We start from the raw sequence: 72,089 nt of genomic DNA on the forward strand, positions 1-72,089 counted from the left end.
GTGCTGTTTAGGGAGTTTGCCATCTGTTTCTCTCAAAAAGGCAATATAACACATTATCTGGCATCTGGCACCAACAAGGGAGAAGAAACAACAGTGAGTTTTCAAGATTCCTGTGGTTTATCCACGGATTCTCAATGGCACCTGACCCTGAGCTTTACCTATTGAATATCTAAGATAAGTCAATTTCTTATACTAGACTGAAAAGGTAGGAATATACAAGTTGAGTGTACAAAAGATGGATCCACTCTGGTTTCTCCTGCTAGTGTAAGCTGTTCAAAAGCATCTTTCCCTTCCCCCAGGCAAGGTCCCTCCTGACAGGATTCTCAGCAAAATTTAAGTAAATCCTGATCTAAGGGTTGGAGTCAGAGTTTTTACTATAAAAGCCTTGAGGCATTTAATCAATGAGCAGGTATTTTAAATGGGTATCTCTCTTAGATGGGGAATTAAGTGTTTTCTTAGATGGAGGTTAGGGAAAAATTCAAGGAATTAGCAAACCTCCGGGCACTAAAGAGGAATTTTAAAAATCTTATCCACGGAACACCATGTTTCTGAGAATTAGTTTTGTTCAAAAGGCAATAGAGTCTGTTTTCTGTGGATAAGACATCTTCAGAGACTGCACACGTACATAGGACCAGGATTCAGGGGACTGTTGGCTTTGGGAAAAGAACAACATAGTCAAAGAAAAGTAGGATTAGATATAAAAATATATTTTTATTTTGCAGAGAGGACAGAAAGGTAGAAAATGCAACACAGTGGAGAAGAAGACAGTAAGATAGAATTTAAGGTGTGTGTGTGTGTGTGTGTGTGTATGTGTGTGTGTGTGTAGAGAGAGATAGAATGCAGGAGAGAGAACAGATGAGCTTACTCTGAGCTAGACACAATGTTAGATACAGGGAGATGAGAGAGTTCTGAGTCCAGGATGACACCCAGGTTTCTGACATGGCAAAGGGCTGAATTAAGGTGTCATCATTGAGGTGGGCAGTCCTGGGAAGCATTTCCAGAGATGGCTCTAGTTAAAAAAAATGTGGGGGTGATTTTTCAAATGTCAAGAGTAAAGAATACAAATATTTTAAAGGAGGGTATCCTTTAGGATTTGACAGCCTCTAACCTAAGCTACCAGACTGTTCGGGAGTCAGGGATAAGACTTGGCATCGTCTGGGCCCTGACAGTTTCTTGCCCTGAGACTGAACAACACAGTTTTTCTAAACCATCTAACCCCCAGAAGCTTTTAACCTCAAAATGGCAGATTGTACTGTTTGATGACAGTGACCAGCAGGGTTGACTGCAGAGGGTAGGTTAAACATTACTCCAGTTTCATAGATGAGACAACTAAGGCACGAGAAAGCAAATGATCATGGGAGTTGATTGCAGATCATGGTAAAAGTTTGTTTCTAGAATGTTTGCTTCTCAGGGAGTGAGTGGAATGGACTGGGAATCTGGGGTTAATAGATGCAAACTATTGCACTTGGAATGGATAAGCAATAAGATCCTGCTGTATAGCAGTGGGAACTTTATCTAGTCACTTGTGATGAAGGATGATGGAGGATAATGTGAGAAAAAGAATATATGTGTGTATGACTGGGTCCACTGCCGTACAGCAGAAAATTGACAAAACACTGTAAACCAACTATAATGGAAAAAATAAAAATCATTTTTTAAAAAAGAAAGTTTGCTTCTTGTCTCAGAGGCATCCTTTTACTGGAAATTGTCAAATTTTGGCATGATGAAAAATAAGGCAGTCTATCCTGGTCATGTAAACTTGCACGACTAAGAGCTTCTAGATAGTAGTAAATATGGGAGAGCCCCAAATTCACCAACAGACTAACACTTTAAAAACTGGATACAATTCTTGACTAGGTTTCTTTGGGTTAATAGCTATTCCTTCCTTCTGGCCTTTTCTTTCCTTCCCTCTTCCACAACTTCTCACTCTTCTCCATCATTACATCTGTTCCTATCTCATGCCCTCTGCATGTTGCAGATTAAAACCATTTACTTCCATAGTGAATAAGCAGACACATTAAAATATTCCCAGGGTAGTGATGTACTCCATTTGATAAGATGTAAAAAGTCTGGAATCCAGACTAGTCTTGTAGCTATGGAAAAGAATTTCCAGGAAACCCTGACTCGGAGTTTAAAAGCTAATGCATTTGAACATGCCTCGGGATTATGAAAATGGAAGTCGTCCTATTCTCCAGGGAGCTAAGAGGAGCCAGAACATCCTCACCAGATGATCAGGCTTTCTACAAGATACAGTTGTGCATGTGATCCCATCATGAATGGGATCTTGATGGATTTTCTTTTTTCTTCTTCTTCTTCTTTTTTTTTTCCGTCTTTTTGCTATTTCTTTGGGCCGCTCCTGCGGCATATGGAGGTTCGCAGGCTAGGGGTCGAATCGGAGCTGTAGCCACTGGCCTATGCCAGAACCACAGCAGCGCGGGATCTGAGCCGCGTCTGCAACTTACACCACAGCTCACGGCAACGCCAAATTGTTAACCCACTGAGCAAGGGCAGGGACCAAACCCGCAACCTCATGGTTCCTAGTTGGATTCGTTAACCACTGCACCACGACGGGAACTCCTTGATGGATTTTCTGAATGGAGGCTGAAGCTTCTTGCTTATGTTCCTATGAATGAGCAGCTGCAAAGACAAAGTAAGTGTCCTGCTTCCTAGCACTAAAACTTTATTTTGAGACAAAAGACTGAAAAGTAGAGGGTTGCACTCTCAGCCTGGGTCGCTTTCAGGAGAGGGTACCATTTGGAGTTGTGTAGACTAGGTTCCAGCAGGAATGAGATGTTCTAGTACTGACACGTCAAGCATAGTGGGGACCTGTGGACAAAGCTGCTAAAAGTTGGAGTGATCAGATAAAAGACCATGTTTAGAAGGCAAACTGGAACTTGTTGGAGACCCAGTCAGTTTGAGACAGAGGCTCAGGGAGAATAAGCCACCCTAATCAGAAGATAGGCTGATGGAGTTCTGGTTGTGGCTCAGCAGAAACAAACCACCCAACTAGTATTCATGAGGATGCAGATTCAATCCCTAGCCCTGCTCAGTGGGTTAAGTATCCAGAGCTGTGGTGTAGATTGCAAACATGGCTCAGATCTGGTGTTGCTGTGGCTGTAGCGTAAGCTGGCAGCTGCAGCTCCAATCTGATCCCTACCCTGGGAACTTCCATTTAAAAAAAAAAAAAAAAAAAGAAGAGATGGGCTGAGACTGAAAAGACCAGGTTTAGGGACAAATTAACTTTTTTGATCTCAAGACCATCCATTGTTTGGGCTCCTCCATGAATTTTTTTGTTTGTTTTTATTTTCTAATTTGATAGCTTTGGGCTCACTCTTAGCAGAGCCAACTATTCTTAAAGATCCAGGTCTGTTGAAGTGTGCAAAAAATACTTGCTGAGTGAACTTGACACTTTCTATTTGGGTCTAAGGAAGAAAAAGGAGAAAGGAGTTCAACCTTTGTAAGTTGCTCACTATATTTCAGGAGTCCTCTCAAACATTTCCTCATGAATCCTTATCGTAAGAAAATGAGAAGTAAGTATTCTTATCCCCACTTCAACACATGATGAAGGTGAGGATTAGAGAGTTTAAATAACTGAGCAAAAATCAACAGCTACTAAGTGGAAATTCCAAAATCAAAAAACAGCAATGTGTTACAAAGGTCATGCTCTTTCTCTCCTGCAATTTTCTACATCTTCTGGAACAGCAGTTTCAAACAGCACGGTCTCAGGACCCATTTACATTCTTAAAAATTATTGAGGAGTTCCCATTGTGGTGCAGTGGAAATGAATCTTGCTAGGAACCATAAGGTTGTGGGTTTGATCCCAGGCCTCACTCAGTGGATTAAGGATCTGGCATTGCCGTGAGCTGTGGTGTAGGTCGAAGACATGACTCAGATCTGGTGTTGCTGTGGCTGTGGTGTAGGCTGGTGGCTACAGCTCCGATTGGACCCCTAGCCTGGGAACCTCCATATGCCGTGGGTGCAGCCCTAAAAAAAGCAAAAAAAAAAAAAATTATTGAGGACCCAGAAAAGCTTTTGTTTATGTGAGTTTTATATATATATATATATATATATATATATGTATATATATACACACACACACACACACACATATATTAATATTTATTATATTATAAATTAGAATGAGGCTTTTAAAAATAGTTATTTATTTCATTAAAATAATGAAGCCGTTACATGTTAACAAACATTTTTCATGAAAAATGATTTTTCTCAATGAATGTTGCACTGTGGACTCTGAAACTATATCAATGAAGATTCCACATTAAAATTTTTTTTAATACCTTTTTAAAATATTCTTAAAGTTTCTCTTGCACTTTGAATGACTCTCTTACCCATGAGTGATTTTGTAGTGCTTTGGTCATTTGAAATTACTGTTTTACTAACTTTCTAATGGCAGCATACACCATTCTCCATGACCTAAAAGTCACAATGATTAATATCAACTCTGATCTCACAAAAGCTGTTAAAAGTGTTGTGAGATTCTGATCTCCACATAAAAGTTGTCAAGAAAGTTGTGAGATGCTGTAATGCTCAAGGTGCCAACTTCAAGTTTTCCAAAACTAAATTTTCACTTGAAAGGTCACATTTTTTCACTGACAATACACACTGTGAGTTTTTCGTGAAGTGACAGTTTCACGTCTTTCATTTCTTGAGAATGTCTCAGATATCCCAGTCTGAATAACCAATCATTTGCCAGTCATTTTTTTCAAGTAAAAAATAATGTTCCACAAAAAAGCATCTAACTCAGCTAACAACTCAATCACACAGATGCTTCTCCTCAAAACCATCACCCTCAGTTAACTCCGCAGCAGAAGATGTGCTCCTTTACATGCACTGTCTACTGAGTTATACAGCATATTAAAAATACATGGGCCGCAGTCAAGTCTTTAAAATTAATGATTTTTATGGCTTTACCAAGGACATTTTTTTTTCTTTTTTCTTTTGGGCCACAGCCACAGCATATGGAGGTTCCTAGGACAGGGGTTGAATGGGAACTGCAGCTTACACCACAGCCACTCCAGATCTGAGCCGCATCTGAGACCAACACCACAACTCTTGGCAACACCAGATCCTTAATCTGCTGAGCAAGGCCAGGGATGGAACCTGAATACTCATGGATGCTAGTCAGATTCGTTTCCACTGAGCCAAACTCCTACCCAGGACATTCTTAAGTGAAATTGGAATTTTACTTCCATACAGTTTTACGGTAATGAAAGTAACCACTAGTACAGTTTTGTTGAACCATCTTGATTCATGTTAAGACACTAGCAGTTTTATCCACTGTTGCTTTTGCCCTGTCAGTGCAAATGTTAATACAGTAAAAAAGCAAATAAAACCTAGTATTCTTATTACAATAGATTAGACATAATAAACCCACTGAAATGGCCTTGGGGATCTTGAGGGGGTGTCTAGGGACTCTACTTGAGAACCTCTATTCTGGAAGAACTGGATGAGGTCCTGAATGTGTTAAGGCTATTTCTTCCCCTCAGGGACTCCAAACCAGTGGGCAAGTTAGAGGCCCCAGACTCAGAATCCCAGCAGAATTCCCATCAGACTTGATTCCAATAGACTTTCTCTTCTCTAATTACATCCTTTCCTGTCCTTATGGAATTTAGATCTTAGCGGGGAGAGATTTAGATCATTAGTGAACAAAATGTATAAGTCAATTATACAGTATGTTAGAAGGTGATAAGTTCAATGAAGAAAAATAAAATCAGGAAAGGGACTAGAGTGGAGGAGAGTTTTGATATTTTAAATGTGGTGATTGCAGAAGCCTGTCTCAGAGTCCAATTTGACTTCAACCACAATGAGGCAGATACTACCCTCATTTTAGAGATGAGGAAATATTACCCCAAACCAGGCTTGCCCCTTGGTGGATGTGGAGCAAATAGACACAAACAAGCAAAGACTGGGAGAAGTAGGGATTTATTATCACTTGCAGCAAGTAAGAAGGACATGGGGGATCTTCCCCAAAGCAATGTCTCCCCAAATAGCAAAATTGGGGAAGGTTGTTTTTTTTGTTTGTTTGTTTTTTGTGTGGTTTTTTTTGTCTTTTTATCCTCTTAGGGCTGCACCCATGGCATGTGGAGGTTCCCAGGCTAGGGGTCTAATCGGATCTGTAGCTGCCAGCTTATGCCAGGGCCACAGCAATGCCAGATCTGAGCTGAGTCTGCAATCTATACCACAGCTCGTGACAATGCCGGATACTTAACCCACTGAGTGATGCCACGGATTGAACCTGCAACCTCATGGTTCCTAGTCAGATTTGTTTCCGCTGTGCCATGATGGGAACTCCAAAACTGGGGAAGTTTTAAGCTAAGGGTTCATGCATATTCATGAATGGGGGTGATTAGAACTGAATTTAACATAGAATTGGGGCCAAGGTCGATAGAGTCCAAGTCATAACTGATTGAATCTACCATGGCCCATCTCTCTCCTTTGCATATGGACACCTACCTAATGGCTTTAGGACTGAATTCTTCCAGAATGGAAAGGAGGGGAAAGGGGGAGAGAAAGATTTCTGATTGTACTTTATAATTAAACTTTTTCTTATTCCCTTTGACCCCAATGAAAATGTACTGCCCAAATCAAGATAGGAAGAAAGCCCTTCTTAATTGATAGGTATCATAAAAGTTCATAAATCTATCCTTTGAGACTCTCTACTTCTCATTTATTCCTGTTACTCCTGATACACAATGTAACTTGTTAAATGAGGGACAGGGAGAAAGTTTAAATCCCCACATGCCAGTAACAGTAAAGGAGAGGAAATGTTCAACCCAAATGGCATTAAAAAAAGGATAATGATAATACTCCAGTCTTGGGAACATAAGATCTGGTGTATTCATTTGATTGTTGAGACATCACAAAAGAAGACTCCTTGCAATTTGGCTAGATTAAGAAAAAAATAGAAGCCTCTTTGCAGGCTTCCAAGGGTTCCCAGAGCTATCCTGAAAAGCCTTTTCTACCTCAGATTCTTCAGGCTACAGATGTTGGCACTGCCTTCTCTGCTCTGAGGCTGCGCCAGCTGGAGTGTGCTTCTTGGGCTTTCTTTGACTTTAGTAGATAATTCTGTTATCTCACAAGCACAGTCAAGGGAAGGCATTTTTGCATGTGTCAGAGTAGTTAGAAATCACTCTAAGCACTACCAATGCAGATGTGTCACCCTCTTCAAGGCCTTTAGTAAGGCAGCCCCTTCGCCTACCTCCCCATCCCCAGGCATTCCTTCTCAATGCTGACCTCAGAGGAGCTGCCTCAGCCACACTATTCCCCACTCCGGTCAGGTCAAAGTTTACAATGCAGGGGCTTTTAAAATAGAGTTTGGTAAAGCTCAGGCATCAGTGGATACCAGTATGGGAATCTAAAAATAAATCAAGCCAAGGAAACTTCAAGGACATCCTGAAAGGTAGAAACAACCAGAGGTTATAGAGGGCAGTGGAATGACATCTAATGGCCTCATGGAAGCCATCAAGAATTCTCAAATTGCCAGCAATGTCATCAAATACTGTACCACACTGTTTTGAATGGGGACAGAACCAAGCATAGTGAGTATAATAACTCTTCAGTGTTCAGAACAGAACTGTGTGTGTGTGCGCGCATGTGTATGTGTGTGCGTGCGTGCACATGGAGGAGGGTGCCTGTGTGGTATCTGTGCTCCTCTAAGGGTTTGAGGTAGGCACACTACAGGCCCCAATGTCCTCAGAGGCCAATCAAAAGAAATGACATCAGTACTTCATATCTAGCAAATATCTGATGCCAGATTTAATATGCAATACCACTTGCCTATAAAGACTTTTCCTTTTATCCCATTACTTGAAATTCAATATGTTTAAACCACACTTACAGATTTTCCTTACTAAAACTACATGAATTTTGGGTTTTTCTTTTGCCAATGACATTCCAGCAGGCCTAAAAATCTTTGGATGCAGAGTTCCCTGGTGGCCTATTGGTTAAGGATAAGGGGTTGTTGCTGCTGTGGCTCAGGTCACTGCTGTGCCACAGGTTGGATCTCTGGCCCTGGAACATGTGCATGCTGTGGGCAAATGCTGAGACTCACATTATGTCCTTCCTTCTCCCTTATTTCTCCTTCCTTGCCAAGACCGCTCAGTCACCAAGTCTAGGAGATTCCTTCACAACATCTCTACCATCAATCTCTTAATTTTCTACTGCTTGGTTCCTAATTGAGACACTAACTATCTCACACTGACTGCTCTAACTTAGCCTCACCTTTAGGAAAATATTTTTTATCTGATGCATAAACATTTATATCTTTTTATTAGGAAAAACTATAAATTGGCAATGTAACTGTGCATCATTACAGGTTAAGTCTTTAAAAAATTAGAACCAATAAGTAACATAAACTACTCTCTCCATGATATCATGAAGTAACATGTGCAGTCACATTCTATTGCTGGAACAAAAATTTCTACAAATGAGAAGAAAATTATATGACATGTATGAATGCCAAGTTTTCCAACTCAACAGTTTTCTTCATCATCTTAGCCAGTCTGCTGGGGTGAACTGAGCCATAAGAGGAGGTGGAAAATGGGAGATATTTCCAGTGATCACTGTTTTGTTTTTTTTTAATCACATAATCTTGACTCATATCTTCATACATGTATTTATAATTGAAGGCTGGTAGGGTTTTTTGTTTGTTTGTTTTGGTTTTGTTTTTTGTTTTGTTTTGTTTTTTTTGTTTTTTTTTGGTTTTTTAGGGCCACATCTGCAGAACATGAAAGTTCCCAGGCTAGGGGTCAAATCAGAGCTGCAGCTGCTGGCCTAGGCCACAGCCACAGCCATGCCAGATCCAAGTCATGTCTGTGACCTACACCACAGCTCATGGCAACGCTGGATCCTCAACCCACTGAACAAGGCCAGGGATCAAACCCATGTCCTTATGGATCATAGTTGGGTTCATTACTGCTGAGCCATGACAGGAACTCCAGGCTGGTGTTTGTCATAATCAAATGACCATAGTCATGCTTGGAGTCTGGAAATATTTATCATATATGATATTAAGATCATAAATTCTAATTGTAAAGTAGCATCTTCCCTTTAAAATACGTTTTAGTTTTATAAGCTAAGTAGCATATTTGGAAGAAAATGGAAAGAATGGACTCTTAGAGCTAAATGAGGCTGCGTCTTTCTCCTCTTCACATAGTGTTGAACATTTATACTGTCAAGAAATATTTAAGAGGCAGAATAAGATTTGGTGATGGAATGAATGACACAAACAGAAATGAAAGTTTTGTTTCATTTTTGTTTTTATTTGCATTATTTTTATTATGAAAAATGTACTGAATCATCATAACGATAGAAATAAAATTGTTTGGAAATGAGTCAACCCATCAGGAACTTATGCTGTGTAATGAAAAATCTTATTCCTTCTAGCTCTGCCATTCCAAGTACCTCGGAAGAAGTAACTAATATACCTTCCTATTTGAAGATTGGACATGATGATATTTGCCACCAAATATTGTTGCAAAATTCTTTATGACCTCTTGTGAAAATTTCTAGTTCAGATATAAGAAATAAAACATCCTAGAGTATCCAAATAAGATGCTTAAACTATTTAAAAAAGAAAGGAATCACTTGATACATTTTGAAAGTGGTCATCAATACATTTATAAACATAGACTATATAGAACTTCCCGTTATGTTGCAGTGGGTTAAGGACCCACTGTTGTGTTGTGAGGATGCAGGTTCAATCCCTGGCCTCATTCAGTGGAAGACCTGGAGTTCCCGCAAGCTGTGGTATAGGTTGCACATGGGGCTCAGATCTGGTGTTGCCATCGCTGTGGTATAGGCCGGCAGCTGCAGCTCCAATTGGACTCCTGGCCTGGAAACTTCCATATGCAGGTGCAGCTCTTTCAAAAAAAAAATTAAAGACTATAAAATATAATGGAAATTTTGCATAACTACTTTTATGCTTTTTTTAAAAGCTGTTTTTATGGGTTAGCTAAATGTTTTTGAAGCTTAACTGGTTGTTATTTTAAGTCTCCAAAATAAAAATTGCTTTGACCTTAACGATATTGTTTTAAATTTTGTTATCATAGTGAGATTTAAGGGTATAATTTCGTTTTCTATTATCAAATACCTCTTTCTTTCAGCCTTATAATATAAATATCACAATCCTTAGCTCTAATACCAAATAAAATAAATATGACTACAATTTCACACAAAGAGTGAGTGGCAAGGTCAGATTTTAAAAGCCATGTGAAGATTTAATTGGCATAAATGAGTGTGTGTGTGTGTGTTTGCGTGTGTGTGTGTGTGTGTGTGTGTGTGAGAGAGAGAGAGAGAGAGAGAGAGAGAGAGAGTATTCAAGTGAATTGAGTCAAACTCTGTATGTAGTGTATGCAGGGCAATCAGTATTTCAGGGAAGCTATGCTTAGGTAGGAATTAGCTGTGGATGACTGAGTTTGCAAAGTACAGCAAGGTTATCAAATAAACAATGTAGTAAGACATTGCATTTAACTTAGATCATAAGTTTAATAGGTTGCAGGCTATTTGTGAATGAGATGTGGAGGCCACAAACTGTATCTTCAAAAGTGAACCGATGAGGAAGAAGATAGGTAAACATTACTAATAAGTTTGCATTTTATAATTATGCTACAGAGAGAGAGAGAAACTAATAGTGACCTTCATTGCTCAAGGCACCTAAATTACAAGGGTTGTCTAAAAGCTTCCTCACTAGTTACAGTTGTAAAAGAGAAAAGTTACCTTCCAGGGCTCTCCTTCCAGCAGGCTTTAAGATTTATGCAGAGAAAGAATCACTGCAGAGCAGAAACACCACAGCACCCCTCATTAACACATCCTACCTGGGACCATGCTTTGGCAGACAAGTTCTACACTTCCGTGCAGTTTTTATACAGAATTTACACCAAGAAGGGGATAGTTAAAGGCAATAGGACCCTCTTTTCAAGAGGGAATCTGATTATACCAAGTGGCCAAAGCATCCTGGAGTCCTTTGGTTATATGCTCACTTGGGAGGAGTTGAGATGCGCACTGATGAATTCAGATTCTTTTGTTTGTAGGAAATAATATGGAAAGTCTAGTTAAAGTGAGCCCTCAGTGGACTTTCTTGCAGCCTGGAGGCCTCAAAGATGGGGTAGGGTTGGAGCGGGCAGCGGGATAAGGAAAATTCACAATCAACTTTCTGATTGGTGTGCATCTCTTTTTAATGAGGGAGTAAGTCTGTCTTATCAACGTTGTTAAATAACAAATGTGGTGCAAACTTAGTTGTTAGAGGAAAGCAGGATCTGTCAAGACCTCATCAGAGAGATTTCTTAACATGAAGCCCCAGGAGCAGAAAGATCTATTCATAGCCATTTGTTCATGAAAGACTTCATGATTGACTTCCATTCTGATTGGACAGGAGCCTCGTAAAAGTCTGTTCTGATTGGTTGAGGCTTGTGTATTAACTTTATTTTGAACATCACTGACACTGGAATTCTTGCCAGGCCATGGCTCTGAGGAGCTTGGGAAGTTCACAAAACTCTTAGCTGCAATTATTCCGACTTGAAGAGAGAGATAGAAACAAAAAAGGCAGAGACAGAGAACAAGTTGACCATATATTTGTTTTTTTGTTTGTTTTGTCTTTTGTCTTTTTAGAGACACACACACACGGCATATGGAGGTTCCCAGACTAGGGGTCTAATCGGAGCTGTAGCTGCCAGCTTATGCCAGGGCCACAGCAATGCCAGATCTGAGCCGAGTCTGCAATCTATACCACAGCTTGTGACAACGCCTGATCCTTAACCCACTGAGTGAGGCCAGGGATTGAAACTGCAACCTCACGGTTCCTAGTCAGATTCATTTCCACTGTGCCACGATGGGAACTCCGACCATGTATTTGGATCCAAATGTGCAATTTCGCTTTTTTTTTTTTTTTTTTTTTTTGCCTGGGTTCGCATCATGTAGAAGTTCTTGGGAAGCCATCTGTTTTTTTTGTTGTTGTTGTTGTTGTTGTTGTTGTTTTCCTATGTGGACAATTAGGCACTTTCCTCAAGGTATACACTTGGTGTGTGTTCACATGGTCCTGCTGTGGTCAACCATGCTGCCTACTGTGGGGAGGGCAGCTTAGCTCCTAATCCATAGGCTCCATCAGGACGACTCTTGCTTACAGGCAAAGAAGTGTGTGGGTGACTATCCTCTGCTTAAACATCTCCAGGGAAAGAATGAGGGCTGAGGGACCACTTGCCATTACGACAACTAAAGTTACCAAGGTTGCACAAGATATTAAAATCAAAAGTGCTGTTTGTAGGCCATTTAAAGCTGTTATCCAATCTGTATTGTGTCCAAGCAGTATTACAAATTTAAAATGCTTGGACCTAATGTCTCCTCTTAGTTTGAGTTCATCTAAAGTTTGTAAAAGGCAGCCAAGAGGCGTGTTCCCAGAGGAGTGGAGGAAGTGTTCCCCATGATGAAAAGAAAAGAGAGGACTAAGAGGGGACAGATGGTAAGTAAGGGACCACCTTTGGGAGTGCCACTGCTCAGGCTGGGCTTCCCCAAGGTCTGAGTAATGAACCCAAGAAAAGAGAGAGGTTGCGCTCTGACGTGGGCATCCCCAGATCAGAGTAACTGGGGACCAGTGGCCCTGATGACAGAAGACCTGGAAAGGTGGCAGTTACTCACCCGAGAATGAGGAGGCTCGTGTTGGATGCGGAGTCGGTAATGGAAAGGTGAAGTTCCTGGTTCGACATTCCTCCCTGGCTGGGCTCCAGAGGGTTGGTGGAGAGATGCCTAGATCAGGGGCCCAAACCTGAGTGGGATCCAGAGATTAGCCCAGGATGAGCTTCCCCTGCTACTGTTCTCCAGGTTGCAGACCCAGGAGTTTGGGGCACCGCTCACTGGCTACCTGTTCCGTCGCCATTTCCCCTCAGGTTTCAGCACCAAATGTTAGGTTTGCCAAGGAAAGAAGGCCGAGCTGGTAAAGCAAGAGAGATTTATCAAGGCATCAGAGGGGAACTGGCTGAGCTCAGCTGAGCCAGCTCTGACTGTGAGTAGTTGCTGGGTTCATAAAGGATCTGCGGTGGGAATCTGAGGCTAGAGTTCATGGCGGGAACTTGTGGCAGGAGCAATGAAGAAGGAGAAGAAGGTCAAGGGAGGGGCAGGGGTTGAGTCACATGACAGAAGGCAGTTAATGCTTGAAGGTGGTTAGTCTGTGCAGGCAGTTGTTTTTCATAGGCCATTGTTTCTTGCTGCCCAGCTTGAGCAGCCACACATTCTAGGAAAGGGTGTCCACAGCAGGTCTCCAAGGTCAACAGCTGCATTTAGGGGATGGGGTGGGGATGGGGATGGGGGTAGGGCTGTCTCCATCTTCCTTGGAACCTATCAATTCTGAGAGACTTTTTTCAAAATTGTGAATTGCTGTTGAATTTTATCGAATGGTTTTCCTGTATATTTGATATAATCATGGATTTTTCTTCTATAGCCTGTCAATAAGGGGAAATACATTGGTTGTGCTCAGGATATACTGAAAATGGGAGTTCCATGGTGGCTCAGCAAATTAAGGATCTGGCATTGTCACTGCTGTGGCACGGGTCTGATCCCTGGCCAGGAACTTACACATGCCATGGGCACAACCAAAAACAAAGAGAATACTGAACATGTACTGCATACCAAGAGCATATCTCATTTGGTCACAGTATATGATTTTAAAAAATATATTGCTGAATTCTAAAAAAAAAGGGGGGGGGATAAGGACTGACAACCTTCAGTGAGCCATTGCAATTTCTAATTTATCATTTGGACAGGAACTTCTTTTCAAAAGAAGTTCTTTTTAAAACAATCAAAATCATTCTGCCACCGATTAAGTCAAATGTTCCTGGTTTTCTTCTTTCTAGCGCCAGATCAGAATTTTAGGCACTACATTGCATTGCGTAACCAGTTATGGGTAAAAATACATGGGATATCTAGATGGTTTATTTCATAACATTTTATTAAAAATAGTATGCTACTAGGAATCCCATTTGATGTTTACAGGACCTAGAGAGGGAAAGAGAGCTCATATCTTAATGTGAACATGTGTTGAACTTACAAAGTGGGGTAAGAAAGGTGACATAGGACACTTTCCTTTGACATGGGCTCGGTGATCTGTTTTACGTTGTTTAGGCAGGTTGTGTGGGAGTTGGGATAGATTTGTTCAGCTGGCTTGGATGTTTGAGGTGGGAATGTGAGGATTAGGTGGGGCTTCTCTGTGATAAAGGACGAAGACTCTCCAACTCTCTTTTTCTTACCTGCCTATATTAGATAAAGCACCCAATCAAACTCTGTCACCAAGGCAATGACTCCTGACACAGACAGGAACCATATGAAATATTTATACGTGATTGTCTGTTGTGTGGAATCTGTGGAAACCAGACCACCCTTCCTATGGGTCAGCTGCCAAAGTCCTGAAATAACTCAGAGGGCCAGGACCTTTTGTTCATGGTATTTTGTCTCTCTGCATAGAACTGGGGAGAACGGGTTGGGGGGGAGGTGGCATTACTCCCATCATGCTTTATTGTAGCCTCTCCCATCCCAATTTATTACCACCCTTTTACTTCATCTCAGAACCTTTTACCTGTTTAAACTTGGGAGAAAAGCAAGGAAAGAGGAAAGAGAAAGGGGGACAGGGACAGGCCTTCAGCTGAGAAGGCAGCTGCTTGCATTGTGTGCTATTGGCAGCTCCAAGCCTTCTTGGAACATCTCCAAATTCCTCTTCCAAAAGCTGACTGATAGAAAATTCCATTTTGTTCCCTTCCAAATTCAGACCTCCACCATGGATTTTGTCATTTTTCTTTATCTTATTTATTTATTTTTTTGCAATGAATTGTATGCTCCTCCTCCCACCCCCATGAAAAAAATCCCCCTAAAAGAGCTACCTGTAACTTAGAGTTATGATAGAAACACAACACATCAGTGACTACTTGAGGTTTTGACTACCAAATGAGAATTTAGAGATAATCTAATCCAGTCCTCTCACTTTTCCACTGAGAGGCTCAGAGGCGTAAAATGACCTACCTCAAATCAGGCAAATAATACATGGGAGAACCCAAACTAGAAATTAGTTCAAACACTTTGTGAACACTGTCTGTATGGCCCTGCAGCAGATCAATGACCAATAAAAATAGCTGTGATGTGACGGGGAAACAAGATCCTTAAAACTTGTAGTAATTAAGGATGAGGACAAAGACGAGGAAGGGAAGAGTTGCCCCAGGCTCAGGCCACTCTGAAATGTTAAATCTGTTTAAACCAAAAGAAATATTAATGAAGGAAGCTTTATTCTGGGAAGAAAGCACCTGGATGGCTGTAGTAACAGTCAAGACAAACTTCTGACCTTTCCATCTGTCAAGTTTTATTGCCATGATTTAAACATTACAGAACTTGCCTGAGCCATTTTCTATGTCTCTCTTTGTTATAAACGACACTGAGAATGTTCTATAGCATTACAAGGAGAAAAAAGAAACACAATCAGTAGGACATACATAGTCCTGTTGGTACCAAAGGGTTATTTAGCAATGGATAAAAATTCATCCCCCCAAACCACACATGTGTGTCCCTGCCAGGATACCTTATTAACTTCTGCCACCATGGGCTCAGGGGATTATCCCCCAGGGACAGTGATTAGTCAAGTTCAAATATGACAGTTTGCAAACCAGGGCACAGACTATTAGAGTTTTTAGAAAATTACATGCGATTTTGCAGAGATGCAGGAAGTTGGAGAAGACTCCTGTCAGTAGTGCTTTTTTATGTGGAATCCTGATGATGATGTGTATTGCTGACAATTTTTAAAATTAAAGTTTTCTACTAAAAATGTTTTAAAAAGCCTAAACAACAATGGAATTGAATGGATTCCTCTGATACTATACTGTATTGAGAGATGGTAAGACAAATTAAGTTGGGTCTCCTCCGTTTTTTTTAATGGTTCAGAAATCCTTGAACTTTAAATCGGTAGACAAAAATGTTCCATTATCTTAATTATTGGCAGTCATGCTTTTTCATGGAATGCCTTTCATTTCAGACATGGCTCCTGCTTATTCAGCACCAGCAAATGTTAAGGGACACATTTGAGCTAAAAGACTACCATCTAGTCGTCATACATAATTGAAATACACATTTTTTCCACCTCTCTTTTATCCTTGAGTAAATCAGGGGGTGCTGTGAATGAATTCATTTATCACCTGGCCAGTCATATATTTTCCCATTGCTTCAAATCAGTAATTCTGACTGATGTGGTTTTCATCTTCATTTTTTTGTTTGTTTGTTTGTTTTTTGCTTTTTAGGAAGGCACCTGCCACACATGGAAGTTCTCAGGCAAGGGGTCAGAGCAGAGCTGCAGCTGCCAGCCTATGCCACAGCCCCAGCAATGCGGAATCTGAGCCACATCTGCAACATCACAGCTCATGGCAACGCCAGATCCTTAACCCACTGAGTGAGGCCAGGGATTGAACCCGCATCCTCATGTGTACTAGTCAGGTTCATTATCGCTGAGCACAGTGGGAACTCCTAGTTTTCATCTTATAAGTCTTCTATCTACTTTTTGGCAGAGGCATGATGGCATAGAGAGGATATCGTTTCAGAAGGCAGGATGTGTGGGTCCAACTCTTATCCTTGAAATGTGGTAGGGATCTCTGACAAGCCACCTTACCTCTGAATCTTGTTTCTTTTACCTGTAAAATGAAATAATTGGGTTAGACAAACTATGTTGTCTTTTAATTCTTCCAGGAATTCTCATCTCTTTTATTGTCCATTTCTAGACCATCATTTAACCTGGTTTTCAAATAAAGGTGAACTAACCTCCTGCCATTGCATGCAGTAGTATGAGGTACAATTTAGCTAAGGGCCATCTTTCTAATCACTAAGCATTCTGGTAAATCTGACTCATACATATTTATACAGAAACACTCAGTCATTTTACACCAAGAAATCCATACCTAGACATTTCCCTGGTGAATGGCTCATGAAAGCAATTTTCCACATTAGCTGTATTTCTGGCAGTCCAACCCAAAATAGAAGGGCAAGGCTTCTTTGCAGGCTATAAAGACAGAGCTTAGGGCAAGTGGGATCTAGTAGGATCTCAGAATCAGAACTGTTCTGGAAAAGCCCAAGAGAGCACTTGCCTTTGGCATTCGCGAAGAGGGAACACGGCACATTTCTGTCAATGGCCCTGGGGCATTTCTATTATGGAGCCCATGAGATTCTTATTGGGAGGTGGTGATAATTAAAACAAGAATCAAAATTTTGGTTTCTTTGAATAAACTCCCTTGGATGGAAGTTTGGTTTGCTTAACAGCAGGTCCTGCCATCTCGAAGACCCAGTGCATTTGCAATTATAATTCTCAGCAAACCATTTCTATGCCATTGGCTGTTAGGCTCGATTGAACAGAGCACAAGTCCAACACACTTTATTGAGTACCTGTTTTGTATCTGGCAGTGTGTTAAAGCCCTGAGGGCATTAAGTTAATCACATGTAATCCTTATCCCTCAAGGGCATGCAATCTGGGGTCCATAGGAACCTTCCTGGAGCAGTTTATGCCTGCACGGAGACTTAGAGGAGGAAGCATGTGAACAGTCCTAGGGAAAACTCTCCTTGGGAAACATAGGAAGGAGCAGAGCCTGGTTTAAAATCCACCTCTGCTGGGAAAGGTGAGCAGAGTGGGTCCATGGCTAGGCACACTATTTCTGGAAGGAACCAGATGATAAATTTGTCCTGCTTTGTGGTCCTACAGGACTCCGTTCAGTTGCTTTATGATAAAAGCAGCCATATACAACTGGGCATGGCAGTATTCTAATAAAATGTTATTTCTAATCCAGGCATTTGGTAATATCTGGCCACCAGGCCCTAGTTTGCTGCAATGCATATAGCAAGTGAGGTGACTGGGAACTTAGAGGGCCTGTTTGGGTGGGATTCCTTTACTGGGTCAGGCAGCTTGAGTTTGTGAGGAATGAAAAACAGCTAAGGCCTGAGCTCCCTGCAAGAAGCCAAAGGCCAGGTGGTCTTAGTCCTTCTTGTAAAACCTAGAAAGGAAAACCTATACCAAGCAAAGACTTTGGTGATTTTTTGTCTCCTCTCAAAACGCCCATAGTTCCTCCAAGGCCTTGCCTGCCTGACTGGCACAGCAAGAGGTACCAAGCCAGGCCAAGCTCTCTCCTGCATGACTATGGGCACCAGCATCTCTTTCCAGTACCTTACCCCCACCTCCCCAGGCCTTTGAAGATACTGGCATGATATTTTTTATGAGATTTTTTTTTTCCAAGAGGAAGGGAAGGAAAAGAGGAGCTCCAGATAACACCAGAGATCCTCTCAACAAAATACATGTTTTTTCTTCACTCCTATAGGGATTTGGGAAAATATAAGCATTTATGCAAATATTTTCTGTTACATTACCATTTCCTATTTCCCTTTGAAGACTCCTGCCCCAACCAAATTTGTTATGAACCCAACTAAGAATAACATGGCTTGTTCCTCTTGTTGTGTAGCAATTTGGTCAGCTCCCTTTCTCACATTCAAAATGTACCCTAAGCGAAATGGTATCTTACTTGTGGCTCTATGTATGAAAGGCAATAACAGGTAGTTAAGATTTAAGAGAGGCAGTACATGGGAGGACTACTCTAAGATTCTTACCTGCTTTTGTCTTAGTCAAATTTCCTACAACTATGGAATAGATTTTAAAAGTAGGTCAGCACAATTAACTTTTCTGTGTACATTTTTGCTTTTGCAAATTGAAACAGTTATTGAATGTATGAGTCAGCATTGTGAAGACTGAGGTAATATACAAAGGTTATTGGTATTCAGTTTCCACAGTATTATTAGAAGTCAACACTGAATTATAGCCCCCCAAGTATGAAAGAGCTTCAAAGATTATCTAAACTAAGCCTAACGATGGGGTAACTGGAGACTTGCCCAAGCTGGTGGGTACCCAATGGTCTGTGAACTATGGTACCATTGGAAATGTTAAGTGATGTGGAGGCAATCCACACTACTTCGAGGCTTGAAAAAAGTATAAACATAGCTGGTAAAGGAATCAACTAAAAATGACTCAAGAGTTTTCACCACATGGTTCTTAGAAGTACCTCTGACTATTTCATATCTTGAGAGGTAAATGGTCAAACTGAAATGTTTGTGCAGTTTCTAAGGGTATTGTCTAAGAATTATTAGCTCTATGATTGTAAAAGGCTGTCATGGAGACCTACTGACCAGAAGGTGATTTCCCTTTAGAGATGAGAAACACTAACTCCAAAGTGAATTGTCTTCAGGTAATTCCCAAGTCTTCAACTTGAGGCAAATGGCTGTAGAAAAATAGAAAAAGGGCTGTGAATATAGTTGTCAAAGGAAACCCTAAAATACATGGGCATCCACAAATACTGAGGGCTTCCTGAAAGACTAGAACAAGGTTTCACAGAATATGACTCTAGACCTGGAATTCATACTGTAACCACTGAAAGGGGATACATCTCCCAAGAAACAGAGGTGATGAGCATAAAAGTTTCCTCAAATGTCAAGGAAACTCCGTAAATTATTTTTTAAAATAAATAGTCTACACAGAAATATAGTTAAATTCAACAATTATGAAATGAAGGCTGGGATAGGTTTATGTGTTTTAACACAACCCTGTGCATCAGCTATAAGTCAAAAGTCTCTGTTAATACTAAAGTAAATCTTTAAAGTATTAATCAGCTTTTGAATTCAGTGTGGCTGTTAGCTATGGAAATATTTAGTCATCTGGCTAAAAATACTTAATGGCAAATTCCAAATGTTAAGTCGCTTGTTAACCTACTTTTTATCTTATCAATTGTAATTGATGAAAATATAAGTTAGGGAGCTCCCATTGTGGCGGAGTAGGTTACGAACCTGACTAGTATTCATGAGGATGAAGGTTTGATCCACAGCCTCTCTCATGGGTTGGGGAATCCAGCATTGCCAAGAGCTGTGTTGTAGTTTGCAGACCTGGCTCGGATCCTGTGTTGCTGCGTCTGTGGTGTAGGCTAGCAGCTGCAACTCAGTTTCGACCCCTAGCTGGAAACATCCATATGCCACAGGTGCAGCCATAAAAAGCAAAAATAAAAATAAAAAATAAAAAAAGAAAGAAAGAAAAAAGAAAAGTTAATGTTAAAAGTGTTAGGTTATCAACAGAATAACTGGAGGCTCTACTAAACTACAGTTAGCTCTCTGTACTTTACCTTAAGGGTCTCAGAATACAGTCATGAAAAGCATGAAAGTATGTCAATGCCAGGGTTCTCAGCAGTTTGTGCTGTACCATGTCCAGGACAATCAGCTGTCACAGTCCAGAAATCTTTACGACTCAACTCAGAAGCCAGGGGTGGTGTCATGAACTCTGGCCCAGTCCTTTCTGCAAACTCAGCTTTGAGCACCCTATTTTTAACTGCCACATTAATTTTAGAGCTAAATAAAAAACAAAAAACAGTGTAAAATTAGCATACCTTATTCAAGATATGGGCAATGATGTTGTAGGGAAAAAAGGATAAATGGAGCATGACTCCTGTTTCCTAAGATATTGAACTTAGTTTTCTGTCAGTGGTGGGATTATAGACAACTTTTGTTTTTCATGCTTTTCTACATTCAACAAATATTGCTTAATAATTAGAAAAATATTTTATGTACTCTGTTCTTAATTTAAAAAGTAAGATAAAATAAAAGTGATAAGCATGAAAAGTGTTTAAACTTGCCGGTAATTTAAAAGTATAAATTAAAGCAATAATAGTATATTATTAAACTGGCTAAAATAAAACTTAGTAAATCCAAATTTTGGCAAGGCTGCTTAGGAACTGACTGACCCATGTTCAGACATTGTTGTTAATAATTTAAAATAATAGAATACTTTTAGAGAAAATCTTCAATAAATAAAAATGTTCTTAAAATTTGACTAAGTAATTATAATGACAAAAATTTATCCTAAGGAAAAAGTTAAAAAAAAAATAGGCGCAAATCTCTTACTAATTTTAGGAGCAAAAAAAAAATTGTGGAAAAAAATAGAAAATAATAAATCAGTTAATTATAACGTAATTTTATATTAAGTCTATTAAGTATCCATTAAAATGGAATACCATATAAAAATATGAAAATTATCATAATGCTAAGTTGAAAAAAATGAGGAAAAATGTGCGTATGATTAAAATATGTAAAAATATGTATAGTGTGGTTAAAATTAAAAGGAAATCATAAAGAAATACAAGCATTTGTGTTTAAATCATGATTTTGGATGAAATTCTCAAAAAATTCAGTCATTTTATAAAAGTAAAATTTTAATAAAGTATTTTAGCATGCAATATTTTCTTGAGCAACAAGAAGCTATTCCAAATACAGTAGGTTTGTTTCTGTCATAGATCTATATCCTGACAGTAAAGAAAATTTTAAAGTTTCATGTAATTCAATCTCTCTGGAATAGAGTTCCCTTTTTAGTTGCTTCCTTTAAAAAGCTACAGTAATCAAAACAGTGTGGTACTGGCATAAAGATAGACATATAGATCAATGAAATAGAATTGAAAGCCCAGAAATATGCCTTACATTTATGATCAATTGATTTATTTTTTGGTCCTTTTAGGGCTGCACCTGCAGCATATGGAGGTTCCCAAGCTAGGGGTTGAATCAGAGCTGTAGCTGCTGGCCTACACCACAGCCACAGCAACTCAGGATCTGAGCCACATTTGCAACCTATACCACAACCTATACCGGCAATGCCGGATCCTTAAGCCATTGATCGGGGCCAGGAATCAAACCTGTGTCCTTATGGGTGTTAGTCAGATTCATTTCTGCTAAGCCATGATGGGAACTCTATGATCAATTGATTTTTGACAAGCATGCCAAGACCCTTCAATAAGAAAAGAATAGTCTTTTCAACAAATGGTGCTAGAATAGCTGAATAGCCACAAAGAATAACACAAAAATTATACTACACACAAAAATTAATTCAAAATGGATCAAAGACCTAAATATGAGGCCTAAGACTGTAAAACTCTTAGGAAACATAGGAGTAAAATCTTCATGACTAGGATTAGACAATGGGTTCTTAAATATGACACTATAAGCACAAATGGCAAAAGTAACAATAAATTAATTGGTCTTCTTCAAAATTAAAAACTAATGTGCTTCGAAGGACATCGAGAATGTAAATAGAAATGGGAAAAAAATTGCAAATTATATGTCTGACAAGGAACTTGTATCAAGAATACATAAAGCATTGTTACAACTCAACAACAAAAAGACAATAAAATGTAAAAATGGGCAAAGGGGAGTTCCTGTCATGGCTCAGTGATAATGAAACTGACTAGTATCCATGAGGACTCAGGTTCGATCCCTGGCCTCACTCAATGGGTTAAGGATCCAAAATTGCCATGAGCTGTGGTGTAGGTTGCAGACATGGCTTAAATCCTGAGTTGCTGTGGCTGTGGTGTAGTCCAGCAGCTACAGCTCCAATTGGACCCCTAGCCTGGGAACTTCCATATTCCTTGGGTGCAGCCCTAAAAAGACAAAAAAAAATAAATAAATAAAAATAAAAATAGGCAAAGGATTTGAATGGTCATTTTTTTTTTCAAAGAAGGTGCATAAATGGCCAATAAGCATATGAAAAGATACTCAATAACATTAATTTTCAGGGAAATATAAATCAAAGTCACAGTGAGATATCATTTCCTACCCATCAGAATGGCTATAATCAAAAACCCAGGCAATAACAGGTATTGATAAGATATATAGAGAAATCAGAAACCTCATACTCTGTTGGTAGAAATACAAAATTGTGCAGCCACTGTAGAAAAGTTTGGCAGTTGCTTGAAAAGTTAAACATGAATTTACCATAAGAACCAGCAATTCCATAGCTCAGCATATATTTGAGAAAACTGAAAACATGTGTTCACATAAACACACATACATGAATCTACATAATAATCTCAGAGTCGAACCAACCCAAATGCCCATCAACTGATGAATGGATAAACAAAATATGGCATATCCATATAATGGAATATTATTCAGACATAAAAAGGGATTAAGTACTGACACATGCTATGACATATGGGACCTAAAAAATATTAAGTGAAAGAAGCCAGTCAGTACAGACCATGTATTTTACGTATTTTATGAGTCCACTTATCTGAAGTGTTCAGAATTGGCAAATCCATAGAGACAGAAGGCAGATTAGTCGTTGCCAGGAGATGGGACTGCTTGGTGAGTAATGGATTTTTTTTTTTTTTTGAGGTGATGCAATGTCCTGTATTTAGGTTGTAATGACGATTGCACAACATTGTGAATATACTAAACCCCACAAAATTGTATACTTTAAAATGGTTAAAAGGTGAACTTTGTGTTACATGAATTTTACCTCAAAATTTTAAGTAGCTTTATAAAAATATGAAAGAGGAAGATTTGCTTTTTTGCTTTGTTTTGTTTTTAAAGTGTGAAGTCTCAAAACTGAAGCCCTTATATCTTTGAATATTGCATTGGAAGCCTATTACATCTCGTCTTACTGCTTTCCCCCCAGCAGCTTTAAAATCTGTTGTGTTCTTAACTAAAGAAGCAAAAGAGGAGCTATTCCTCCTGCCCCTGGCACTCAGGAGGAAGTGTGCCTAGGCGCAGACAATGTAATTCTCCCACCCAGAACTTTGAATCTTAGGGGCATGACACAAAGACCCAAGGTCAGTTTGTAAATTATTCCCAGAAACTGTGGCAGCATCAAGAGTCAAAAGGGGCAGCAGTCTGTGGTTGGCTTCACCTGGACGCTGGTCCAACTGTCCAGTCTCCGTCATTTCTACCCCGTTTTTATCAGTCCATCCAAAAGTGAGCATAACTGTTCATCTAAGAATTTATTTGTATTTCAGGAGAGATGCCAGAATATATGGATTAATGAGTATGAATAAATGTATTTAGTATTTCTAATAAGTTGAGGATTCCCATGAAGGGAATGGCCTATTCTGGGTTTGATGAGAAGGCAACCAGCTTGAGGTTCTATTGCGGGTATGGAGTAGAGTGGGTTGGGGCCATGCACTGGGCTAGGAGCTGCATTATTTGAGATTCCTGGGTGCCAGCAAAGGTATAGAACACCCACAGTTCTGCTTAACTTGGTTGCCAGATGTAGAGCAAATAGGAAGAACGGTGAGGATCTGCAGTGATCAAACATCAAAAGCAGGAGTTCCCATCATGGTACAGCAGAAACGAGTCCAGCTAGGAATCTTGAGGTTTCTGGTTTGAACCCTGGCCTTGCTTAGTAGGTTAAGGATCCAGCTTTGCTGAGAGCTGTGGTTTAGGTCGTAGATACAGCTTGGATCTGATTAGATCCGATTAGACCCCTAGTCTGGGAAGCTCCATATGCTTCGGGTGAGACCCTAAAAAGCCAAAAAAAAAAGAAAAGAAAAAAGAAAAACCCACAAAAATGAAAATATCAGAAGCAGATCTGGAGACTCATTACATGCCCTTTTTGTCCTCCTAATTCTCACTTCCCAGAGCTGAATCTCTCAGATCTCAAAGAATCTTCCAATGGATTCCTTTTCATATTAAGTTAATCAGACGTAATTTCTGTGGCTTATAATTAAGAATCTTGACTGATACTAATAGAGCCAACAATTTTGCATTTAAATTAAACAAACAAACAAGCATAAAATTTTAAGCAGAGCAAAACATTGAGCACTATTCCAAAACAATGAAACTGTTGGTGTAGATTTTCACAAATGCATGTTCTTCTTTCTGCAGTAGAGATTAAAGCAAGTCTCAGGGATTACAACATTGGAAGACATCTTAAGAGGTCATTTAGTTCAGTCTTGGGCACAATATGATTCAGATACATAGAATTCTAGAGCATAAAGAGGCCCAAGAGATTATCAGAAGAAAAAAAACTTAGTTACTTATGAGGAAACCAACCTAAGAACAAAGCGCTTTTCCCAGTCATGTCAAGAATTAATAGAGGTTCAGAGAGCAGGCATTCAGATTCACAGTCAAGGGACCCTTTATCATAGCTGGCAGCTTCTTGGAATTCAACTCAAGAGGCTTTCTCATGCCTTGGTGTTAGAACAGAATCTCTCTTCATAATATATAAAGGCTTTATCTTATATCAATGCCCAGTGCTCTGTGGCTGCCTGAATCATTTATATAAGCTGGTATATTGATGAAGCCAAGGTCATGGCTTGAGTCAGGAATGAGCCATCAGTCTGGTTCATGTTCCATAGCACAGTGTCTGGATGTTGGTTGACCATGCTGTAAAAATAGGACACTGCTGGGGGCACGTGGGTAAACATATGCAAATGGCTCCATGAGATTCATGACCACTGCTCAGAATACCAGGCAGAAGCACTCTCCCAGAGGGACTGAGAGGAAGACAATGACATCAGCTTTACATACAAAAGAGGTAATATTAGACCCTTTGCTTTAGAAAAGAGAGCATATTTGACTGCAAACAGCAAAGAATTCCATTTATTAAATAAAGCAGCCTTGTTGATTAGGAAACCTCCTTCGTCTTAGGATAAATGTCAGGTATTTCTTCCCTTGAGAACTTTCCTATTCCTCTTCCACCCCCTGCTCCAGATCATGTCTGCCCTTTAAGAAGGAGAAGGGGAACAGCCCTCCAGAACATTGCATTGCCATGGCTTTACAGTTGCCAGAACCCACTTACCAATTTCTTATTGATGGGATAAGTTTGCAAAGAACCAGGAGCACCAAATGAATGCATATGACAGACTTAGTGAAGTCAAAACAACAAAAGATGTCACCACGGCCTGAATTAGTTAAGAATTAGTTGGAGAGAGAACTAGTTCCTAAAGGATTTTTATGGCAGAGAGCATGGAGTGTGGGAGGCGTACCAGTATTGGAGGAGCCATTTATGAACAAAGACATGGGGGAAAGTGTGTGCGAGGCTGCCCTGGGCATCCTACAGAGAACTGATGGAGGAGGAAGCTTCCTTTAGGAAAGACGTAGAAGACGGATTTGAAGAAAGCAGGCCAAGGCCATACTGTTGGGGGCTATAAGGACAGGTTGAGGAGTGTCGTCTTAGCTCTGTAGGCAGTGGGAACAATTTGAAGCTTTTAGAGCAGGGGAGGAATGCTGATCAAAACCATAGTTCAGGAAGAGGAATCTGACAGTGGAGTGTAGGCTACACTGGAGGTGGGTAGCAGGAAGGCTGGAAATTGCCTTCGTGATGAAAAGTGACCTGAAGTCAAATAAAGGAGATGATCCGAGGTCTGCATCCTAGATGAGTCACAGAGAAGGAAGGGAGGAGGATTTATTTTTCCTTGTTAGGAAGCAGCTCTGGTGTCACTACCAAGTCCAGGAAGATGTGGTTTTGCTTCAGACGCTGATAACAAAAACCATTGCTCTGTCCAGTGAACCTGGCTCTGTAGATACACAGGCTGGCAGCCAAACAGCCTGATCCAGGTATGGACAGGCCACACTGGACCACACAGAGCTTGGCCACAGTTTGTGCTTATTGAACTTTTGTTAGATAAGAAGTTCTGGTAAAAACAAAGTGTATTTGACAGAAGACAGTGAAGAATCCCACAGGGGCCTTCATCTACCTTGTCTGGTACCTACTCAACTGGATAGGAGTTGACATCCATGAAAACTGAGTCTCCTTCAGACCAGGATGATGCGCTGAGGAACAGTGCCCCTGGCCCCACTGAGCCGGACCTCCCAGCCTTCTCTTTCCCTGCAGAGGAGAAGCTGATTGCACCTGTCACCAGGCTGTGGGCTGCAGGACTTGTCTTAAATCTTACTTCCCCACTTTACGCCCATCCCACACACATGCAGCTGGATGGGGTAGAGATAGAAGAGGAAAGAGTCACACTTTTAAATATTGTAAAATCTTTTAACTAGACCACACGTAGAGATTAAGAACCCCCATCCCATCCAGTCTTCATTTAGGTCTCTAGTCAGACTATTTTGCATGAGTTAGTCTTCTGAGTCAAACATATGACTTAGATATTTTACAGAACTGACTAGATAGTTGACTATCTATCCTCTTTAAAAACACCAGTACTTTAACTTCCTCAAAATCTGTAGAAAGACTTATAGTACCTGGCATCTTACCACCACATTGTGAATAATAATCTTTTAAAAAGCCTGTTACCATCTACGGCCAACACATGTATGTGGTGCAAGTTTCCTTGTCACAGAGCTTTATGACCACTGATTGGTTGGTCCATAAGCCCCAAAGGAGAAAATAAGTATTAGCCTTGAAAAAATTGGGGAAGGAAGAACCATGAAATAAAGGGAATGGAAAGCTATTTGTGATGTGGAGGTATAATTACGACCAGCAACACTCTGGGCTCGGGAATCAGAACAAGGAAATTCCAGGTCATTGGATCCCAGATCCCAGAGCAAGAGCAAAAAGACCAGTTGAGCAGGAGGGCTAAGGTCTGCTCTGCGAATCCTTGGCTCTTGACTGAGCAGGTGCCATGGAGCAGCCACCACCTCTGTCTGGTTCTCTGCCTCCTTCTCTGCTAGGGAGGGTCCAGAGGAAGCCTGTGTCTGCTGAACATGACCCCTTCCTCAGCACTTCCTTCTTCCCCAGCCTGTCACTGAGAGATCTGAGGACGCAGGTGGCAGGAACATTTCTGGCTCATGTGTAGAGTCAGGGGAAATAACCGCCTGCCTGAGCTTTGTGGAATGTTCAAGAGGCTGGTTTAATTTGATTAAAAGCTCCATTCTCCAGGAAAGAAGCCAGGTCAGTGGGGAGCTGACTATCAGCAGAATTCCACAGGGAAGCAGGAAGACAAGTGAAGGGTTCAGCTGTGTTGCTACCAAATATACAGCTGCATTTACCCACAGGGAACCCCAGCTTTTCCCACCCCAGACCAGTCCTGAGTTCTCTGGCTGTGCTCTGGGCACAATCCTGTGATCTTCTTTCATGAGTCAAGTAAGAATAGATGGATAAGCTAAACCCATAGTCAGGGAATGTACCAGGCACGTGTCCAAGAAAGAGCTGTGCTTGTTAGTCTGTTATATTTCAGGGCCGTGCTTTGTATACTCTGTTCTGCAGGGGTGATGAGGGGAGGGGCATTTAGACGGGATTCTGCTCATTGGTCTGCCTCAAACAGAACAGCTCCACTGGGTGTTCCAGATGTTCCTTGGCCCCTATCATCCCTTCAGGAGCCAGGTAAAATTGTGTGGGCAAAGAGTTTTCAATTCCAAACTCTAAACTCTATGAAGTCCTCCCCAAGATGCTCCCTGGAGGGCTGACAGCATCGTAGTTCTTTCCACAAAGTGAGATCCCGCCTCCTGACAAAGCTCTGCATCTCTGCTGAACATAGGAAACTAAGCCACATCTTCATTTTCATAGGGAACAAAAATAAAACAAACCCCAAAAGCCTCAGCCATGAGAAGCACAGGTGAGCACGACAGACTTAGAGAGAGAGCTGGAAGTGACAAGGAGAGGGACTTTTATGGCAAGGAAAAAAGAAGTCTGCATTAGAGGATCCTGTTCTCTAAATTCTAAAACTATTCTCTAAAAGTATCGATGCCTCCTGGTGGCTGGGGCCTGCTCTCTTGGCCCTTTACTGAACCAGAGCTAAATAAGTCCCTTCCTCCCAATGGCTCCCCTCTCCTTCCCCTCCCTCATTTTCTCTCTCCTCTCCTCTTTCCTTTATCTCTTTGTTTTTATAAGAACCAACAAAGTTCTGCCCAGGCCCCTAGAGTTTCACCACCTAACCTAAGCTATTATCCGGATATTTTTCTCCCAGATACATTTGATTCTTGTTATTCATGGTTGTTATGAGCTATCGAATCACAGCAAACACTGAATTAGGGGATGTGGAACAGTACAGCATTGAGGGAGGTACAGGGTTGGGTTTCCACAATGCTCTGGTCACAGCGTTTTTGTCAACCAGTCAATGCATAACTTTGTTTTATGTGAGTTTCTATTTAAAGACACCTTATTTAAGAGACATCATTGATTCGTGAACGATTCATTAACGACTGAACTTGTGGCCCATGGTTCTTCCACTCGCGCAGGGATAAAGCATATCTAACACACGTATTTTCTCTGTAATGGTGTGTCACAGCCTTCTGTGCTTAGGAACAATAGACAGCATTAGAGTATTATGCTTATGGGACTATTTTAAACAGCAAAATTAGCACAAATGCAAAAAAAATGCCATTAAATAGACCCCCAAATTATACTCATTGACAATACGAGAGGGCCTTGTAAGGAGGAAAACAAGATGTTGCCTTGTTTCATCTCAGTTGGGAACGTGTACATGAGGGGAATTACTTTTTTATTCTTCTGCGGATGTCTGTGAAAAACTGAAAAAGCACTACAAATATTGAATGGGGGTGACAAACAAATTTTAGCAAGTAAGTGAATTAAAAATGTGGAGCTGGTAGGGAATGCTCATTTGGCTCAGTGGGTTAAGAACCCAAATAGTATCCATGAGGATGTGGGTTCAATCCCTGGCCTTGCTCAGTGGGTTAAAGATCTAGCATTGCTGTGGCTGTGGTGTAGGCCAGCAGCTGTAGCTCTGATTCGACCCCTAGCCTGGGAATTTTCATATGTCTCAGGTGTGGCGTAAATAAATAAATAAATAAACAAATAAATAAATAAAAATATGGACTTCGTGAATAGCTAGAATCAAGTCTATGACCTTTTCTAAGAATCATAACCGTGCCAACTATTCAGATAACAGTTTTCCATTTTATCACTTATAGATTGGCAAAGGATTTCACTTAAAAAATTGGTTCTTCAGGAGTTCCCTTCGTGGCGCAGTGGTTAACGTATCCGACTAGGAACCATGAGGTTGCGGGTTCGGTCCTTGCCCTTGCTCAGTGGGTTAACAATCCGGAGTTGCCGTGAGCTGTGGTGTAGGTTGCAGACGCGGCTCGGATCCCGCGTTGCTGTGGCTCTGGTGTAGGCCGGTGGCTACAGCTCCGATTGGACCCCTAGCCTGTGAACTTCCATATGCCGCGGGAGCGGCCCAAGAAATAGCAAAAAAAAAAAAAAAAAATTGGTTCTTCAAATGATGCAACTGACAAGGGCTTAATCTCTAGAATATATAAGCAACTTATACAACCCAACAGCAAAAAAGCCAATCAATCAATGGAAAAATGGGCAAAAGACCTGAATAGACTGTTCTCCAAAGAAGATACACAGATGGCCAACAAACACATGAAAAAATGCTCAACATCGCTGATTATAAGAGAAATGCAAATCAAAACTACCATGAGATATCACCTCACACCAGTCAGAATGGCCATCATTCATAAATCCACAAATAACAAGTGCTGGAGGGGCTGTGGAGAAAAGGGAACCCTTCTGCACTGTTGGTGGGAATGTAAACTGGTACAGCCCCTATGGAGAACAGTTTGGAGATACCTTAGAAATCTATCCATAGAACTTCCATATGACGCTGCAATCCCACTCTTGGGCATCTATCCGGACAAAACTCTACTTAAAAGAGACACATGCACCCGCATGTTCATTGCAGCACTCTTCACAATAGCCAGGACATGGAAACAACCCAAATGTCCATCGACAGATGATTGGATTCGGAAGAAGTGGTATATATACACAATGGAATACTACTCAGCCACAAAAAAGAATGACATAATGCCATTTGCAGCAACATGGATGGAGCTAGAGCATCTCATCCTGAGTGAAATGAGCCAGAAAGACAAAGACAAATACCATATGATATCACTTATAACTGGAATCTAATATCCAGCACAAATGAACATCTCCTCAGAAAAGAAAATCATGGACTTGGAGAAGAGACTTATGGCTGCCTGATGGGAGGGGGAGGGCGTGGGAGGGATCGGGAGCTTGGGCTTATCAGACACAACTTAGAATAGATTTACAAGGAGATCCCGCTGAATAGCATTGAGAACTTTGTCTAGATACTCATGTTGCAGCAGAAGAAAGGCTGGGGGAAAAATATAATTGTAATGTATACATGTAAGGATAACCTGACCCCCTTGCTGTAGAGTGGGAAAATAAAAAAAATAAATAAAAATAAAAAATTATATAGTAGAAAATTACATTATAAAGTCAGAAAAAAATTGTTTCTCCTCTTTGAATGAGATTTGGAAACCATTGCTTTGCAAAACCTGATCCATGGTTCATTCCAGTTGTGATGATCAGTCTTGTCTGGTAACTGGGAACTGATGATCTTGTCAACCAGATTGTGTCTTGTCCTTTCTTTCTTTCTTTCTTTCTTTCTTTCTTTCTTTCTTTCTTTCTTTCTTTCTTTCTTTCTTTCTTTCTTTCTTTCTTTCTTTTTTTGGTCTTTTTAGGGTTGTACCTTGGCACATGGAGGTTCCCAGGTTAGGGGTTGAATCAGAGCTGTAGCCGGTGGCCTGCTCCAAAGCCAGAGCAATGGCAGATCCAAGCTGCATCTGCAAACTACACCACAGCTCACGGCAAAGCCGGATCCTTAAGCCACTGAACGAGGCCAGGGATCGAACCTGCGTCCTCATGGATGCTAGTCAGATTTGTTTCCACTGAACCACTATGGGAACTCCAATCAATTGTGTCTTAATATCTAAAGAGACCAAGGTTTGCCCACAGGAAAAGAACAGAGAGAAGGGTCCAGAAGTAGGGATATCACTTGAAGTGGGGAGGTTACATGTTACTTTCTGTTTGATAGAGAAGATAACCTCAAGGTCATGATTTTATTGTCCTATAGGACATAAACCAGTTTTGTACCTAATCTAGAATTCCTTTTTTTTTTTTCCAAAATGCCTAGAAGGTGGACCCTAAGAATCTAAACTTCCCCTTCCATAAGCCTGAGAAGCATTCTTCAGACCTCTTGGAGTCTCCAGGTATATCCTGAAGTTTTTTGCAAACCTTAAGAGTGTTCTGTAGTTTCAATCAGAAGACAAGAACTACTATAATGAACTCAGATGTTTGTGTCGAAAATCAGCACCAGTTTCTTCTTCTTGTGGAAAGTATGTCCCGAGGCTCTGGGATCAGCACTGGGTGAAATGCAGTAAACTCAGGATGATGATAGGTTTACTGCAAGAGATTTTATGTTTTTGGAGCTTTACCAAGGTTCCCGGGTCTGTGCTATTAACTGCTTTCACAGTTCCCCTCTATTTGTTTTCAGCCGTTAGGCATAATTGAAGGATGGATGAGTGTGTGTGAGAGAGCATGGATGTTATTCTCATTTTAGTTATTTGAACAGCATTTACAAGCTTCAGGTTTTGTGGTCCATAGAGCATGATTCTTGGCTGTGGAAACCTGACACTGGCTCACCCTCCAGGAGCCAACAATGGGCATGTGCAGCCATGATATTTACAGACGGCATTTCAAGCACTTAGCTTACACCTTCCCCCACTGTCATTGCAACAGAAATTAGTTACATGTGCTCTGTTTTGCAGAAGGCTGAAAGTTGACAGTGACTCACCAAGTTTATGAAGTCATACAGCGATATCCAGTTCAGAATCAGACAAAACAAAAACAACTGCATATATAAATCAAAGAAGAGCTTTGTTCATTTGAGATTTGTTTTATGATTTTTTTTTTTACTTTGTTAAGGAAAATTATCCCAAATTTAGAAATAAAGCAAAGTTAAGAATATGTCCTCTAAATATCACACTGGGGCACTCTTTAACAGCTTCATCCGAAGATTTTTTAATTATTTAGGGCAGTGAGTTTTAAACTTCGCTTCACATTGGAAATGCCTGGGGATCTTCAGATACAGTTGCTTGGCTCTTTACTCCTGCATATTTTAATTTAATGGTATGGGGTGATGTAGTGGGATGATTAATGGTCCCTCAAAAGCGTCCTCAATTCAGTCCTCAGAATCTATGAATGTTACCTTATGTGATAAAAGAGGTCTTGCAGATGTAGTTAAGGATCCTGAGGTGGAAAGATTATCCTGGATGATCCAGGGGAGCTCAATATAATTATAGCGACCCTTAAAAAGGGAGGCAGGAGGATCAGCATCAGAGAGAGAAGATGGAAGTAGAGGTCAGAGAAGAAGAGAAGATACTGTGCTGCTGGCTTTGAAGGAGGAATGATCCGCAAGCCAAGGAATGCAGGTGGGAAAGGCAAAGAATGGATTCTCCCCTAGCACCTCTGGGAGGAACGCAACCCCGTGAATGCGTTTTAGATTTTGGACCTTCAGAATTGTAAGAGAAAAAGTTGTACTGCTTTAAGCCTCTGTGTTTGCAGCTAAAACACATGAGACTTTAGCATTAGGATTTCTTGAATCTCTCCAAGTGATTCTAACATGCAGCGAAGTTTGAGAACCCACTGATATAACAAAATGTACCTGTGTTTGACTTTGACATTAATTATTCAACACAGCCAGACACTGCTGTGAGGTTACATGTTACTTTGCAGATTTATAGTTGGTAGAAAAGATAACCTCAAGGTCATGATTTGATTGCTCTGTAGAACATTAACCACCTTTGTATTTAACCTGGGCACTTTATTCTAGGCATTTTCTGAAATGCCTATAAATATCCATTTCTTTAAAATGCTTTTGGAACTTCGTGTACAATCATGCCAATTCCCTCAATAAGTTAAATACATTTTTGAAAAATTTTATCGAAGTATAGTTGATTTACATTGCCATGCTAATTTCTGCTGTACAGCAAAGTGGTTCAGTCATACATATATATTTTCTTTTTCTCTTTTTCTTTTTTTCTTTTTAGGGCTACACTAGCGGTATATTGGGGTTCCCAGGCTAGGGGTCGAATCAGAGCTACAGCTGCTGGCCTACACCACAGCCACAGCAATGTGGGATCCTTAACCCACTGAGCGAGGCCAGGGATCGAACCTGCCACCTCTTGGTTCTTAGTCGGATTCGTTTCTGCTGTGCCACAACGGGAAATCCTATATATTCTTTTACATATTCTTTTCTGTTATGGTTCATCATAGGATATTGAATATAGTTCCCTGTGCTATACAGTAGGACCTTGTTGTTTACCCATCCCATATATAATAGTTTGCACCTGCTAATCATGAACTCCCAATCCTCCCCTCCCCCACATCCTTCCCCTTGGCAACCACAAGCCTGTTCTCTATGACTGCGAGTCTGTTCTGTTTTGTAGGTATGTTCATTTGTGTCATTAAATATTTCTGACATGTTTATTCTATGTTTATATGAATGTCATGCTTTTGACTCTGAAAATATACTTTCATGTGCTCAATAAGTATTTCTGACAAGGTAAAAAAAAATATGTGGGAATACCAGTTTTCACTCTTTGGAAGAGCTTAAAGTAAGACTGAAGAGTTGCTTCTAACCTTACAGGTGTAAGGCAGGATCAGTCACTGTTGTTGAGGCCATATAGGTTGGAACTGGGAGAATCCCATTTCCTTCCATCATCTTCCAGGTTCTCAGGAGCTGCTGTTACAGGGAGCTGGTTTTAAATCCTCCCTTTGCTGCTTAATAGCTGTATGATTTTGAGGATATCTTCGTAAAGTCTCAATTTCTTCATCTGAAAAAAAAGTGGTAATCTACACCATAGCACTGTTAGAGGTATTTGATGAGAGATTACACATAGAGAATTTAGCCCAGTGCCTAACACCTGGGTCTTCTCAGCTTAAACATCACCCAGACAGCTAAGCAATGCCTGCAGTGGAACATACTTTCTTTACCTCTGGCTATGCCAATGACAGTAGTGATGCTGCTGACAGTCACAGGTGAATAGGTTACATTAAAAGACCAAAAGAGTTACTTTGCTTCCCAGAAGATCTAACTGTTGGCGGGGCAGAAATTTCAATCTAAGGGAAAGCCTGGCTCTATTTCCTGTGCACTCTGGTGACATATAGGACCTTTTAAGCTGATGGCCTACATTTCACATTTGGGAGACGTCCCCTTGTTGGCCTGCTTTCCCTTTGATGTTTTTGCCATTCAGGTACTTTTCTTTCACTGATATGCTGGGCCTGGCTTCAAATTACATACTGTGGTGGTTAAATGGGAATTACTGGGCATTGCATTTCTTCCCATAATCATCCCTCAACATGCTGAAAGTGCTGGCAGTGTGTCAATGGATTTTCCATGGAAATACGTTGAGTTTCCAACTCTCTTTTGCTTGGTTCTGAACAACCATGAGTCTACACTTATAAACACGTAAAGGAACCCATCAGGACTTAAGACACATGCACCTCTTAATCCATAAAACTCTCCTCTGGGCAGCAAAGGTTAAGGTTTGGTTACAAAGCCTTGTAATGTGGAACTGGAAGGAAGTCAGACCCAGGGAAGTCAACTAATTAGAATTTGAAGAGATTGATTTTGGGGATTAAATACCTACCCTGTCAGTTGATCAAACTGTGAGATGAGAGAGATAAGAATGATAACCATGCAAGGAATTTTGACCAGATAAATTGCCAGACAAGTAAGGTCTCACTTAGGGTCACCTAAAGGTTATGGGGAAAGTAAGTGAAGCAAGACCACATCCATCACCAGATAGGAGAAAACAAAAAATGAACATTACTGAACATAAATGAGAAGGGAAGCCCCTCTTTTGGGTAAATTATGTAGATGATCAAATAGGTTCATTAACAAGTCTGAAAATTTCATTAATTAATGCAGTTGGTCAGTTATTCAACAAGCCGTTACGGATGCTCTACAAATACCAAGCAAACTATTAAGTAAAGATAAGTAGGAAGTATGGCCAGTTTCAAGGAGCATGTAGTCTCGGCAATTAACACAATAAATGCTACTGGTGAAGGAAATACCTAGTATGGTGTTGTCATAGGAATGAGTGATAACATGTAAGAGGGTTTTTCTGATTATTTTATGTGATTCAGCACTTATTTCTGCAGAATTACTTAGCCTTACTTTCAGACATCTAGAAATAAGCTCTTTTCGTTATTCCAATTTTAGTAGACTCTGACAAATGACCAATTGGTTTATATGCATTTACTTTCCACAGGTAAAATATTACATAGGGAAATTTTTCTCTGCTTCCCTTGAGAGACCCTTTGCTCCTATCTGGACCTTGACCAGGAATAGCTTGGGCCCTGGGGGTACCTCGTGTGTCCTATAGCTACCATGAGCTCTGGAAAGCTGAGACATGAATGGGATCCCCAGCTGCAAGGTTGTGCTCTCATTGCAGCAAGATCCACAGGCACAGGCCTTGCCACAGGGTGGCTCCTAGGGTCACTATGGGCTGACATGTGTGAAGGTGAGCCCCAAGCCACACAGCAGGGCATGATGACTGCCAGTTACAGAGGGAACCCCTGGGAAGAGGCTCTCAGAGGGAAAAGAAATAGACCTGAGCTTGTTCTTCTGCATCAGGAATCAGCAGCTGATTGGTTGCAGCCAGGAGATGCTTTCAAGTAAAGGAAGTAGGATCACCATGTATAATAGATTTGTTTTGTCTCCATGTAGAAAGCATGCTTATTATATTATTTGAGGATATTCAATTCTCTTCTAGACAATAATCATACATACAAGGATGGATAAATCTCACAGAATGTGTTAGGTGTTGTCCTGGATTGTATCTTGCCTACCCTCAAAACTCATGTTCACTGGTGCTAGTGAATATGATCTTGTTTGGGAACAGGGTATTTGCAGATGTCATTAGTCAAGATGTGGTCATACTAGACTAGGGTTGGCTCTAAATCCAACAGTTGGTACCCTTATAAAAGGCCCTGTGAAACATGAGACAGAGAGAAAGGACATATGCAGACAGTCAGAGACTAGATTGATGCACCTACCATCCAAGTAACCCCAAGGATGGCTGGCAACCATGAGGATCCAGGACAGGAGCTTGGAACTGATACTCCCTCAGAGCCCACAAAGGCGACTAACGCTGTGGAAACCTTGATTTTGGACTTCTGGTCTTCAGAAATGAGAGAACAAATTCCTATGAGACAAGTTAGACACAGATGAGGTCAAGCTTTTCATGCTGAATAGAGATGCCCAAGAAACACCAATATTCGAGGACCTCTAAATGTACATGAGGCACATTAGACAATCAATACTTATGAGGTCTGTGTCCAGTCATTAGTGACACCCATTCTGGTTCCATATATCCACTGTCCAAAATGTACAGACAAAAGCCAGGACTGCTCAGCAGATAATTGGTGAGTTCCAGCTTCAGCCAGGTGTAATTGTTCTGCATCTGCCTGAGATAACGGGTGTGGGTTGGACCTAGGTGTCTCCCTCTGTTGGTCCCTTTTCCTCAAACCTCACCTCTGGTTATCAGGAAAAGCTCTTATATCACAGAAGGAGGGGTTGGGATGAAGATGGGGAGCAGGAGGGAGGGAGAGAGAGAATCGTGGAATATTGTGTAACCAGGATTCAGGTGGTGTAGTCCACTCTCTTTGCACTTTACCCTAAGCCTGTTAAACAACTCATTTCTTTTTCCTTGCTTCTCATTGTTTGTTTTAAATTTATTCTAGAACCCATGTGATTTTTGCATCATAATTGGTTGTGAGCCTTTCTATTCCATGATTTCTGGGATAGCTTGCTGGGTGGTATATATGGAAGCAACAAGGTGATCTCTCATTCACCCTAGGGGGGGCAGTTTACCTGGTGGTATTTCCTTGCAACTCATTATTTTTGAGCAAAGGCTCATTAAAGACCTACTATGCACTAGCCAACATTATAGGTCCCTGCTGTACAGAAATGAGCTATGCAGACTTGGTTCCTGACTTGATGATTTGAGTCCCGCAAGAAGAGAAATAACCAAAGTATAACACAGTGTGAGAATTTTCTCTGACCATGGAAGTGTCCAGTCCAAAAGAGCACATATAGAGGGTATATGACCCAGTCTAGAGCAGTCAGGGAACACTTCCTGGAGGGAGAATGTTCATTCTGAGACCAAATCAGCAGATAAGTGGCAGGAAGTGTGAAAGAATGTTCTAGATGCCTGGTATATGTCTCTTTGCTACTGATGAACAGTGTATTCAAATTCATCCCCCACTGCCTCACACATTTTTACTAAGACTTATATTTCCAGCTGCATTAGTATTGATAAAATATGGAAAATGTTTATAATTATGGAGAGTCAGTGACATTATCAAGCTTTCAGGGCTTGTGTTCAGAGCAAAACCCACCAGTCGTCTTGTTGAGTGAGGTCTAGTCAGCCATCTTTTTTCCTTCCCACCTTCCTCATACCATCTCTTGAAAGCCTCTTTCTATAGTCTCTGCCTGGGTTCTCCAGATGTTAAATTGTTGTTCACCTCACTTTTTCTCAGGAGAACATTTTGAATGTGATATAATTATTTACCTATTAAGGGCTTTCCGACTGCAAAGATGGGAAAATGCTACTTCTTTTCCTCAAAGGTCTTCACCTTAGACCCATTTCCTTTTCTAGAGATGGTTAAACAAGAAATAGCTTGGAAATGTTAGGGTACAGAGTTGCCTAGAACAGACATAATTCAAACAACACTTCAAATCCTGTCTGAATCTCTATATTATTTTATAGATGTATCTTTTTTACACAATTCAAATTTTCTAAAAAATTGTCTGGAAGTTGATTTTATAGACTAAATAATATTTTAAGTATACTGCATTAGCCTGCTTTTCAAAAAAAATTCCTGTAATAAATATTTTGACAAAAATGAAGAATTCTCTAATTTGCATTTTTTTATAATGGACATTAGAATATAAAGAAGGATTTAGTTATGTTGGTAAATGTAATACTCAGTGTGAAAATATTTTGCAAATATAAAAAATCATTAGTCCAACTGTTAAGATGGTACCATAGTTATCTACTGCTGCATAACAAATCAATCCCAAACTTAGAATCTTAAAACAACAAACATTATATTTCATAGTTTCTATGGGTCAAGATTCTTAGCTGGGTGATTCTGGTTCAGAAGCTTTCACTGAGTTGCAGTCAAGATGGCAGCAGGGGCTTTAGGATCCATTTTGAAAGCTTGATGGAAGTGGGAGGATCCATTTTTCAAGTTCACTTCCACAGCTCTCGGCAAGAGGCTTCCTTTCTATGTGAGATCTTTGATGGGGCTGCTCAAAACATAGTTCCTCCCAGAGGGAGTATCAACCTGAGTATCTATATGAGAACAAGAGCAAGCAAGACAGAAGCCCAAGTGTTTTAGGACCTAATCTTAGAAATAAAATTCCATCCCTTCTCTATAGTATGGTTGGTCATGCAAACCACAAAGGTGTGAGTACCAGGAGGTGTGAGTATATACCTACACAAAGGTGTGAGTACAAAGGTGTGAGTACCAGGAGGTGTGAGTATATACCTACACAAAGATGTGAGTACAAAGGTGTGAGTACCAGGAGGTGTGAGTATATACCTACACAAAGGTGTGAGTACAAAGGTGTGAGTACCAGGAGGCAGGGACCATTGAAGGCCATTTTAGAGAATGGCTACCAAAGAAAACTACTTAGGTGAATCTTTCCAAAATCCTAGTCCTGCGGCTTTAAGGTTAATAACCCAGTTCCCCCCATGAGATATTCAGTTAGCCATAGAATCAGAGCCATCAGCCTGGGACAACAATTAACATTCAATCAACTAGTGTAAAAACATCTTAAATTAAAATATTTGGCCAAGGCACTCGGAAAACCAGTACTGAAATGACCCTGGGAGACAGGCAAGCATCCATTTTGCAAAAGAAATAGCTGAGAACTGGTTACACAAGTCTTAGGCTTCTTACCTAAAAGCTCTTCCCATAGATCAGGGGTACAGAAAGATCAAGAGACAGGAAAGAATACGTGAGGAGCGTTTGTTGGAAAGGGTAATTTATTGCTGAGTCCCATCTAAAGGAGACAAGTGAGAGTTGTTTTAATGGGTTGTTTTGAGAGCTTGAAATGTGTTCTCTGTGGCTGGAGGGAGAAACAGAAGGATGTCTGCCTGCCCAGGAAATCTAGAAGGCAAGGAGATGTACTGATGAGCTGTCAGGCACTTGGTGAAGAGTCGTTGCAAACTTGGGATTGCCCTGAACAACCAGAGCTTAGACAGAGAATGCATATTTCCTATAGAACAGAAGAGGATCTTGGGAAGAAGAAATTATTCTTGATCCATTTAACAGCCAGGTAGAGGCCTACCTGAAAGAGGAGGAGACCAACAGAGAGATTCTGCATGGTCTGGACCAAGGGAAAAAAAAAAAAAAAAAAAAAGAGCTGAACAAGAGGAGCCAGCTGATGAAGCATCATTATTGGAATTGCAGGAATTGCAGGCAGAGGCACAAAGCAAGGGAATCTTCAGATAACCCATCAAATATATACAGATCCAGAGAGGGTGAGCCATCTTGGACCAGCACCAAGAAATTTCCATCACCCCTTCCCTCCTAGATCCTGGATGGCAAGCTGAGGCAGGGGATGGGTGGGAAGACCATCACCAGGCAGGAAAAAAAAAGAGAATGAGAGCCTTTTCGTGATGCCACAATGCAGCAGCCAGGTGGCTCACAGTAGATCCCAGCTGGGGGGTAGGGCAAGATTTAATGATAACTCCAATTTCAAGTTTATTACATGGGACTAGATACCTTAAATTACTGAAATTACACTAGGACTCTTAGGTGATTGGAAGACTTTCTTTTCTACTTTCTTTTCAGTAAAGTAGTCAAGTCCCCCCACCTCCCCAAGGGCAGAGTTATAATGGAATACTATGAGACACAATTTATTTATTTGATTATATCCCATTCAATTTATAAGTTTCTGGAGCAGTTGCCTCTATGTTTGAACTTAGGGTCATTTTCAATATGAGGCTTCTCTGAGCACAGAATACATTGTCACAGGTGAGAGCTGGACAGAAAATTAAGTGAACCAGACAGTGAAAGTAGTCAAATTGTCCATCTTGTCACATGCCTATAGGATTGAGCTGGTGATGGCAGATTTTTCTCAAGGCCTTATCCTCTTAGGCCAAAAGCTTAAAAAACCCTTCAACTACTGGCCCTTTGTTCATTTGCTTATCTAATCACTAACTCACTCATTAACCTTTTTCAGAGCACCTACAAATTCTTGGAATACTCCCTTCTACTCCTCAAAAAACCTATCACAACATCTTTTGTATCTTGTTCTTTGCTCTACTTCCAAGGCTCTCCCAAGTTCATCAGCTGCTCTGGGACAAGTGGCAGCTTTCCTGTAAGAAATATTTGGTTAGATTTAGAGAATGCGGGTATTGTATGCAAATATAATTGGACATAGAAGACTTGGAGGTCTCTGACACTTTTCTGCTATATATATCATTATATATATGTTTTATATGTTAGAGCTATATATGTATAGACATCACATATTTATATTTACATATGTGTATATATATTCCTAGTAGCACAGTTAGAAAAAGACTTGTAATCTGGAAAGTTTAAAAAAATAATTTTATATATTCGTAATACTTTATAGAATTATGTTTTTTTTCTCCTAAGAATCATTCTCTTTTTACAGCCCAACGTTCTCATAAGCCAAAGTCTATTATCCATCCTGGTAAATAAAGGCGGCTGTATCATTTAATACTTAAACTAGTGCCTTCTGTTGATAGGGCATTTTAAATAAAGTAGTTGAGTCTTATGACTTTTTTTAGGAAGATTTTCTGGATAATTAAAAAGCTGTCTTTTTTCATATATGTATGATATTCATTTAATAGAATTTTTTTTTTTTTTGGTCTTTTGTCTTTTTAGGGCTGCACCTGCGGCATATGTAGGGTCTCAGGCTAGGGGGTACAATCGGAGCTACAGCTGCCGGCCTATGCCACAGCCACAGCAATGCCAGATCTGAGCCATGTCTGCAACCTATACCACAGCTCATGGCAATGTGGGATCCTTAACAAACTGAGGGAGGTCAGGGATCAAACCTGCAACCTCATGATTCCTAGTCAGATTCATTTCTGCTGCACCACGACAGGACCTCTGAATAGAATATTTTTTTATATGTGTAACATCTATCTTTTTTTTGTCTTTTTTCTTTTTTTAGGGTCACACCCAGGGCATATGGAAGTTCCCAGGCTGGGGTGAAATCGGAGTTGTAGCTGCTGGCCTAACCACAGCCACAGCAACATGGGATCCTTAACCCACTGAGCAAGGCCAGGGATTGAACCCATGCCTTCCTGGATACTGGTTGGGTTTGTTAACCACTGAGCCATGACCGGAAACTCCTTCCATAACATCTATTATTGAATATATTTAAAGTTAATTTGCATAGATGAAGATAAGAATGTATTGAATCATTTCAGATAAATGGATAGCTAGATTTTCTAAGTAGAGGTAGTCCATATTGCCCCACTTATATGAGAGGAAATTTTAAAGCATACTTAATTTCTGTGGCTCTGTTCTCCATTCTGTATTTGGTGCAATATCTATGCTGGTATAAAGTTGCTTTATTTACTGTAGCATCAAAATCAATTTTTATGTCTGATAGCCACTCAATATTCCCTAAACACCTTTGTCTGAGTTTCTCCCCTCAACCAGAATGCCTTCTCCTCCTTTTCCAATCACCCATCCTTGACTTTCAGCTCAAGCAGGGGACACTTGGCTTAGTGGCAAGCTTAGATGGAGATGACAAAAGGGTCTTTTGTTGGATCACAGGTTTTCTACTTACCTGCAGTGCAGTGTGGTGGCTGAAAATCTAAGGCAGTATTAAGCTGTTTGAATAGGTGAGTCATGCTGAGAAAATGATAAATTAGGGTTGCAAGATCTTTGACCCAAACTTATCTGGAGTGCTGGGTCCTGAGCTGGGCACCACCTTGGGCAGAATTCTTCCCTGGGTAGAAAGTGCAGCCAGAAGGTAGCTGGATCCTGAGTCATGTGGGGAAAAGGGAAGGATGGCTGATCTGGAGAGGAAGGGATATTGAGGCTGCTGCTGATTTTCTTCCAGTCAAGAGGGGTTGGAGGAAACTCTCTTTTGTCTATAAGGAAAAAAGAGAAAGCTAGATTGCAGTTCTACATTGAAGAGAATTTTCTAGAAAAAAGAATATCTTCAAGCAAAATGGGTTGATTAGTGAGGTAATGAATGCCTGTCATCAAAAATATTATAAAAGAAGTTGTATACTGTGGAAAGGATTTCTGTCTGGGTAGGAAGATGAGCCTGGTGCATCCATGAGTCTTTTCTGTCTCTTGAAATTCCCTTTCTCTTCCTTGAAACTTTTCATCTCACAGCACTTGCACCCTCATGCAAGAAAACACAGAACTTCTAGCCTGTACTGTGCATATGTCTTGCAATATTTCTTGACCTGATTTTTTTGAAAGTTGCAGTTTAACTTTTTACTCTTCTTTTGAGTGCAGTGACTTCCTGAAAAGTCTTTTTCTTTCACAGCATCTAGCCTCGTCCCTTGCCTTTAAACGTAGTTTAACACATATTTATTTATTGTCCAGCAAATGCCTGATGGGCTAATTACCCTTACTCCAGTCACCAATAAATTAATAATGCCCTTTGTGTCAGGATTGGTTCTGTTTCAGAAATAGCTGCCTTTTTGTGTAACTCTCTGCAAATTTCAGTCCTTATTCATTTGCCCCTCTGCATTCTCCTTCACTATTTTTTTTAAAGGAAGAATCAAATGAAGCTCTTTTTTTATGTGTGTGGTCATAATTACAGACAGGAGGGGAGCAGATGGCTGAGTTTTGAGGAGACAGTTTGAGGCCACAGAGGCTTAACAAAGCTAATAAAAGGTAATTTACCAAAGACTTAGAGAATCACGGGGCATCTGAGATTTTTCAAAGCCCCAAACATACAGCCCTTGCCAACACCCCCACCTCTATCCCCTCAACATTTCCATCCTCCCGGAGAACGTGAGGTTGCCAAGCTGTCACTGATGTATCTACTCAAAGGCTCCGCGCTCCCAGGCACTTCAGCTGGGCTGTCTGGGAAACAGGCTGGGGCATCATTGTCTTTCAGCAAACAGTCTTGGCACCATTCAGCGCCTAGGCCGTGGCCCCGTGCACCTGGCTGGAATCCCAGACCCCTGGAGTGAGAGCTGCACAGAAAGTGTAAAGCAGCGTGGGTGTATTCCACCGGGTATGGGGGGGAAATGCCTTGTTTGGGTTCTATTTCATTTTTTCCCCTCCCCAAAGGCCCAGCTTGATGCCTCCTACATCTGCTCTGTTCCATTTAATATTTGTGTCCAAAACTTCTTTTTATTCTGCTCCTGATTTTCTTTGAATAGAAAGCTTACAAAATGGCCCCATCTGCTTCTCTTAGACTTTGTCCACAAAGGCAACCTGAGCCTCCATCACCCACAATGAGATGTGCCTTTGCTGCCAGTGCCCCTTGGGCTGTGGTTTTTAGTACAATGTCCTAACCCTGCTCAGGGCAGTTAACAGCATGTCTCAGAGAAAATGATGTGTGTGTCTTTGTTTTCTTATGCTCAGGAGAGAAATACTGTAAAATGTTTATGACTCATCACAGAACATCCAGGAGGCTGATGGGACCACTTAGAACCCAGGTTGGCTGAGGTGATGCAAAGAGAAACAGAAGTAAGAGAGAAAGAGAAAGTCATTAGCTACATGACACACTTCATGTGACCACTTCTGGTTTTCAGTGATATAAGGTAATGCTCTCCTCTCCTGAGATATGGCCAGGAAACCTACAGACTGAGGAGGAAATTGGTTTATGCCAACCCAGCCCTTGAGCTTTCAAACAAGAGTAGCAGATATTTAAGGAATCCTTGTTGCTTTCTGTGCCTAATATTGTGCTAACTATTTTCAGAGGAGGAGAGGTACTAAGTTATAAAAGAGGCAGACGGATTTCAGCATGAGGTGGTGAGCATTACAAAGAGATGTGCCCATGGAACTGTGTGTCCCTGCAGAACGGCACTCAGCCCACATTCTAGACAAGGTGATGTTTGAGGTTGGACTAGAAATTGAGTTCCTGTCGATCAGGACAGTCAGTGGAGAGGGTTGTTTCAGAATCAGAGTCAAAAAATAAGAAACAACTGTATCTAAGTCCCAGAATCACCACCCAGCATGGTGGGTATAGGTGCCCCAAGGTGGTTTGGAATAAGATAATAAGATAGAGGGGCTGGAAATTATGTCAGGAAATAAAGGCAGGGTCATATCACAAAAGGCCTCCTATAGTAAATGAAGGGGATATAGGCACAAGGGAGCTGCCAAAAGTATTCAGTGAGGAGTGAAAAGATCAGGTTTGCAGTTTAGAAAGGTTACCCTGTCAGGAGGATGGACTTTGAGGAAGGAGTCCTGGACAGGGAACACCCAGATGCAGGTAAACCACTCAGGTCTCTTATCTCCCTATACCTGACTCCTATTCTTCTCTCATCATAAGGTCTATCGTAGTCCTTGTAGACCTTCCAGAAATTTCATTGGCTTTGCTTTCAAAGTATTCCAGAATCTTTTTCTCATCACATCCATTGCTACTACCCTGTCCCAGCCCCCCACATCTCTCACCCACATTGTTGCTACAGCCTTTTACCTGGTCTCCATTTCTATCCTGGTTTCCCTAAGTCTCTTCTCAGGGTGATAGTCAAAACCATCCTTTTAAAACATATATCAGATTTCATCATTCCTCTGTTTAAAACCTAGCAGTGATTCCTGATCCTACTTAGAATCAGGTTCAGTAGAATCAAGTTCAGTTAGAAAAGCTGTACTTCATATAATAAGCTCTGCCCTCTTTTCTGACCACCTTCCCTCATTTCCTCCACTCCAGCTGGGCTAATTTTCTTGCTCTGTCTTGAACATACCAGCCACACTCCCATATTAGGGTCTTTTCCCTCTGCCTGGAATTCTTCCCCCAGGTAACTACATCCATCACATCTTTGCTCAAATGTTATCTTCTTAAAGACACTCACCCCAATCACTCTACTTAAAATGGCACACTGCAGCCTCCCCACCAAAAAAAATTTTCCCAATACCCCTGCTCTAAAATAATAATAAAAATTATTATTTTTTAGATTTACAATGTAATTATCCACTTATTATGTCCCCCCACCACAACCATTAGAATATAAACTCTCCAAGGGTCAGGATCTTTGTATATTTTGTTTGTTAATTGCATCCCAAGTTCCTAGAACAGTGCCTGGCCAACAATATATCCTTAAAAAATACTTGGATCGATAACTAGCAGTCATTCAAATGAGAAACGATAAAGGACTTAACAAGGACAGTGGTGTGGGGAATAAGAGGAGACAGACTTTAGAGATATTGATAAGATTTCTTGATTGATTGAAAATGCTGAATGAGAGAAGCAGAATGATCTGGAATGAATGTCAGGCTTGGCTGAATAACTGCAGCAGAGGGTGACTGAGTATGGGGAGAAGGAAGGTAATAATGAGCCCCATTCAGGATGTATTGAGATGGAACTGACTGTGGAATACTCAAATGAAGACCCAGCAGGCAGTTAGCACTCAAGCAAAAAAACTCACTGGAGAGATCAGAATTGAGGAGTGGAATTGGGAGTTATAGGTATTCACATTGTGACTTGTAAATAAGCTAATGACACCCAACATTCTTGTAGGACACATGTAGAACAGAGAGAAGTTCCAGGCACATTTCAGAACTGTTGCAAAGGACATGGTTAAATTTACCTATTTCAAATTTCCTTCTCCAAGGGAAGTTTTTCCTGTGAGGCATGTTGTATAACATTCCAGAATGAAATAAAATTAAAGGTAAAACCATTCTTGGGCCAAATACATATTGTTCAACTGAGAAGTACCAAACACACACACAAATAAACTTAATTGCATTGTTTATCTCAGATAATTTTCTAAACATTGCTGTAGGGACAAAGTATCATTTTTTCCCTTTAGACAAAAGAACAAAACTTCCCTCTGGGAATCTCATAGATTTTTATTTTAAAGCATTATACTAAGGCAAGTAATTTTATCTCTTTTACAGAGAGGATCAGGTCACAAAAAGGTTAAGGTAATTTCCAAGGATTGTACAAAAAGTCAGAGGGCAAATCCTGGAACAAATCTTTAGAATCTTGGATCCCAGGTCAAGGTCGCCCAAACTGGGGTCATCTTTCTGGTCACAAAATCTTAGGCAGAGTTAAGAGATATTCAGAAGAAAATATTCAGAAGTCTAACACTGTTAGACTTCTTGGTTTGAATGCTAATAGTTTACTCCTTTTTCTTGTGTTTAAAAACTTATCTCCTTTTATTTTTGCCTTTTTTTAATCCCTCTCTTCCATCTACGTCTTCTAGTCCCGGATGCTTTTGACCCCAGAAGAGGATAAGTGGTCTTCCTACTCTCTCTGTAGTGTGCAAATGGCTCGTGATTTTTTTTTTTTCCTAACAATGTGAAGCTGTGGGATCAGAGGCCAGGAACCTGGAATTCTGGGCAAGGCTCTGGTGCTAAGATTCTTAATGATGCTGGGAATATTGACCCTGGAGACCCCAGTTTCTCACACTGCAAAGTGAGGGAGCTGAACACTCTCCTTTGAAGCTGTTTCTTGCTCCAAAACTCATGCGTCTGTTAAGCAAATAAATCTATTTGAACAGTATGTCGAAATGTAGCCGATTCCATTCCAATCAACCCAAATGAGTAAGGATATTCATATGTCTGTGCTGTTTTCTCTTCCAGAATGCTGGGAACTCATTAGACAGCATGACTGCATAGCAGTGCTCCCCAAGTGGAAGATGGGTGGGAAGTGAGGACAGGGTCTCAGCAGTCTTGGCAGGGTCAACATGAGCAGGGAAGGTGGTTCATCTGGTGAATGGGCTTTGGGAAGTGTTGGCAGATGACCTTGTGAGGAGGCTGCGTGGTGCATGTTGGGATTCTCAACAACATTTCAGATTTTCAGTTAAACATCATAGTGCTTTCAGGAAATAGAAAAAACGGTATATTTTCAGCTTTATGTCCAAATTTCACTCAAGGTGGCACCGGGAAGAATCCATGGACTCAGAAATAGAAACAGGGAAAAGCAAAAGAAAGGTATAGAAGTTGTGCATGTGGGGGACCCTGAAGTGCTCCAGTCTGAGAAGAAGAGTTAGAGTCCAGCTTGTCTTAAATTCATGAGTGGCAAAGTGGTTCCAAGGGCTATGGAATGATATCTGGGTTACATTAAAAAATATTTTTTGCCAAAAGTGAGAACACTTTGTCCAAAATATTAATATAAATATTTCACCCAAGGAAACCTCTGTTCTAATTTCAACCTAAAATAAAGCAAAATAATTAATATTAATGATGGCAACTTTGTTCCCATCCAGTATTGAAACCATGACACATACCTAATATAAACCATCCCTAAAATCAAAGAAGTCATTGTGAGTGTTTATGTGTATCTGTATTTATTGACAGGGAAGAACTATTCTAGTTAGTGTTAAAAAAATAAATAAAGAAAAGAAAACCAAAACAAACCAAAACCCAGATGGCAAAGAAATTAGTGTGAATCTATGTTAAAAATACATGTGTGTATATTTGCTTGGGGAAAATATAGAGATGGATGTGTGTGTGTGTGTGTATATATATATATATATATATATATATATATATGGTATTTATAAATATATAAATTTAATCCATCTCTGTATTTTCCTCAAGAAAATATAAATGTGACATATATCTCTGCATGATGGGATTGCAAGTTTTATTTTTAAAATGTTTATCAATGTATCCTAGGCTTTTTACTATGTGTTTAGTTTCCAGAAGCTTATTACAATATGAAATCAGAAAAAAGAAACCCAGCTGAAGGTGATTCCTCCTTATTGGCTTCTTCCCAAGGAAGCATGACAAATCTTGTCTCAAAAACAAGTTGTTCAAGCACCACAGTCCTTATTAGAGCCCAGACTTGATTCTTGAAACTACAAGACTACAACCTCCAGCCCTGTCCAAAAAGAATGAGAAGAGGTAGCCCCTCTGGCCTGGGTCTTCTTCTTGCTCTCCTTCCTGGGACTCTAGTTCCTGCTGAGGATAAAGTAAAATTCTCTGCTCCTCAGAGTCTCCAATGGACATCCTAGTTTAAGCATCCTCCCACCTCAGAATCTGTTCTTCACAGTGGAAGGAGAGGAAGCCAAGCAGAGTGGGAAAATTGGACCATTGTAGATAAAGGAAGGATTCATCCTTGGAGGTCTGTGGAAACATGAAAAATAACACAGGCTTTCTCATAGGTTTAGAGTCACCTCACATTTAAATGAAGTGTTTAATGTGCAGTCAAGGAAGCCAGGGCTTGGGCTTCAAAGACGTTGGTTTATCAAAACAAAAAGAACAACTGTGATTTAGGGTTGTTACCGGGCTGCAGGAGGGCCAGTAGTCATCTTGGATGGAAGTTCCATATGGCTCTCGCTTCAAGCAGAGCCAATCCATTTGGAATAGTCAAGGGTGTTTATCAGCAATCAATCAGTGATTATTTATTGAGCCTGTTGGACAGGAACCAGCTTTCTTGTTTAAAATAGTCCTGAAACACTCCATTGCATCGAAAGAGAAGAACTCCAAAAGGAAATCAAGTAAACAGAAGGGGATGTAACGGCAGCCTCAAGTCTCCCTACCCCTCTGCCTACAGAAGTTAATCTTTTCCCTTAAGAATTTCGATGCCTCCCACTATCATAAAACCCAGCTTTTCTGTTAAACACTGTGGTTCAAACTTAGACAAAAATGCCCTTTCCTTGGTTCCCTCAGTAAAGCCTAGACAGCCTGACACTGGACAAGAACAACTATCAAATATTAACACACAGCAAAAATAACATTTTATGGAAAGTTCACCGTAGAAAAATTGGTCAATACTCCAAAGTGGGATAGGTCTGTTCAAGCCACAGACGCAGGACAGCTCTGGAGTCCATTTTACAGGAGCTTTCTCCTGCACCCTGCCCTGCCAGCAGCCTTCTGAAAACCTGGCTCTCCTCCTGATTTCTAAAGTGCCCAGTTTTCTTAGGGTCTGCATTCTACTCCATAGGGAAGTACAGCATCTCTTTAACTGAGGCATGGCAGGAGTATACTGGCCTGAAGAATATTAAAGAACATTAGCCTTGCCTCCTGGTCACTCTCCTCAATTTTCATGTGTTATATAAGCTGAAGGTAGAGCCCAGTGTGAAAGAGGACAGCTGACACTTTTTAAGATCTCCCAGGCTGAACTCTAGTAACCAATCCTAACCTCAAGTACTATGAGTAACATTTTCAAATAGTTGGAATTAGATTCAACAAATATTTATTTAATAACCAAGATGGGCTAAATCGTGGCTATTAAATACATAAAGGCCTAAACAGATAAGTAAAACTTGACTTTGTCCTTCAAGAAGTTTACAATTGAATAATGGGGATAAGATAAAAATAGGGCTTCATCATAGTATGACACAGAAAGTAGGGACCACAATTTTTTTTTAATGTACTAAGGCAGCTTACAGGACAAAAAGGAGCCATTTCGTTGGAAACCGAGGGAGGGCTTCCTGAAAGCATTAGCATTGCAATGGGCATTGAAGGATTTAGTGAACAGAAATGAATAGTTCTCCAAAAAACAGAATATTATTAGCCAAGGTTCAGAGTTCAACTAGCATGGCAGTAGTCAGGCCATGGAGTAAGTATGGGATATTAATCAAAGAAGAAGCTGGAAAGAAGATTCAGGGTAATGTTTGCTCCTAATGCCATAAGCGACAGTGAACCACTGAAGATTTTTGAGCATGAGAATGCAGTGATTTGACCCATACATTAGATGAAATAATTGAACATAAATATACAAGATATATGGGATGGAGGCAGGAAGGTTATCTAAGGTCAAGTGTAATATTCTTGGTGAGAAGAAATAAAGGTCTAAACAAAGGAGGTGTTACTGGATATAAGAGTGGATAGGTGTGAGAGCCCAGGAGTGGCAACATCATGGTATGTGGAGGACAAGGAAGAATGAAGAACCAAAATGATTCCAAGGTGTCCAGCCTGAGATGCTGAGAGGGTGGTATAACCATCAACCTTACCTTAGAATATCAAAACTATAAAAAGCAGCCAAGGGAAACAAGCTGAGGAACAGAGTTCTGAGACAGCTGATCCCTTCGCTTTTCTCTTTTTCCTTCTATTCAGTGTTTAAACATCCGTAAAGGTTTATCTTTGTAGGGAGGGAAACTGGAATGAGTACTTGCAATCGGTAGTTTCCAAATAGCTTTTCCATCTACAAGCCAGGTTTGAGGGTCTCCGGAGAGCTGATTCTCTCAGTTCAGCTCCAAGGATCCTCTAATTGATGAAAAAAAGTGAAATGCAGCCTAGAGATTAGGTTATCAAAGTAGGTTAAAGAAGTCACTGGTTCAGAATCTCTTACAAAAACAAATCTAATGGGCAGAAATCTAACTTTGAAAATAGAATCTTTAAAGTAGGAAAGAGTCCAAGCAGAGAATAGGGTGGCATACAGGATGTTTCAGATTATAGACAAGCTCTTTGCAAAGTCTCTGATCCAGAAAATCAGGGCCAGTGACAATATTACACAGAAAAATTGTCCTCCCTGCACTTCTTCCTGTTACCAGTGACAAGAAGGGTAGCAGATGGTCAGGCATTCAGGGACCTCTTGTTTTTGCAATTACAGAAGAGAAAATATCTTCCTGGGCAGACCCAAGTCAGTGCAGGTCTGCATATGAACATCTCCTGGTTTAGAATTACCCTCTCATTACTGTCTCTCTTCCCAGACCTTGGGTATCTGGGAAGAGGCTAGTTTCTGTTCAATGGTCAACTGATTTTTTCACTATTTCTCCTACAAAATGTGGGCTATTGTGTCACCTTGTCAATCTCTACTGGAAGCCTCCAGACTTAGTGACCATACATCTCCATTTCCCCAGGACTGCCCAGGTTTAAGGCTTCATCCCACATCTTTTTAAAGTTACAGTTCACATCCAATAAAAATACAACTATTAAGTGTCCAATTCAGTAGGATTTTTTTTTTTTGGCTGTACCTATGGCATACAGAATTTCCCAGGTCAGGGATTGAACCCACACCACAGATGTAACCAGAGCCACAGCAGTGACAAAGCCAAATACTTAACCCACTGAGTCATGAGGGAATTCCAGTTCAGTAGTTCAGTAGTTGCCAAACATATCCGTCTCTATAACCAACAATCCAATCAAGATATAGAATATTTCTATGATCCCAGACAGAATGCTACTATAAACATTCTTGTAAGGTCTATTTAAAGGCATAGCTTTAATTAATAAAACAGCCAATTGTTTTGACAGCAAAATAGGTTTATTTGGGAACAGGAAAGAATTTCAGTAGGACATGCACTCTACAGCAAAGAAAAGGAGCCTGCTTTTATAGGAAAAAGGAGAGATTTGGGAAGGGCTCCTCTAAATGAAAGTTTATTGGAGGGAAGTAGGAGTTCAGGGTGGTGATGATTTCTCATTGGTTGAGCTGTGGCATTTCTCATTGACTGCACTGTTGCTGTGTGAGGAGAAATATTTCCTTCCTCCTAGTAAAGCTGTTGCCTTTTGTTGGGAGGGGTGCTTTTGACTCTTTTTTTTTTTTTTTAGGGCCACACTCTGACATATGAAGGTTCCCAGATTCTCTAATCAGAGCTGTTGCTGTCTTTGTACGCCAAAGCCACAGCAACGCCAGATCCAAGCTGTGTCTGTGACCTACATCACAACTCAAGGCAATGCTGGAGCCTTAACCCAAATGAGTGAGGCCAGGGATCAAACCCACAACCTCATGGTTCCTAGTTGGATTTGTTTCCAATGCGCCATGACATGAACTCCAGCTGCTGCTTTTTTAAATTTAATTATTCAATGAATTTATTACATTTATAGTTTTACAATTATCACCACAATCCAATTTTATAGGATTTGCATCCCACAACCCCAGCACATCCCCCCACCCCCCAAACTGTCTCCTTTGGAAAACATAAATTTTTCAAAGTCTGTGAGTAAGCATCTGTTCTGCAAAGAAGTTCAGTCTGTCCTTTTTTCAGATTCCACATGTCAGTGAAAGCATTTGATATTGGTGTCTCATTGTCTGGCTGACTTCACTTAGCATGATAATTTCTAGCTCCATCCATGTTGCTAAAAATGCTGCTATTTCATTCCTTTTAAAGGCTGAGTAATATTTCATTGTGTATATGGACCACATCTTCTTGATCCACTCCTCTGTCAATGGACATTTAGGTTGTTTCCATGTCTTGGCTATTGTAAAGAGTGCTACAATGAACAGCAGAGTACATGTGTCTTTGAGAGTCATGGCTTTCTCTGGGTAGATGCCCAGGAGTGGGATTGCTGGATCACATGGTAGTTCTATTTTGAGTTTTCTGAGGCATCTCCATACTGCTTTCCACCGTGGTTGCACCAATTTCCAATCTCACCAACAGTGTACTAGGGTTCCTTTTTCTCCACACCCTCTCCAGCACTTATTGTTTGTAGATTTTGGATGATGGCCATTCTGGCTGGTGTAAGGTGGTACCTCATGGTGGTTTTGATTTGCATCTCTCTAATTATGAGTGATGTTTAACATCTTTTCATATGTTTTTTGGCCATCTGTATGTCTTCTTTGGAGAACTGTCTGTTTAGATCTTGTGCCCATTTTTGGATGGAGTTGTTTGTTTATTTGGTATGGAGCTGCAGAAGGTGTTTATAAATTTTGGAGATTAATCCCTTGTCAGTCGATTCATTTGCAAAGATTTTCTCCCATTCTTTGGTTGTCTTTTTGTTTTGTTTAGGGTTTCCTTTGCTGTGCAGAAACTTTTAAGTTTGATTAGGTCCCATTTGTTTACTTTTGTTTTTACTGTCATTGCTCTAAGAGGTGGATCTGAGAAGATGTTGCTGTCATTTATATCAGAGAGTGTTTGGCCTATGTTTTCCTCTAAGTGTTGTATAGTGTCTGATCTTATATCTAGGTATTTAATCCATTTGGAGTTGATTTTTGTGTATGGTGTTAGGGAGTGTTCTAATTTCATTCTTTTCCATGTGGCTGTCCAGTTTTCCCAGCACCACTTATTGAACAGGCTGTCTTTTCTCCTTTGTCTATTCTTGCCTCCTTTGTCATAGATGAGTTGGCTGTAGGTGCGTGGGTTTAATTCTGGGCTTTCTATCCTCTATCTATATGTCTGTCTTTGTGCCAGTACCGCACGGTTTTGATGATTGTTGCTTTGTAGTATAGTCTGAAGTCTGGGAGCCTGATTCCTCTAGCTCCATTTTTCTTTCTCAGGATGTCTTTGGATACTCTGTGTGTTTTGTGCTTCCAAACAAACTTTAAAATATTTTGTTCGAGTTCTGTGAAAAATGTCCTTGGTAAGTTGATAGGGATTGCATTGAATCTGTAGATTGCCTTAGGTAGTATAGTCATTTTGATAATATTGACTCTTCCAATCCATCAATTTGTGTCATCTTTGAATAGTTTTCAGAGTACAGGTCTTTTGTCTCTTTATGTAGGTTTACTCCTAGGTATTTTATTCTTTTGGATGTGATTGTAAACGGGATTGCTTCCCTAATTTCACTTTCTGAACCTTCATTGTTAGTATATAGAAATGCGGTTGATTTCTGTGTATTAATTTTGTATCCTGCGACTTTTCCAAATTTGTGGATGAGCTCTAACAGTTTTCTGGTAGAGTCTTGAGGGTTCTCTAGGTATAGTATCATGTCATCAGCAAATAGGGATAGTTTTACTTCTTCCTTTCCAATTTGGATTCCTTTCATTTCTTTTACTTATCTGATTGCTGTGGCTAGGACTTCCAGAACCAAGCTGAAGAGTAGTGGCAAGAGTGTACATCCGTGTCTTGTTCCTGATCTCAGTGAGAAATCTTTCAGCTTTTCATCATTTAGAATGATGTTAGCTGTGGGTTTGTCATATATGGCCTTTATTATGTTGAGGTAGTTTCCCTCTATGCCCACTTTGTGAAAGGTTTTTATCAGAAATGGCTGTTGGATTTTGTCAAATGCTTTTTCCACATCTATGGAGAGGATCATATGGTTTTTATACTTCAGTTTGTTAATGTGGTGTATCACTCTGATGGATTTGTGGATATTGAAGAACCCTTGCATCCCTGGGATAAATCCCACTTGATCATGATGTACAATCCTTTTAATGTATTGTTGGATGCGGTTTGCTAGTATTTTGTTAAGGATTGTTGCATCTATCTTCATCAGTGAAATTGGCCTGTTGTTTTCTTTTTTTGTGGTATCTTTGTCTGGTTTTGGTACCAGGGTGATGGTGTCCTCATAGAATGAGATTGGGAGTATCCCTTCCTCTGCAATTTTTCGGAATAGTTTCAGAAGCATAGGTGTTAGCTCTTCTCTAAATGTTTGATAGAATTCACCTGTGAAGCCATCTGGTCCTGGACTTTAGTTTGTTGGAAGTTTTTTAATCACAGTTTCAATGTCAGTTCTTATGATTGGTCCATTCATCTTTTTTATTTCATCTTGGGTTAGTCTTGGGAGATTGTACTTTTCTAAGAATTTTTCCATTTCTTCTAGGTTTTCCATTTCATTGGCATATAGTTGCATATAGTAGTCTCTTATGATTCTTTGTATTTCTTTGATGTCTGTTGTTACTTCTTTTTCATTTCTAATTTTATTGCTTTGAATCCTTTCTCTTTTTTTCTTGATAAGTCTGGCTAAGGGTTTATCAATGTTGTTGATATTTTCAAAGAACCAGCTTTTTGTTTCATTGATCTTTTCTATGGTTTTCTTTGTTTCTATTTCCTTGATTTCTACTCTGATCTTTATGATTTCTTTCCTTCTACTCATATTAGGTCTTGTCTGTTCTTCTCTCTCAAGCTGCTTTAGATGTAAAGTTAGCTTGTTTATTTGAGCTTTTTCTCGTTTCCTGAGGTGGGCTTTTCTTGCTATAAACTTTCCTCTTAGAATGAGTTTTGCTGCATCCCATAAGTTTTGGAGTGTCATATCTTTGTTGTCGTGTGCTTCTAGGTATTTTTTAATTCTCTCTTTGATTTTTTCAGTGAAATCAAAGAGGAAATTAAAAAATACCATTGGTTGTTTAGTAGCATGTTGTTGAATCTCCACGTGTTTGTGTTTTTTGCATGTTTTTTCTTGTTGTTGTTTTCCAGTCGTATAGCATTGTTGTTCGAAAAGATGCTTGACATGATTTCAATTTTCTTAAAGTTGCCAAGGTTGGATTTGTCACTCATGATGTGATAAATCTTAGAGAAAGTTCCATGTGCACTTGAGAAGAATGTGTATTGTGTTGCTTTTGGATGGAATGTCGTATAAATATCTATCAATTCCATCTGGTTTAATGCTTCATTCAGGGCCTGTGTTTCCTTATTGATTTTCTGTCTGGATGATCTGTCCATTGCTGTAAGTTGTTAGCAGTTGCCTTATATATTGTGGTGAACCTATTTTGGGTGCATAAATATTTAAAATTGTTATATCTTCTTCTTGGATTGATCCTTTGATTGTTATGTAGTGACCTTCCTTGTCCCTTAAAATAGTCTTCATTTGAAAGTCTATTTTGTCTGTTATGAGTATTGCTACTCCAGATTTCTTTCGATTCCTGTTTACATGGAATATTTTCTTCCATCTTCTCACTTTTGATTTGTATATGTCCCTAGTAGTGAAGTGGGTCTCTTGAGGACAGCATATATATGGGTCTTGTTTTTGTATCCATTCAGCCAGTCTATGTCTTTTGGCTGGGGCATTTTGTCCATTCACATTTAAGGTAATTATTGATATGTATGTTCTTATTGCCATTATATTAATTGCTTTGGGTTTGTTTTTGTTGCACCTTTTTCTTCCCTTATTCTTTTGTTCTCTCCTCTTGTGGTTAGATGACTATTTTCTCTGTTGTATTTGAGTTGATTTTTCTTATTTGTTTGTGTGTCAATTGTAGATTTTTGTTTTGCAGTTATTCTGAAGTTTTGATTTAAGAGTCTATGTATATATGAAACTGTTTTAAGTTGTTGTTCTCTTAAATGCAAGTGCATCTCCAGTGTCCTGCATTTGTACCCCCCTCTTCTCATGATTTCTGATTTTGGTCACATAATTGTGCATGGATGATTTCATGTCTTTACTGTACATATACCTTTACTGGTGAGCCTTGTCATTTGTGGTATTTTTGTTTCCTGTTGTGGCCTTTTCTTTTCGGCCTAGAGAAGTTCCTTTATTATTTGTTGTAAAGCTGGTTTAGTGTTGCTGAATTCTCTTAGCTTTTGCTTAGCTGTGAAGGTTTTGATTTCTCCTTCAAATTGGAATGAGAGCCTTGCTGGGTAAAGTAATCTTTATGGAGGTTTTTCTCTTTCATCACGTTAGGTATATTATGCCACTCCCTTCTGGCCTGCAGAGCTTCTGCTGAAAAATCTGCTGATAACCTTATCAGGGTTCCCTTGTTTGTTATTTGTTTCTTTTCCCTAGTTGCTTTCAAGATTTTCTCTTTGTCTTTAATTTTGGTCAGTGTGATTAATATGTGTCTCGGGGTGTTCCTCCTTGGGTTTATTTTATATGGTATTCATTGCACTTCCTGGATTTGAGTGAATGATTCCTTCCCCATGTTAAGGAAGTTTTCAGCTATTATCTCTTGGAATATTTTTTCTGTTCCCTTCTCTCTCTCTTCTCCTTCTGGCACCCCTATAATATGGATGTTGGTGTGTTTAACATTGCCCCAGAGTTCTCTGAGACTCTCTTCATTTGTTTTCAATCTTTTTTCTCTTTTCTGTTCCACATCCCTAATTTCCACTAATCTGTCCTCCACTATGCTTATTCGTTCTTCTGCCTCCTGTATTCTACTGTTAGCTGCTTCTAGTGAATTTCTTTATTTCAGTTATTGCATTTTGCATCTCTTATTGTTTAAGTTTTATATCTTGTATCTCTTTGCTCAGTATTTCCTGTAAGTTATCCATCTCTGCCTCCAGTTTCTTTCCAATGTCTTGTATCATCTTCAGCATCAACAGTCTAAAGTCTTTTTCCTGGAGGCTGAGAATCTCCTGATTGCTTAGCTGATTTTCTGGGGTTTTTTCTTTCTCCCTCATCTGTCTTTTCATGTTTATAGGTTTTTGGTGTGGTGACCTTTTACAGGTAATAGAGTTGTAGCCTTTCTTACTTATGGTGTCTGCCCCCCTTGTGGCTGAAGTTGGTAGGGGGGCATGCTGTAGGCTTTCTGATGGGAGGGACTGATGCCTGCTCAGTGGTAGGTGGTGCTGATTCTTCTCCCTCTGGTGGGTGGGGCTTTGTCTCTGGATGGGATTAGAGGTGGCTGTGTGCCTGGGGTGTCTTTAGGCAGCCTGTTTACTGAGGGGCAGGGTGTGATCCCACCTGGATTGTTGTTTGCTCTGGGGCTTCTCAGACTGATGGGTGGGGCCAGACTTTCCCAAAATGGCCACCTCCAGAGAAAGCCATGCTGCTGAATATTCCCAAGAGCTTTTCTTCCAATGTCCTTCCCCCACAACAAGCCACATTCACCCCTGTTTTCCCAGGAGGTTCTCCAAGAACTGCAGTCAGGTTTGACCCAGATTCCTATGGAGACTTTGCTTTGCTCTGGGACCCAGTGCATGTGAAAGTCTGTGTGCACCTTTTAAGAATGGGGTCTCCATTTCCCCCAGTCCCATGGAGCTCCTGCACACAAGCCCCACTGGCCTTCAATTCGAGATGCTCCAGGGGCTCTTTCTCCCCATGCCAGATCTGCACATGTGGGAGTTTGATGTGGGGCTCCGAACTCTCATTCCTGTAGGTGAGTCTCTGTGAACCAGTTAGTTTCCAGTCTGTGGGGCTTCCCACCTGGGAAGTATGGGGTTGCTTATATCATGTAATCGCCCCTCCTACCTCTTGATGTGACCTCCTTTTGTCCTCTGGAGTAGGATATCTTTTTGATGCTTTCCAGTCCATTTGGTTGAAGATTGCTCGGCATTTAGTTGTAAATTTTGTTGTTTTTAGGAGAGAAGTTGAGTTCCAGTCCTTCTTTTCTGCTGTCTTGATCCCATCTCCAGATGTTACTTTTTCAAGGGAATCTGGCAAATAGTTTTTCAAAGTGAATGTTGCTTACCAACATTGTATGACGTATAAGTTGTTCCACATCTTAGCCAATATTTGGTGTTACCAATTTTTAATTTTTGCCTTTCAAGTGTGTGTGAAGTAGCATCTAATTACAGCTTTAACTTGCATTTTCCTAATGACTAATGATATTAAATACCTTTTAACGTATTGTTGATATTTCATGCATCTTCTTTTATAAAGTATGTGTTTAAGCATTTGCCTCCCTTTTAAAATGGGATTGTCTTTATTATAGATATGTAGAAATATGTTGCATATTCTTGATTCCAGTCCCTTATGTGATATTAACATATTAGAAATACTACCTCACAGGAAGTTGCAAAGATAGTACAAAGATATCCTCTGTACTGTTTACACAGCTTCTCCAGTGGTTGCATCTTATGTAACTACAGTGCAATATGTCCACAAAGTGACATTGCTACCGTGGGCAATGTGAGTTCTGTGTCACTGTTTTATCACAAGTATACATTCTTGTAACCACCTTCACAATCAAGATACAGAACTATTGGATCATACAGACCCCCTCATGCTACCTTTCTACAGTCACATCTTTCACGTCGCCCCCAACCCATCTTAAGGTGTACAGCATAATGAGTTGACTTACATATATCATGAAATGATTACTGTGATAAGTTTAGTGATTATCCATTATCTCATATAGATACAAAATCAAAGAAAGAGAATTTTTTTTTCTTATGATGAAAACTCTTAGGATTTACTCTCTTAACTGTTAGGTATACCAACGGTCATCATGTTGTACATTACACTCCTAGTATTTCTCTTGTACTGGAAATTTGTTCTTTTTGACCACCTTTATCCAGTTTCTTCACCCCCAATTTTATGAATTATTGTTTGTTTTTTAGATTCCACATATAAATGAGATCATACAGTATTTGTCTTTCTCAACCATCTGGCTTATTTCACTTAGCATAATGCCTCAAAGATCATTCACATATCCATGTTATTGCAAATGGCAAGGATTACTCTTTTTTATGGCTGAATACAATTGCATTTTGTGTGTGTGTGTGTGTGTGTGTGTATCACAACTGTTTTTATCCATTTATCTGTTGATGGACACTTAAGTCATTTCCATGTCTTAGCTACTGCAAATAATGCTGCTATGAACTTGAGGGTACAGATATCTCTTTGATACAGTGTTTTTGTTTCCTTCAAACATATTCTCAGATGTTCTGGATCATATTGTAGGTCTATTTTTAATTTTTGAGAAGCCCCCATACTGTTTTTTATAGTGACTGTACCAGTTTACAATCCCACCAACAGTGCACAAAGGTTTCCTTGAGAATTGCTTTTAAATACTATCTAAAATTAACATGGGAGTTGCCATTGTGGTGCAGCAGAAATGAATCTAACTAGTATCCATGAGAATGTGGGTTTGATCTCTGGCCTTGCTCAGTGGGTTGGGGAGCCGGTGTTGCCTTGAGCTGTGGTGTAAGTTGCAGATACAGCTTGGATCCCACATTGTTGTGCTGTAGGCTGGCAGCTGTAGCTCTGATTCAAACCCTAGCCTGGGAACTTCCATAAGCCACAGGTGTGGCCTTAGAAAGCATCAATAAATAAATAATTATATAAATAAATAAAATTACTGTGAAGAGGAACTACTTCATGAAGTAAAGGTAGATGGCATTTTGATGCCATCTTTAAATGGAACCTTCTTTAGATTGGTATCACAGAGATCTGCTTTCTTCCTTTTTTTAAATTTTATTTATTTTTTTAAGATTTTTATTTTTTGTGTTATAGTTGATTTACAATGTTTTCTCAATTTTTACTATCATAGAAGTGACCCAGTCATATGTGTGTGTGTGTATATATATATATATATACATTCTTTTTCTCACATTATCCTTCAACATGTTCCATCAAAAGTGACTAGATATAGTTCCCTCTACTAAACAGCATGATTTCATTGCTTATTCACTCCAAATACTATAGTTTGAGAACTACTTTCTAATCTAGCTTTGTCCATAACTCAGTGGGTGGTCCTAGGTAAATCATGCCATAATATTAATAATAATATTAATAACTATGGACATTTATGTAGAAGTATGCTAGATATTTTACATAAACTATTTCACTAATATAAAAGACAAAAGATTGCTATGGTGAATCCAAGATAGAAATTCAAAAGTAGAGATAAGAAATATCCAAAAAGAATAATAGCTGTCGATGTGATGGAGACTTGCCACAAAGTGTCGCATTGAATCTTGACAACATTCCTATGAGGTGGGTTCTATACTCCAGGAAAGTAAGACTCAGTCAGGTAACCTTGCCCAAGGCAGGCAGCTGGTGAATGGCAGGGCTGAAATTCAAATCCAGGCAATCTGATCCTCAAACTTTCTTTTTTTTTTTTTCATCTTGATGGTCAGCACAGAAAGCAGATAGGCAGAAAAAATGTGAGCTTTTCATAAGATCATGATTACAGGGCTGCAGATAGAAGAACAATCAAGAACTTGTTTTTTATCTTTTTTGTTGTTGTTGTTGCTATTTCTTGGGCCGCTCCCGCGGCATATGGAGGTTCCCAGGCTAGGGGTTGAATCGGATCGGTAGCCACCGGCCTACGCCAGAGCCACAGCAACGCGGGATCCGAGCCGCGTCTGCAACCTACACCACAGCTCAAGGCAACGCCGGATCGTTAATCCACTGAGCAAGGGCAGGGACCGAACCCGCAACCTCATGGTTCCTAGTCGGATTCGTTAACCACTGCGCCACGACGGGAACTACAAGAACTTGTTTTTTATCTTAATCATTCAGCTCACGGCTACCATTTCAGGTGCTTACAGACTAAGAACTTTCCTGAAACACTTTATATGTGTTTCTATTTTTATTCCTAAAACTGGACTTTGCCATTGTCTGGTCCTACCATACTGGCTCTGAAACATTGCCTCTGATCTTGGTGTGGATGCCACTTCTAATGGTGCTCAGCTACTTAGGATTTAGCACATTTGCAAAGTGTCCCTGCTTTACTCACTTCCCGGTTTCTGAGAACCCCCTTCCCCTCACTAAGGACAACCTAGTACAGTCCTTAGTCCCAGGAATTCTGAGCACTTTACTAACACCCAGCCCTCACTGACAGTAGCTGAAGAATATAGTTAGACAGCCTGTACCAGCACCTGCAGGGGTGCACAATAGAATGTTATTAATCCTAAACTAAGCATTCCAAACCATGCACTATGAACGTGTGCTTCGTCCTTTACCACCTATAGAGTGGAACCCAGTGAAAATCTTCCTTAGGTCCCTGCCAGGTATGGCAGCAGCCAAGCATAAAAGCCAGCTTAAGAACAGAGCACACAAAAATAATATTGTATGTCAGGGGTCAGGACAAATAGCCAGATGCCAAGTGGAGTGATGTTTAGGTTTAGGTTTAGGTTTAGGTTTAGGTTTAGGTTTAGGTTTAGGTTTAGGTTTAGGTTTAGGTTTAGGTTTAGGTTAGAACTAGAATTCAGGTCTTGAATTGAAGCCATGGCTGACTAAATTTTATTTTGGTGGACAGTATCATTATGTGAAAATTCAGAGCTAGGAGCATGTTTAAGTAGGAGCCCAGGCAACAGTTCTGACCGGGGAATAGTCTTCTTTTAAACTGAAGTATAGTTGGCTTTTTATATAGTTTCAGGTGTACAACATAGTAATTCAATATTTTTATATACTCCATACAAAGTTGTTATAAAATATTGACTATATTTCCTGTGCTGTACATTACATTCTGGTAGTCTGTTTACTTTATACTTAGTAATTTGTACCTTTTCATCCCCTTCACCTATTTTGCCACTCCCTTCATCCCCCTTCCCCCTCAGGAACCATGTTTTTTTCTCTGTATCTTTGAGTCTGTTTCTGTTTAATTAAAAGAAAATAACATGAACTCACTCAGTGCACTTAAGATGGAAAACTCCTGGGCTGGGATTTGGCACTATTTTGTCCCTGATATAAATCTTGTGATCTTGCCACAGCATGTAATTATGGATTCTTGAAGGTCTCTGAAAATGATCTGCAAACACTCTTTGTAAGCTAATGCTGTGGGTGTCATACTGTCCTTACAGAGGACAGTATTAGGATTCCTCCATGTTATTTGGGGATTCTTCAGACTCTGGTTCTTCAAGAAGCCTGCTGAGTCTCATTTCCACAGGAAATTCTCTCTGAGGTGTTCTCTGAGTTTATACTCCTGGTAAACTGGTGACAGCACAGAGACAGTATGAGGAACCAGTCCAATGGCTTAGGTATCTTCAGATTCAGACCTCGTGGAAAAGCCTCAGTTCCTGGGGCTTGAAGTGGCCACAGGTGATGGTTGTGGGTTGTGGGTTGGGGAACACTAGACCTGCCCCAGTCCTCTGGCCAGAGTCTGATCATTTCCCACAGTCTCCTGCTCCAGACACGGCCTTTGGAACAGAGCCAGGAATGTTTCCTGGAGTTTAATGCAGCCTGGAGGTCATGGGTGTGACATTGCACAATGAGTAATGACAGGGAACACTTGGCTGGGATTATATTTAATTTATACTTAGGCATTGGCAATTTCTTGAAGACAATTATTTCTCCAGGACATCTCCTCATTGGCCCTAAACCATGCGGCTATTACTGTTAGATGTGTACTGGGATTTTGGACCTTCACGAATAGTTGATGGAAGACACACAGGACTGCCTAGTGTTCCCATCTGGCACCTGTCCCCTATTGTTTTTATGTTCATTTCTATTGTATTTCCTAAAATGGTGCCACCCCCTCTATTTATAGAAATGTTCAGCTAATTGAGTACTGTCAAAAAAAAAAGGAAACAGAACAAGGTGGAAAATGAGTGTCCTGTTCTGCTTTATTTGTCATCCAAACCCATGAATGAAATGTGTTCAGTGGTTCTGTTACTTTATCTTTCATAGCCATACTTACTTCCTTGACAATTTTAGACCCAGTTCAAAATGTACATAATAATTTCAGTACCTAAGATTTTAAAATAAATTTTAATATGCAATCTGAATCTCTGGACTTGCTTTTAAGAGGAAACAAGGCTTCTAGTTATTTTCTAAGGAAACTGAAAATCCTAAAATTATGTGCTTAAGTTAATTTATTTACTTCAGTAAATATGCAGCAAACAAACAAACAAAAAAAGATCATGGAGGAAATCACTCTTAAGATGATCATATTGCCTTCAAGGCAGAAGTCCTAGGGTCTCTATGAAAATATCTGATTAATATATGCTTCTCTTATGTTAAGTTGTTTCATCAGCCTTCATCACCACACTGCTATTATTCTAAAGTGAAAAGCCAAGTTTAGCACTTACCACGTGGCTTGGTCTTTACTTATATTCCTGAGAGAATCAGCCTCCTTTCCACATCTGTGTGGGTTAATTGGATCCGTGATCCGCTCCTTTCTCTCAATGCTGTGACTGGACAATGTCCACAAGAATTTAGCCCCAATACATCCTCTTATTCATACAAACTGATGCAATCACTTTATTCTCTTAATATAATGAGGGTAATTTAGTGTTAAACTATAATTGATCTGTTTCCCTGTCAACTGACCTATGAGTTGAGGGGGAAAAAAATCATTCTCTAGAAATCTAAGTTGAATACATCTTCTCAAAAATTAGGCTTGATCCAAGGCCCTCCAACATGTGTACTATATTCTGGGGAAAGTAGGACCAACTGTGTAGAAATCAGTGTTTTAAAATACCTGCTATTTTAGACTTGAAAAAAGTTAATTGTCCAAAGAGTTTGCATCCTACGTTTAATTATGAAATAAAACTCATTATCACTAATAAAACTGGAACTTCTGGATTAACTTTAATTAACAATACTTTAGAGTACAGAGTGCTATGAAAAGACAGGTATTGCCTAGTTTAGGAAAGTGGAATGAGCCTTGATTATCTCAGAGACTGGCAATATGAGGCAGGGAATTCAAGATACACAAGAACATGATCAAGATGGCCAGGATAGTTGGAAAACAAGGGACGGGTTTTAGTTTATGCATTTGTTTTCACTTGTGGTCTTGTAAATGTATTTAGGTGATTTAATTAACCTCTCTGAGCTTCATTTATTGGACTGTAAAGTGAAAAAAATAATAGAATCTTACTCATTGGTTTATTGTGAGGATTAAATAGAACATGCTTGTGCTGGGCACATGATAAGGGCTCAATAAATATTGGATATTATTATTTTAAATTGAAGATAGGACAATTATAGCCTCTGAATAGAATCCTTCCCTCCATGTCAAAGTGTCACAATCTGATGCAAGTCATACCATCTCACTTGAAGTTGACAATCACAGGCTTTTTATTCTCTAAAGCCCCATAATACCAAAATCAATGTTAATATAAACTAATGAGTAGTTTATATTAACTAATAAGGTAATAGTTGGGGAAAAAATGTTTCCAAAAGGTTTTGATCCTGTTAAAATGATTCAGAGTGAGCTTTGTACTGGGTCCTGATAAGAAAACTTGATATACGTTAAGCAGTGATCCATTACATTTAAAGCTAATTTGGTGCTTAATTCTAAAGCATGCTTTAAAATTTTTTTAGCATTTTACAATAAATCTGGCTTAATCAGCATTGCCTTTAATCAATTTGGCTTTTAATCAACTTCGACATGTAATTTAGAATTTTTCTCTTCTGCTCCATCCCCCTTTTGAATTGACGATGTGTTTAGAATCAACTTTAGTATAAATGAAGTACAGGGTGGCCATATGTTATTTCTAAATTTCTTTATAAGTTTTATAATTTCTTTTAAAGATACCAATTTCTTTCATAATAATTCGTGGATAATTAGCATTTACCAGGATATCTGTTGTAACATAGAGTTGATTCTGATAGAAACGTTTGATTGATTACATTTTAGGGCCATCTTTGCTCTGAGTTATCCATGAAAATCTCACATGGGTGAGCTACATCAGTGCTTTGTTGAATCACAGGAATTAAATTTAGAGGAAACAGCACTTCTGGAATGAAGCCTTGCAATCCCTGGACAGTCCTTGGCCAATTCAGGTGATGACCCATTGTGATCCTGCTGTCTGCTCATGCAATACCTGCCAGGCAACACCCATTTCTCTGGACTCTGCTTCTGTTCTCTCTGTAATTCTGGAGCCCAAGAGGAGTCAGAATGGTTTTCTATGAAGACCATCATATAAGGACAGAGCAAGAGTCCTCTGGCGTAAAATATTTACCATTCCCTTTTTTGGCATTAAAAACTTTTGGCTTTAGATGATGAAAGTAAGTAGGATAAGAAGCATGTTGTCAATGTAAACACATCGATAAATATTAGATATGCAGATGCTACAAAATATATCAACTCTATATATCTAATATTTACATTGCTTATATTATAATAATCACATATATTTATTTTTGTAATACAAACATCAGCAAATTCTATACCAGAATCCAGGCGGTAACTATACAAATGCCATGCTGGAATTATAGAATGTTGGATTGCCTCAAATTGATCTATACACATCCTTTATCTTTTACCAATTAAGTAAGGGCCTGGCTTAAATTTTTGATTAATTTGAATTCATTCAGTTTTGAAAGTGGAGGAAGGCTCAGAAAGTTGCATACTTTGCCCCTTTCTCATATCAGTCATTTCCTCTGGAGATGTGATTCATAAATATCTACCATCATTTTTGGAATTCATTTATATTTCCTATGGGTTTTGCCTCTTAAGAAAATGCATTGCTTATGTTGAGTCTACCCTATTTGTTCTAAGATTGCCTAGTTTCAGTACCAAGGTGTAGAGAATAGTTATGTAAGTATATGTAATACATAGTTAGACATAAGGTATGGAAAGGGTGAGCTCACTCAGACCAACCAACATCACCAGCAAACATGTTTGTAATCACCTTTCCAAATAAAAGTAAGATTGGTGGCAGGAAAAGCACCATTCAAGAAAACTTCCTTGGGGTCAAGAGAATTTCTAGGAGAGCACTGGAAATCAAGAGTCATTATAAAGCTGTACCTGCTAAACAAGAGCTACACTTGGTTTTTGTATGAAGCCAACAGGAAGTATTTCCGTATGTTATTCTGTTCCACCCTGTGGCTATCGAGATCAGGCTTCTCAAACTTCAAGGTGCAGATGAATCACTTGGGGATCATGAAGAAATGAAGATTCTGATCCAGTAGGTCTGTTTGGGGGCTGTGATTTTGCATTTCTAGCAAATCTCCAAGTGATGCTGATGCTGCTGGTCCAGATCAAACTTCAGTAGAAGGATCTGAATGAACAGCATGGGGTGGGTTGGGACAGAGGTTCCACCTGATTCTTATTTCACAGGTTGTTTTTCTATAGTTAGGTCAGTGACAACTCCCACCTCTTTGTTACCTCATCAGCAATTGTTCCATGTTATCGTGAAATTCCTATCAGGGATTCTCAATCTTGGCTCTACATTATAATCTCCTGAGAAGCTTTTTAAATATTTGATTCCCACATTACACATCAGTAAATTTCTTTTTCTTTTTCCTTTTTTTTTTTTTTGGTCTTTTTTAGGACTGCACCCTTGGCATCAGGAGGTTCCAAGGCTAGGGGTCTAATCGGAGCTGTAGCTGCCGGACTCCACCACAGCCACGCAATGCCAGATCTGAGCCATATCTGTGACCTACACCACAGCTCACGGCAACGCCAGATCCTTGACCCACTGAGTGAGGCCAGAGATCGAACCCGTAACCTCATGGTTCCTAGTTGGATTCATTTCCGCTGAGTCACGATGGGAACTCCTATTTTTCTTTTTTTTCAGTTAAAGTTGATTTACTATGTTCTTTTAGTTTCTGCTGTACAGAAAAACTTTCATTGAAAAAAAATACATGCACACCTATGTTCACTGCAGCACTACTCACAGTAGCCGAAACATGGAAACAACCTAAATGTCCATTGACAGATGAATGGATTAAGAAGATGTGGTATATACACACATCAGTAAATTTAAATCAGAATATGTGGGGGTGTGATCAGAATGTTTAAAGATACCCAAGTGATTCATTCATATGTGCAGCTGAGAATCAATCACTAAGAGGATGTAGAAGTCAGGAAGCACCCTATAAATCTGGCTCCAAGCTATGTCGCCAAATGTTTAAGTCTAGGTTTTTCCTTTGACTTCCATATTAACCTGAAAATTGACTGGAAATAATTATCTCATAAACCTGGTTGCAAATAGAATTTTCTTTCTCTGTAAACAGAGGTCAAACATCAGTGGAGGAAAAATTGTAGGAAAGCTGGAGGATTAAGGTTTTCTTTGATTTCTCTGAATTGGAATTATGTTATAAATTCATTCAGGATTTTTACCTCTCAATTCTGTATCTTACAGACCTATCCTTTGAATCCTGCTGGAAGAAATGAATGATTTTTTTTTCCATCAAAAAAGTGCAGGCACGTTAAGACAAAAATTCAACTAATCATCCAGGTAATTAAACAATCACAACCCTTACCAGGTACCCAGGGAGCTGATAGCTCCATGAGACCTGGATTTCCAATAGAAGAACCATTAAAAAAGAAAATCCTTTCTTTTCCGCTGAAGTTGGCTCATTTAAGCAAACTAAAACAACTGAAACCATGACATTTTAAAAGCAAAACTGAGATGAGGAAGAGTTTAAAGAAATATAAAACATGATGTTCACATCACAGTTTTCCAGTTTTCCATCCATCTTTCGAAGTATCTAATGACTCCCTGATTATTATGATTATAACTGCTTGCAGAAAAACTCGTTTTTAGAAGTCAACCTATATGTGATATATATTTTAAATGCTTTTTTTTTGCATTTTTTGCTTTTTTTAGGGCCTCACTTAATGGCATACGTAAGTTCCTAGGCTAGGGGTCGAATCCAAGCTGTAGCTGCCAGTCTTCTAAGCCACAGCCACAGCAATGTGGGATCAGAGCCAAGCTCACCTCAGCTCATGGCAACGCTGGAGTCTTAACCCACTGAGTGAGGCTAGGGATTGAACCCACATTCTTGTGGATCCTAGTTGGGTTGGTAATCTGCTGAGCCACAACAGGAACTCCCTGTTTACAACTTTTTATTCCTAGGATCTCTCAATTTTTTTCATAATGTTTATGATATTGGTATCTAGTACTTTTGTCCCCACTCAACAGGAAGAAAAACAAGACATTGATTGGGAAACAACCACGCCCAGACTGGAGAAAACAGCCTCATCTCTTAGCAAACTGGAGGAGAGTTCACAGTTCAGAGCCAATGTATTGTTCAGCCCATCGAACATCTCAAGCATTCACTTGATATCTGAAAATTGTGTTTTCAGAAATGCTTCAGAGCTTACTTATTCACTCACCCATCAATTCATTCAACAAGTATTTATTAAGGGCCTCTTATGTTCCAGGCACTAGTCATGGCACTTGTCCTCAAGCCTCTAGAGGCCCCTGTGGGAAGCCAGCTTATAGACAAAAAGGCCATGGTATATAGAGATGAAGAACTCAAACAGGAGTCAAACAGATGGATATTTGTGAGGGTTTTTTTTCCCCAGTTTTACTGAGAAATCAATGACATGCCTCACTGTATAAATTTAAGGCATATAACATGATGGTTTGACTTACATATGTTGTGAAATGGTGACTACATTAGATTCAGGTAACAGCCATCTTTTCAAGTAGATACAATAAAAAGAAAAGAAAATAAGAAAAGGGGAAATTTTTTTCTCCTTCTGATAACTCAGGATTTACTCTCTTACCTGTTTAGAGATGGATATTTGAATTCTAGCTCTGCCACTTTCTTAGCCATTAATCTTAAGATATTTACATTCTCAGTTTCCATGTCTGTAAAATCTGCATGAGCATGGTACCTATGTCAGAGAGTTGTGTAAGTTCAGTGAAATCTTCCACGTAAAGCCACTTAGCTCAGTACCAGGCGTATACTAAGCAAGCCAGGAATGTGAGACTGCATACAGTTTAGCAGTAGCTCGCAAAAAGAGCAGAGATTGATGTGACTGAGGGGACAGAGGCATTTCTGTTTCAAGACTTTATGAATATAAATAAACTGTGTTGAAGCCAGCTAACCCAGAACAGAGGGGAGAAATGTCTAGAGTATCTTTGCAGCCATAGAACATTCAACTAAGAAAGACAGAGCGATCCAATTATCTATGGGTCTGAAATCAGAGAGGATCACTCTGACTAAGCACAAAGTGTGCAATAAGATTGGGTTTTTTCCTAGTTCCCTCCTTTTTAAAAAACATTTAAATCCTGATAGAATACACTTCCTGTATATGTGTATCCTGTTAGAAAATAGATAAGGGTTTCATAAGAGTGTCGTTATTGTCGTATAAGAATGTATATGAAATTCAGAGTTTCCATTGTGGCTCAGGGATAACAAACCCAACTAGTATGCATGAGGACGTGGGTTCAATCCCTGGCCTTGCTCAGTGGATTGAACTGCAGTATAGTTTGCAGATACGGCTCAGATGCTGTGTTGCTGCAGCTGTGGTGGAGGCCGGCAGCTGCAGCTCCAATTTGACCCCTAGCCTGGGAAGGTTCATATGCTACAGGTGTGGCCCTTAAAAAAAAAAAAAGCTACAACAAAACAAAAAGAATGTATGTGATATTCTAAACAGTAAAGCATTGCACAAAACACATGATTACACTAATTTTGAAAGACAAAAAAACAATGTACTCTCTCCAAGAGGTACACCAAGCAGCCCTGATGATTTCCACGAGTGCTCTTCCAGAGCCAGCCAGCTGACCTCTGCTCTTCCCTGCCCCCAACTTCCCACCCCACCCCAATGTGAGTTTGAAAAACCGTAATCTTACTATCAAGGGAACCTGGGCACAGCTGATGAAGGGTAGCCCTGAGAAATAAAATGAATTGAGTTTCATTGAGCAAAAATGAATGAGTCAAGAAAATTCCACAGACTGGTCAGAAATTAGAAAGGGCTTAGGATTTCAGGATCCATCCCCCCTGAGGGAAAGAGAAAGCATGAAAGGAATGAGTGGCATCGCCACTTGCCCCAGGAGGATAAGTTAAAGATCAGAAGATAAAAAATACACTTGCCTGATGGGCAAACACTAGCCAGAGCAACAGTGAGCTAGGACTGATGGGAACCCAAACCAAAGAGCATACAACATGAAACAAGTAGCTTCAAAAGCTAGTGCTGTCCTGGAGCTGAAGCATTGCCAGAAATCACAGCATTGACAGTGCTTTAAATGTGGGCACTGTCATTTTTGCCTGACTGCCATCTGAATATCTGTGGAGAATCTACTGATGAATAAGTCTTGGGAGGACCAGAAATCCTAGGATTCAGAGGTTGGAACAAGTGAAATAAAGCAATAGAAATTTGTTTCCTGCCCTAGTGTTGGGGCAACCAGTGACCAGTGGCAATAATGTCATGTCTTAACCAGTGTGTCCCTGTGGTTTGGCTTTGCTGAGCTTCTGGCTGCCAGCTGCTCTCTTATCTGACCTGGGGATCTAGCTTGGGTATAGATACAGCGATTCTAAGAGTTGCCTGCTTTTCTTTCATGATGTAGAGAATGTCTGGGATAGGCAGGGTGTCTCTAGGGTAGGAGGACAATAAGACATTTTGGAAAAAAAAAGTGCACAGTTCAACCCTCCTGGTCCAGAAGTTTCAAGGAGAAAACAGGAGACCCAAAGGGAAAGCAAGGAGGGCTGAAGCCGGAATATTCATCCACACACCCCATCCTTTTTGCCTAACCTTGGTGGTATTCCACTGTCTTCTAATTATCACTCCTGGGCCATTTTGGAGCTGCTGAGACTAAGGCAAGGGAAGCAGAGAAAGCCCCTTTTACTTTCGGTTTCACTTTATTCAAATGGATGGTTCTAAATCACCCCCTTTCCACCAAGTTTAGGTGAAAAGGCTTTTTTTTTTAAGATCTCAGAGTGTTGCATTTGCATTCCCTGTCAAGATGAACTGATAATGAAGAAAATTAAATTTAATCTCCTCTGCAGAATGTTGGCAAAGGGAATTTAGAAAGCATGTTGTTAGCCTGTGAAGAAATACAGAAGCCAATATTAGGTGAACCACAAGTAGTTACATGTTTCTCCCTGGCTGTCACTTAAGAAGGGGCCATCACAACTGTCTGATGTTGAAAACTGTGTTTGCCATTGATTTTCTAATGTGCTGGTAGAAATATTGTTAGACACTGTTAATTTAAAGCCCCCTGTAATTACACTTCTTGCAAAAGTGATTCTAATCATATTTTCTATGCCAAAGCCTTGTCCCCACATACTCCTCCATGGTAAATCTGAAGGGTGTCTGCAGCAATTGCTTCACAAGCAATGTGTAACATGCCACAAAGAATTTTCCTTTAATTAATGAATTACACACTGCATCACTCTGATGGAGGTCATCTTAATCATTTTCCTTTCCTACTGGAGTGAAAAACTTTCATGTGTGGGACAAATTCAAGGTTGGGGAGTGTTATCAGTGGGGTTACTAAAGTCCAAGCTCTGAGCTGTCTACTAGGTGACATCACATTTGGAGGTTATAGATCCAAGAATAATCTACTGCCAT

This window comes from Phacochoerus africanus, chromosome 3 (assembly GCF_016906955.1).
Source record: "Phacochoerus africanus isolate WHEZ1 chromosome 3, ROS_Pafr_v1, whole genome shotgun sequence".
Lineage (NCBI taxonomy): Eukaryota > Metazoa > Chordata > Mammalia > Artiodactyla > Suidae > Phacochoerus > Phacochoerus africanus.